General features: G+C 38.0%; 8 protein-coding genes and 1 long non-coding RNA gene across 11 annotated transcripts; 5 read left to right on the top strand and 4 right to left on the bottom strand.

Annotated features, from left to right (window-relative positions):
* The first annotated feature begins 10280 nt into the window (after nt 1-10280).
* On the top strand, nt 10281-14069 carry LOC149584048 (uncharacterized). Its single transcript, XM_089863308.1, has 4 exons — nt 10281-11910; nt 12043-12451; nt 13895-13956; nt 14008-14069. The coding sequence occupies exons 1-4, from the start codon at nt 10281-10283 to the stop codon at nt 14067-14069; spliced, it is 2163 nt and encodes a 720-aa protein (XP_089719434.1).
* Nucleotides 14070-15240: 1171 nt separating this feature from the next.
* LOC149584047 (uncharacterized) lies at nt 15241-17695 on the top strand. Its single transcript, XM_089863307.1, has 3 exons — nt 15241-17119; nt 17252-17575; nt 17622-17695. Exons 1-3 carry the CDS (start codon nt 15241-15243, stop codon nt 17693-17695), a joined length of 2277 nt encoding a protein of 758 aa, XP_089719433.1.
* Nucleotides 17696-25325: 7630 nt separating this feature from the next.
* LOC149584046 (uncharacterized) lies at nt 25326-26210 on the bottom strand. The gene is made up of 3 exons (XR_016380274.1): nt 26014-26210; nt 25742-25919; nt 25326-25640 (listed from the first exon to the last, which is right to left on the bottom strand). It is a non-coding gene; the product is annotated as an uncharacterized LOC149584046 (long non-coding RNA).
* A 4993-nt stretch (nt 26211-31203) lies between these two features.
* LOC149584045 (uncharacterized) lies at nt 31204-32724 on the top strand. Its single transcript, XM_089863306.1, has 4 exons — nt 31204-31219; nt 31303-31489; nt 31817-31999; nt 32558-32724. Exons 2-4 carry the CDS (start codon nt 31330-31332, stop codon nt 32722-32724), a joined length of 510 nt encoding a protein of 169 aa, XP_089719432.1. The 5' UTR covers nt 31204-31219; nt 31303-31329.
* A 393-nt stretch (nt 32725-33117) lies between these two features.
* On the bottom strand, nt 33118-35197 carry LOC149584044 (uncharacterized). Its single transcript, XM_089863305.1, has 3 exons — nt 35148-35197; nt 33361-33579; nt 33118-33280 (listed from the first exon to the last, which is right to left on the bottom strand). Exons 1-3 carry the CDS (start codon nt 35195-35197, stop codon nt 33118-33120), a joined length of 432 nt encoding a protein of 143 aa, XP_089719431.1.
* A 750-nt stretch (nt 35198-35947) lies between these two features.
* On the top strand, nt 35948-36597 carry LOC149584043 (uncharacterized). The gene is made up of 2 exons (XM_089863710.1): nt 35948-36007; nt 36084-36597. Exon 2 carries the CDS (start codon nt 36105-36107, stop codon nt 36591-36593), a length of 489 nt encoding a protein of 162 aa, XP_089719836.1. The 5' UTR covers nt 35948-36007; nt 36084-36104; the 3' UTR covers nt 36594-36597.
* Nucleotides 36598-41230: 4633 nt separating this feature from the next.
* LOC149584042 (uncharacterized protein F54H12.2-like) lies at nt 41231-42169 on the top strand. The gene has a single exon (XM_089863304.1). It carries the CDS (start codon nt 41231-41233, stop codon nt 42167-42169), a length of 939 nt encoding a protein of 312 aa, XP_089719430.1.
* A 3975-nt stretch (nt 42170-46144) lies between these two features.
* LOC149584041 (uncharacterized) lies at nt 46145-47724 on the bottom strand. 2 transcript variants are annotated; one of them, XR_016380244.1, is made up of 3 exons: nt 47114-47724; nt 46773-47054; nt 46145-46713 (listed from the first exon to the last, which is right to left on the bottom strand). XR_016380244.1 is itself a non-coding variant. In XM_089863360.1 (2 exons), the coding sequence occupies exons 1-2, from the start codon at nt 47592-47594 to the stop codon at nt 47005-47007; spliced, it is 531 nt and encodes a 176-aa protein (XP_089719486.1). In that variant the 5' UTR covers nt 47595-47724; the 3' UTR covers nt 46145-47004. The 2 variants fall into 2 exon arrangements, 1 of the variants encoding a protein (XP_089719486.1); XM_089863360.1 differs by having other exon boundaries at nt 46145-47054.
* LOC149584040 (uncharacterized) lies at nt 47569-50344 on the bottom strand. 2 transcript variants are annotated; one of them, XM_089863359.1, is made up of 3 exons: nt 48786-50344; nt 48002-48727; nt 47569-47941 (listed from the first exon to the last, which is right to left on the bottom strand). In XM_089863359.1, exons 2-3 carry the CDS (start codon nt 48390-48392, stop codon nt 47694-47696), a joined length of 639 nt encoding a protein of 212 aa, XP_089719485.1. In that variant the 5' UTR covers nt 48393-48727; nt 48786-50344; the 3' UTR covers nt 47569-47693. The 2 variants fall into 2 exon arrangements, 1 of the variants encoding a protein (XP_089719485.1); XR_016380243.1 differs by lacking the exon at nt 47569-47941 and having other exon boundaries at nt 48272-48727.
* Nucleotides 50345-70930: the final 20586 nt, after the last annotated feature.

Genomic DNA, 70930 nt, shown 5'->3' with positions numbered 1-70930 from the left:
TCGAAGAATTATACGAAACTATTTTGGTAGACAATACATCGGATTATGACAAAAACGAAGTAGGATCGACATTGTTTATCGGTGCCACAACACTTCCGAGTGATTCTTCTGATGACTTGAGTGAAGACGATTTCCCGGAAACCGAATCGCTCCCATTTGCGTAAAATCTGCTGAAGATGATCCACTGCCAAAAAAAAGGAAAATAGGCGAAAAAAAAAGCGCAGACTCGTCGAGTAGGAATTTTAAATTTCAAGGGAAGCTATTGCGGTGCAAGACCAACAGTTGAAATTGAACCTACAATGAAGAATCTGCTGAAGATTATCCAACGCCGAAGCAAACGAAAGTAGACAAAACGAGCGGAAAGACTAGTCGTATAGTATTGATAAATACTAAGGATGCGGTACCAACTATAAATACGGATGATTTCGAAAAAGTAATAGAAGAGTTCGACGGATGCCAACCACGATGTAAAAATACCAAATCTAACAAAAGTAATGCTAACAAACAAGATTCTTCAAGAACACCCCACCCACCCCAAACTAGATAGAGACCCAACAAATGTGGAAAGCTATCTCTGCGTCTATGGAAACTGTGCTCCAATGCCCAGACCTGTAGTGAATGTTTGTTGCAGACAAAGCCCTTGTGCCAGCACCAGGGCAATGTTTGACCTTGTTTGCTTATGTAGACCAGTTCTCCACCTGAGCATGCGCTTTCGAAAAGAAAGTGTCCAACGACGAGGTTTAAACGCAACAAACCTTAACTTTAGGTACGTAATAGATAGATGTATAAAACGACTTACGTTCTGCTATATATAGTTTTCACTAATGAAAATTTCCTTCTCGTTTCTTAGCTTTAATTGATCTTCAGAGTTGCCAGTTATTTGTGAGTTCATTTCAAGTTCGGAACCTGTTAGAGCCTCAAACTAAATGGAACAAAACTGTAAGTACTTTAATAAGTCTTTTAGTTGAACTGCACTCTCAAATGACTGGCAATACTTTTTTCAACATAATCAGTAAGTTTCACTATCATGTTATTAATTCAATTATACGCTGCTTGACTATGGTAGGACCATTTAAGAGAATTTTGGTGCCGGTTTACTGCGTTCTAAGCATAAGGAGATCATTCCCTTCACCAGACGGTATTTACAAGGGCTATCAAGCTGCCCGAATTGTCGAAGGATACTAATGTGTTTTAATTAATTTCGGCAATTATCGTTCAGAATAATTAGCAATAGCCTTTTTTATGATATCATGTATATACGAGTCCTATCACTTTCTCAAATGCGGCTTTATTTTGTCTTTTCAAATCGGTTTGTATAATTTGCTAAAACCTCGAGTTTTTCCGGAATTTCTGACAAACTTGTGTGCTTGTAAATGTTTCGAGGGTCAGAATCTTCTATAACTAGAGGATCTGAAACGTTACCCTAATATGAAAAGTGTTAGACTTTTGAATTCAAACTAGTTAATCTTAAGCAATATATTAGTCATACCTCAAGATCACGTTTTGCAATGAAAATTGCTTCCGTGAAGTTGTAGTACTTTGCTTCAGAAACTTTACCAACACTTTATGATTTAGATTTCTTATTGTAATATACTTGGTATTTTAAGTTTCCATGGCTATCAACATCTTCCTTTCGTCCAACATGCTTGTTATAGTCTATTTCAGCTAACCACAGGTGGTTTCGAATGTCCGGAGCTAATTCCGCGAGTACGGCAACATACTTGGCGTGGAAGGCCTACATATTTAGTTAATTACGTTTAATTTAATCATTTAGGTCAGGTTGATTCTTCTTCCAGAGTCTTGCGCAGTAGGTTTTTACCAACATGCCATACATGCAATGAGAGAATAGCGTTTTTAAACTGTCTTTCAGGTTTTTTTTCATTTCTGCTTTGATGCTTGAATGAGCATCACTAACCACTTCTACATTTTTGACTCAATACTCTTTCGAATTTTCCATTATTTCCGAGGCGGCTCTTTTAAATCCAATCATTTCCATATTGGAGCTCTTGCCTTTGGCTTCGCGTACATCGACATTGCAAACGGAAATCATCTTCTTAGTTTGACAATCCGCGAATGTGTAAGTGCAAAGAGTGGCCGAATGACCAGGAGAATCCATTCGAACATCGCCTGCAATTATTAATTCCTTTCCATTGAGTTCTTGGAAAACTTCACTTTGCGGACACTGCCAAAGCTTCTGCACTGCAGGTTGAATAAAATGTCTTTGGTATCTAAATACACTAAAAAAAGTTATTTTAAGTTACAGTAGGAATAGTACGACAACCTAACTCATTCATCCCGAGCATCTTTACGTCAGTAAAATATATTTTTGAGCTAGATATACCTGCAAAATGTGTCTTTAGAAAAAAACTGGATTTTGGAATATTTGGCCATTTTCTCAATTCTACAAAATTTATTTCCAGCCAAAAGAATTCCAGAAGCAATTTTTAAATTGCCTGCAAAAACGCCATGATATGATTTTTGGCTTTCCAGTGATCTTTGTTGAATAATGGTTCGTTAGGACATTTACAATTTCCAATCTAAGCATAAGCTTATAAGATACGTTCCACAAGTTTGACTCTCAGTAAAGATGTAGCATTACAAATATAAGAAGTGCCATACTTACGGAATATACCGTAGAAACTAATGATTTTAGAAATATTCTTACCTTTTTGTGTTTAAGTCCATTGCCAGAAAGGCATTTCTACTTAAAGATAAAAGCCGATCCTCGGTAGATATGACTATAACTTAAAAGTTCTCCGGAAAAAACAACGCAAGCCGAATGCTTATTTTACTAATTGATCGATTTTAGAGAAAAAAACCAAAATTAGTTCTTTTGCAACAGCATCTTTGGACGTTAAAACTTATTTCTCCACTTTCGTAAGTTTCGTTCTCGTTGATAACTAGAACGGCCTCGCTTTTTGCTTGGTAACAATTTAAGTTAATAAATTTCAAACATTTGCTTTTATGTGGAAATTTCCTAATTTCATGGCAGACGACAGTAAGGCAATTATAATTAGTAACTTTGGTATTTCATCCGAGCTTGACCACTTTTATTTAGGGTTGCTAATTAACTTTAACACCATTAAGAACAAATACTTTGTTATCAGGTCGAATTTTCGTCTAAAAAGTAATTCAGTAAAATAATTATGGTTAGTAAAAGTTTTTTATCTTTTGAAGCAAGTTTTTTTGACGTCCTTTACGGCCAAGGCTAAGTTTTATTTTAGTTAGTCTATGTAATTATAGTCTTTAAAGCATGAATTTTTTTTATTATTATTTTCAATCTGACTCAAATTTACAAACAAACAAACAAACAAGGCTATTAAGTCTGAAAAGACTTACGGACCAACGTAACTCATTTTCGACAGAGCCTTCTCAAATTAATACAAAAATAAAAGTGAATAGTTATATAAAGTAGATTAATTATATACAGTAGATTAATTGCTTGGTTCAAGGTCACGTAATGTTACAAAAATTTGAAAATTGAGGGGGAGAGAAGACGGAACACCGGAATTATATTAGCGAGGGTTTGTAACAGATAGCTTGGCAATATTTTTAAATTGTTGTAAATTAACAGCATTATGTTTGGATAAAGAATTATACATTTTTGCACCTTTGTAGAAAATGGAGTTAAGTTTTTTTGATGTCCTTGAATAAGGGAGTTAATGAGGGGCTTTATACGGGTACTGTATTTATTTGTACCTTCCAGATCGAAAAGATTAGAGTTTGTAATTGTCAGAGATTTATATATAAACACCAGGGAACAGTATTCGTATAATTGAGTTATCGTCAATATTTTAAGGCTATTAAATAAAGGTGTACTATGCTCTTTGAAAGGCTTTCCAAGAATTAATCTAGCTGCTCTTTTTTGCAATAGGAATAACCTATTAATATTGTATTCGGTGGTATTGCCCCAAATTGGGAGACAGAAAATGAGGTGTGTATATAGTAATAAGTAGTATAATTGGTGGCACAACTTGTCCGTAAAGATACTCCTGTTTTTTGCTATGAGATATGTACTATAGGAGATTTTTTAGCAATTTTGTCGATATGTGTATTCCAATTCAACTTTTCGTCAATCCATAGCCCAAAATATTTTACCTCCCCGACTCTTTTCAATACGATGTTGTCAAATTCGAAGTTGCAGCCTGAGGGGAATCTTTCTTTCCTTGGTTCTTAAAAATTATGTATACTGTTTTTTCCGTGTTAATTTGAAGGTTATTATTTTTCAGCCAGCAGCTAATCAGCTCAATATTATAATTGAGGTGATCAGCTAGAATTTCATAGTTTGCATCCGTGTCAACTACCGCAGTGTCGTCTGCATACAGGGATATTATATCATTATCAACTGTACTTGTTAAGTCATTAATAAAGATGTTAAACAGAAGAGGAGACAATATTGAGCCTTGAGGAACCCCACACGTTACGCAACTTAAGTCAGAATAATTGCAGTTAACCCTCTTTTGGCTGCAGCGATTTGTGAGATAGGAACTAAGCCAATCATATGCGGGGCCCCTAATTCCTAGTCGATACAGTTTCTCTAACAGAATTTTGTGATCAACCACATCGAAGGCCTTTCTGAGATCTAGAAAGAGTGCTACCACATAATTACCCTTATCTAACCCTTCTATAATTTGTTTATATACTCTGGCTACTCCTAGATTCTTACGAAAGCCGAATTGCTTTGAATTAAGAATATCGTATTTATCACAGAAGGTTAATAGGCGTTGAGTAAAGCATTGGTCGAGTACTTTGGCCACTACTGATAACAAAGATATGGGTCGGTAGTTGTTGGGGCTGGTGGGATCTCCGTTTTTAAAAATGGTTGTAATTATCGCTTTTTTTAAGAATTTTCGGATAATGTCCATTTGTTAACGTTAGGTTAATTTAATAAGTTAGAGGCTTCAGTATATAGAGTTTTATCGTTTTGAGAGTTTTAGGCGCTATCCCATCAGCCCTGGGGCCGATCCCTCCCGTACCTTGTTTATAGATGTAAGGACCTCGTTTTCTTCCAATATGTGTAATATTTCCTAATGTGGTTTGGGAATCATGGGAGACCCTGGGGACCGGGAGCTTATTAAAGAACTTATTAAGCCCATGTGGTGTGATTTTTATGGGGTTTTGAGCCTTCTTTTTAGTTTTTCCCAAAAGGTTGTTTACAAATTTCCATGTGCTTTTTAAATTATTCTGCGTCAGCAGTTGCGAGCGAAAATAGCTATTTCTTGTATTTCTAATAATGTTATTGCAACGGTTTCTGGAAAGTTTGTATTTGCTGATATTTTCGGTTGACGGGTTTGACTTAGCTAATTTTTTATAGTGGTTTTTCGTGTGTATAAAACTTTTAACTTCTGCCGTGAGCCACAGGTTCGAATTCTGGAATTTGGATTTATTTTTATTAACGATTTTTTTAATTGGACAGTATTGGTTAAGTCGACTTATTAGATTTTCTAGGAACCAGGCGTATGCCTGATCTACACTGCCAATTTTATATATATATCACTCCAGTCCATTGCTGCAATGTTAACTGCGAAGCCCTCTATGGCCGTTTTTGTAAAATTACGCTCCATAAAAGATTCGGTGTCTACGGCAGATGTGTCGGTCGTATCAAAAGTAGCTAAAACCGGGTAATGATCTGAGACATCCCAATATAAGTGATAACCCTTATATTAACATCAAAGTTAGAGGAGCAATGGTCAGTCATAGTAGCGGTAGAATCAGTGACCCTAGTTGGGGCATTTACCAACTGATCAAGACCATAGCTTAATGCCAGGTCAATCATATGTGCTGCTTCATTACCCGGGACCGACATATCAACATTAAAGTCACCAAGGATTATTTTATGTGTATTTATATTGCCCATTTCTTGTAAAAGTACTTCCATTTCTTCTGAAAATTCACGGACGTTGCCCCTAGGCCTATATAGCACACATACATAACACCCACCGACTTTAATTCCGTATGATTCTATATTATCTTGCATTCTTATAAGTTTAGGTTGGACTTCAAATTCAATTTCACTTTTAATATAGAATCCAGTTCCCCCACCCCCTCTTATACTCGCTCCAAGACCCACAAAAATGTAGTTACTTAAGAAATCGTGGTAGGTGTCTCTGTACCATGTTTGTAACGTGCTAGATCCTGCGAGGGAGTATAGTCATGTTCCATGTATATATTAGACCCTTTAAGCTTGGGGCTGGCCTTCAATATGTCTAACTTCTGATCATAAGTATCTGCTTTAAAAATTAAAAATCTATTACGTCCTGTCTTGTAGGGCCCCTCCTGTACACATTGCTCTGTTTGACTTGAAATTCTAGCTGTAGCTGATCATAGAAAAGAGTCAACACTTTTTGGGCGAGTGAGTTACGCGATTCAATTTCCTCGTCAGATATACCCTTAATAATTATATTGTTCCTTCTGGCTGCAACTTCCATGTTTTCAATCTTAAAGTTAGCCTTAGCTATTTCCTTTTTCAAATCTACCCTTTCATCCTTGAATTTATCTTGCAGCAGATTGATTTCATATTCAAGAGTAGGAAGCTTATTTTCTAAGATAGACACATTCGTTCCAAGACTACTGATCGAGTTTTCAATGTTTATCATTCGCGTATTAACATTGGTTAGTTCCGGATACAGTATAGTGTGCCTAATTTCCCATTCACCGTAGTGAATTTACTGTCAATATTGTCATTCATTTTTTGTAGTTGAGACATAATGCCGTCATAGCCTATTGCCTTATCTGCAATTGAGTAGTTTCTTTCCGCGTTACAGTCAACAATTCTAGACAAGAGAATAAATAAAAAATAGCAAAGTCCAGATTAGCAGAAGTTAACTAGACGTTATGCTTATGAGCTCTGTCCGAGTCATGTTTTTATTAACTAACGATATAAACATTCATACAATATAAACTTTGGATGGGGTATTCATGATTTGTAATACAATACGGTAAAGTATTACTCTCTGTATAGTAAATATAAAATGCAAATGGTGTATGGACGTCCTAAGTAATCATCTTAACTCATAATATATAAACTTCCAACAGTTTTTGAAAAATCCGTTTTCCCTAAATAATTTACAATACATAATTTATTAAAGTTTGATGTGTAGCGTCTTTTTCAATTTTTGAAAATTGAGAGCATAAAAGGCGGCCGATTTCCACTAAATGAAAATTAAAAAGCCCTTTTGCTTGAAAATTTGGTAGAAGGCAATACACACAGATTGTTGTCTATGTGGCATGGACAAAAATAAAGACGAGAAGATAGGGTTGATAAATGTGAATACGTAGAAATTTGTATCTATATGAGAAAGAGAAAAATAAAGAACGGACGATGGTGGTGTTAGAAGCCAATATACATAAAGAGTTGTGCCTAAGTGGGGAAGGCAAAGACCAGAAGATGGTGGTACTAGAAGCCAATATGTTCAAATTGGTATCTTTGATCATAGACTCATAAGGGCTGATTTTTGTCTTCGTGGGATACAAAAATTAAGCCAGATGATGGTGGTGTTAGAAGCCAAAAAGTACGAAATGGTTTCTACTTGGGATAGACAAAGACCAAAAGATGGTGATGTTAGGAGCCATTTAATACAGATTTGGGATAGACAAAGATGGAAGATTTTGTTACAATTTCGTATTTACAAATTGGTGTCTGTGTGCAATGGACGACAAACTAGGCGGATGAAGGAAAAATGTGCAATAATAATTTATTGGATTTAAGTAGAGTAACATAGTGGAATTGAATTTTCCAAAATTAAGTGTCCTGTAAATGTGGTTCGAAATGTCGAAAACGTTTGCTCCAAACTGCATACCCGGTCCCTAGGGGTGTAACAAAAGACACATCGACGATTACATCTTGAACAGAACCTTTTCATGACTTATTTCATTCGCAAAGTTAAAAATCGCCACCGCGTGAAAATTTAATACCGACAAAACTATTTTTTTTGGATCGATAAGTGCGGTGAACGAATTCTTCATCTGTTAGTGAATGATCAAAACGAAACCAAAATACAAGTCTTAAGCTTTACATAGGAAAAATAATATTGAGATACGTTTTTTTGAAGAAAATTATTACGACCCTCTTTCAGTATTCGAGCAGGCAGTTAAGGAGATACAGGATTAGCCAGGATATGAACGACGACGCCAAATCTTTGGTAAAAGCAGTAAATGTTCGAAATCTTTTTTAATACGAGCTCGAAGCTAGAGTTCATAAATTTTTGGCCATTTACTTAGGGCATAGTTTCTTCAGCAAAAGTGAAATTTCACTAATTCTCTTTTTAGGTTTGGATATGGTTATTTGTCACTTTTGTATTCTTCATCCTGGCTCGTACAGTGTTGGAGAAATGTATTGGGAAAAATTACTGGGGTCGACTCTGCATGAAAATATCTTCGAAAATATTCAAGCACTCTTATTTCAGGGTAAGTACAAATAGGCCCCTACTGGAATAAAACTAATTACGATATATTAAATATAAAATGGCAGGTATTGACGTGTCGGTAAACAGATATAGCGAGAGGATAATGATAGTCGGGTGGTTGCTATATTCATTTTGGACCGCATCTTCGTATACTGGATGTCTTCTCGCCAAATTGACATTATCAGAGAAAACCTCTCAAATACAAACAACGAGAGATATACTGGAATTTCCAACACGTCGGGTCATTGTGCACAAGAGCACATCCCTCAAAACGTACCTTTAGGTAAATGAATATATTTTTGTCTTTTGCTGCACCACGTTGCTTTCATTTATATGTTAAAACGCACCTATCTCTCCCATGTAAACGTTTGGAAATGATTAATAAGAAACCGTAACGTGAAAAAACAAAACGGGAATAAGCAACATCTGAAATTTTAGATAGCATGATATACTAAAGATTAATATAAGCAATATTTTTTATTTATAAAACATGTAGAGAAAAAGAATATGTTTTTATTTATTTTATGAAAGCAAATTGAATATTATTAAATTTCAAGTAAGCAAATTATACATTGCTATAATTTAAAGATAGCAATTCGCACAACTACACGGTACCTTAAAAGGTATAGGCAGCTTTAATTTCATATCATTTTTTATATCTTTAAAGGTCTAAAGGTACACTTTCTTGTCTCGAATTTATAAATATCAACTTTTTAAAATAATTGAACAATTAATTCTATACTTAAAATTAATTTAAAAATCGTCAAAACTCAATTTTTCCATACCTTATTTCTTACCTTACCAGCTTGTTTTTTGACGTCAACTGAATAAGAGCGGGAAAAACCATGGAGCCTTAATCTAGGCTCTATGCAAAAACGGTAGTCCGGACTCTCTAGGCGCGAAGCGTTTGGACTCTTTGGAGTCGACACATGGTTGAGGTTACGTGACGTCTGCTACTTCTTTTACTGCGTTAAAGCGGAAATCTGCTCACGATTCGCCCCTAGAGTTTTACTTGCCCGCACAGCTTCAAAAAAATCAGAGCATGTGCTGCCACCTTTAATTTTTAAGGTTGGTTTATGATCAGACCATTTTTTGGTACCAGTGCTGGACATAAGTTACCATTTAACAGCTTAGACTTAGAGCAGACGACGGTTTGAAGGCGCGGGTTGTTTATAATTCTAAGACTTCACACTGTGAAAGGGTGGTTTGATTTTGATTATTTAGATGGTCTAAACTCAAATGAAGGTGTAAGCTATACTTATTATATTTGAGAATGTTCGGTCCCTCGGGAAAAAAATAAAATAGTTTTATATTGAACGCTTGTTTTATACTCTTTTTATTCCAAAATTTTGGTTTGTGGATGTGATCCTACATAGCCACTATATTGAAATGCATTCGTCCTATTTTAGTAAGTATTTAATTTAGTTCAGTGACTTACACTTGGTCTTACTGTGTGCTTATTATAATGATAAACCACAAATACAATACATTGATCCTTTATTGACGTTGAAAAGAAATAGATTCACCTTTGCGTTTGACTAATTTAGTTTCATAATTGTAATAGCAAATAAACATGTTTGAGCCCAATTCTGCCACACGTAATCAAAGGAACAACTTAGTGTTTCCAATATATAAACAAAGTGAACAAATACCAATTACTTTCAAAAATATACATACATTTATATCCAATACTCGAAAATACTCCTCCGCGACGGAAGTCGCAAATATAAATACCACGGACTACAACTACTACTTTGACCAATGAGGCTGCAATTATCTGTAAACAGGCTCTATACTTTTAATCTAAGTTATTATCTATTACTTTTATTTATTAAATTAACTCTGGACATCATTGTTAATAAGGACTCCACCTTAATGATTGTTCCAATAAAAAGCCTTTTATTATTATTATTATTTGCACAAGTTAAGTTGGGCTCCGACGAGTCCCTCTTGATCGGTACTGTCTATTTTCCCCCATCGGCCAATGACGCTAATTACTCCACGTTTAGGCACAGACTTATCCAGGACTTACCAGACCAGAATACTAATTTATTGCTTCTTGGTGACTATAATTTACCTGGTGTGCACTGGGCGACTCACGACACTTTGGGCTGCACCACCCCTACTGTAAATAAGGCACGTCATATATTTGAAATATGTTTTTATTACAATCTCAGACAATTCAATGATTCAAAAAATTCTTGCGATAATATTTTGGACTTATGCTTAGCCAATGTTAATACATTAGATATATCACATCTCACTGAGCCTTACGTTAATCCGGATGCTTATCACCCTCCCTTCTTGGTTAACTATCCTATTCACTCGTGTCCACCCTTACCCATAGTAAACCCATCCTATAAGTTCAAGAAGGGGGACTATTATCTCCTCTATACAACCTTACGCGATTCTGACTGGTTGATCATTATGAACTCCCGGGATGTTAACTTCTGCGCGGAATTATTGACTTCGTACATAACGGGGGCTATGGATGCTTCCATTCCCTTCGGGGCTGGCAAAGGCACCCTTGCTTTCCCCAACTGGTATTCTTCTGAGTTGCGCACTGCAATTCGTCGGAAGAAATACTACTTTCATAAATATAAGCGTCTGGCCCTATTGCCAGATTTTATTGACTTTAAAAAACAACGGGCTCTAGTTCGGAAATATCTAAAGCGTGACAAAAACTTAGAGGGTAAACGGGTATGTCAGGATGCAATGACTCATCCTAAGAAATTTTGGAATTTTGTGAACGGTAATATCAAGGATGTTTCCCATCGTATCTCACTAAAAAAGAACAATGAAATGATAACTGATGCCGAGTTAATTGCAACTCATTTCCGAGATCATTTCTCTCGAATATCGGTTGATAAAAGGCCCTCCCACGGTCACTATAACTTTGATTCGTCCTCTACCAAACATCACCCAATATCCTCCATCTTTTTCACGCATGATGACATTTACAAGGCTATATTAAAGCTCCCGAATAAACAGTCAACCGGCATCGATAAGATACCCGCATTTATTATCAAGGGTTGCGGTGACCTTTTACTGCCAGTACTTGCCCACATCTATAACTTATCTATCAATACTCAAATTTTCCCCACAATTTGGAAGCAAGCCGCGGTTGCCCCGGTGTATAAATCAGGCGCCGCCTGCGATGTCAAAAATTATCGCCCCATTTCACTATTATGCACCCTGGCAAAGCTATTCGATATGCTGGTACATTCTAAATTGCAGGCGTGGTTTACTGCGTTCCCAAATGATTGTCAGCATGGCTTTGTGCCAGGCAGGAGTATTGACACAAACCATGCCGCTTTCATGGATTACGTTGCACCTGCGGTGGAAAGTCGTGGCCAAGTCGATGTTATATATCTCGACTTGGCTAAGGCTTTCGACCGTGTCTCCCATACTTACCTCTTAGATAAAATGCGCATCTTAGGTGTAGGCCATGAATTAATAGGATGGTTCAGCTCTTACTTACAACTGAGAACGAACCACATTAAATGTAATGGAGTACTTACCTCTATCACCTACCCAGTAACTTGTGGTGTTCCACAGGGTTCCTCTCTCGGCCCCTTATTATTCAATTTGTATATTTTTGACTTGCAATATTCTGTAAAATTCTCAAAATTAATAGCTTTCGCGGACGACCATAAGGTCTGTAAAATAATTAACTCTCGCGAAGATTGTACAAAACTCCAAGCTGATTTAAATGCGATAGGATTGTGGTGTGACAAGAATAACTTGCCCATCAATCCCACCAAGTCCACACAGGTAGTGTTTACGAGGAGGATTAGCAGAGAAATTTGTGTTTCCTACACCATTGCAAGATCAGTTATACCATTACGACGTCAAGTAATGGATCTCGGAGTTTACTTCGATAGTGCCTTGCTCTTTCGTGAGCAAGTAATGCATGTGGTTAATCGCTGCCGCAGGACTTTAGGAGTGGCCATGAAAATTTGTCGGCCTCTCAAATCGTTAAAACACTTTAAAATGCTTTACATTAGTCTCGTTCGATCGCGACTTGTTTATGGCTCATTGGCTTGGTGTGGATGTAGCCAATATTTGCGGAAGCGCATAGAGGCTGTACAGCGTAAATTTATTTCTTGCGCTCATACATTCTTCATGCGCGACCTTGAGTATGATTATGTTATGCTGCTAAGGCGATTGGACCTTCCGTCCATAGAATTGTTGTTTGATATAACAGATTTAAAATTTCTTCACAAATTGATAAATAATCAAATCTCATTAAGTGAAATACTGGCTAAATTAAACTTTCTGGTGCCACACACACTACGAAATCAAGTAACATTTTACGTGTCTTCCAAATTTCTGAATCCCATTGTCCGAATACAAAAAACATATAATAAATACTCCAATCAATTAGATATATTTTCAGTTAAACTTAAACATATTAAAAATTCCATAACTTCTCCGTAAACAAGATACAAATAGAATGTGCATAAAACCTAAGCACCGTTGATCTGTAAATAATTCATGATTCCGGTATACTTAGTACCGCATTAACTGTGTACTTTCTCGTGAACTACTTGTACAGTTTTTTAAGTGCACAATAAACTTCCTTTTCATTTCATTTCATTTCATTATTATTATTATTATTATTATTATTATTATTGTATAACGGCTAAGCGACAACGTGTGTGTATATTCTAGTGAACTATCTGTAGTTTTTTATATACACATTAAAAACCAATTTCATTTCATTTCATTATTATTATTATTATTAATTATTATTAATTATTATTAATTATTATTAATTATTATTAATTATTATTAATTATTATTAATTATTATTAATTATTATTAATTATTATTAATTATTATTAATTATTATTAATTATTATTAATTATTATTAATTATTATTAATTATTATTAATTATTATTAATTATTATTAATTATTATTAATTATTATTAATTATTATTAATTATTATTAATTATTATTAATTATTATTAATTATTATTAATTATTATTAATTATTATTAATTATTATTAATTATTATTAATTATTATTAATTATTATTAATTATTATTAATTATTATTAATTATTATTAATTATTATTATTAATTATTATTATTAATTATTATTATTAATTATTATTATTATTATTATTATTATTATTATTATTATTATTATTATTATTATTATTATTATTATTATTATTATTATTATTATTTTAACAAAGTATGTAGTTATGTCTCGGCACTATTGCCATTTTTTTCTTTTCATTGTACTGCACTGTATGTAACTTGTATAAGCCCTATGTGTATATTCTCGTGAACCCTCGCGGTTTTTTGTATACACAATAAACAATCTTTTCATTTCATTTCATTTCATTATTATTATTATTATTATTATTATTATTATTATTATTATTATTATTATTATTATATTATTAGGCAGACGACGCGTTGAGTATAAGTTGCCGCTTCGCTCGCGCTCCGGTTTTTGCTCCTAATTTACAGTCCCTTGTTCGTTCTGTATCCTGTTATTTGCACCTTGCGTCTTATAACGTCTTTCGTCAACGGTAATTAATATTCTTTTTTACTTACGTTAACTCTTATTCGTGTTTTCGCAGTTTTTCGAAATTTTCTCGCGGCAGCGGTTTGCCATAGTCGCGCCTTAAGTCGTGCCGCGTAATCCGCCGGACTTATGATGCAGTATTAGCTATAACTTACTACCAGACCTACTTCAATAATTGCTAATTCTACTAACATCGTCTGCTATTTTCGATTTGAGCCTTTCGGGCTCGATTATTCTTAATTCCACTGATGCCTGCGGCTAAGGACCCATGTATTAGCTGTGATAAACCTCTATTTGGCAAGCAGGCTATTGTGGTCTGCTCTGGTGGCTGCGCAAGGCGTGCTCATAAGACCTGCAATGGGGACTCTTTTACCTGCACGAACTGTAAGTCATCGAACCGTTTATCGCGCAGTCGGCAACAATCACACACGTCCCTCAGCTCTTTATCTGAGCAAGGCAACCTATCTTCAGCCTGTAACGATGACTTCAGTGACTCTCATCCTGGTCCTAAGAAACCCTGCTCCCACTGCACGTGCTCTTCCGTTGCTGATATCAGTGACCTACTCACAAACCTACTCCGCCCGGACAGTCTAACTCGCGAACCTAACTCCATTTTGGACAAATTGCTGCAGAAAATGGACGCCCTCGAAACTTTAGTTCTGACCTTGGATTCTCAAGTTGTCGAATTAACAGGCTCTAATAAACAGTTGCAGAAGGAGCTTTCGGAGCTCCGTGACTCCAATACCAACATCCGGCGTGACATTCCACCGACGCTCCCTCAGGGGCGTTCCTTCACTGCAGCCGCCACGCATTTCCCTATGCTTGGATTGCTTCCACCCTCTACATCAGCAACTTCGGGGCCACCACGTCCACAGTCCGTGGTTCTTCCACCCACATCTCAGCCACAACAGCGCGTCCGCAAGCCAACAAAATCGGGCTCAGCGGTAAACTCTAAAATAAAAACTGCGAGTAGACAGCCTCAACGACAACGCAAGGCCCTATTCGTCAGCTGGCTCGACCCCGCTCTGCTCTCTTCTGACTTGTGTAAAACACTTGTCGAGGACGAGGGCATTCAGTCGGCTATATGCGTCCGTCTGCGGCCGAAAAATCCCAACGCCTCTCACTCCTCTTTTTATGTTACCTGCTCAGACGAAGATGAGTTCTCCCGCCTCTCTGATCCTGATATCTGGCCTGTAGATTGTATAATCGCAGACTTTGGTGGGCCACTCCGTGACGCGTACAAGCACAGTAGTGAGCTCCCTCCGTCGTCTCCAACGATCCAGCAATAATGACGTTGTCAATTGCCTACCAGAACGTCCGCGGCTTAAGAACCAAGGCTAGTGAATTTATGGATAATGCGATTTCGCTTGACTTTGACATTATATGTTTAACAGAGACATGGTTTAACCATGAACACTTTAATGCCAACTATTTTCCAGATACTTATATTGTATATAGAGCAGATAGACCGGATCTTGAATATAAAAACGTTCGGGGTGGTGGCGCCTTAATTGCCGTTAAGAAGTCGCTAGTTAGTATTAGGCGGCATGATCTTGAGGGCGTCGCGGAATGCGTATTTGCACAAGTTAAGTTGGGCTCCGACGAGTCCCTCTTGATCGGTACTGTCTATTTTCCCCCATCGGCCAATGACGCTAATTACTCCACGTTTAGGCACAGACTTATCCAGGACTTACCAGACCAGAATACTAATTTATTGCTTCTTGGTGACTATAATTTACCTGGTGTGCACTGGGCGACTCACGACACTTTGGGCTGCACCACCCCTACTGTAAATAAGGCACGTCATATATTTGAAATATGTTTTTATTACAATCTCAGACAATTCAATGATTCAAAAAATTCTTGCGATAATATTTTGGACTTATGCTTAGCCAATGTTAATACATTAGATATATCACATCTCACTGAGCCTTACGTTAATCCGGATGCTTATCACCCTCCCTTCTTGGTTAACTATCCTATTCACTCGTGTCCACCCTTACCCATAGTAAACCCATCCTATAAGTTCAAGAAGGGGGACTATTATCTCCTCTATACAACCTTACGCGATTCTGACTGGTTGATCATTATGAACTCCCGGGATGTTAACTTCTGCGCGGAATTATTGACTTCGTACATAACGGGGGCTATGGATGCTTCCATTCCCTTCGGGGCTGGCAAAGGCACCCTTGCTTTCCCCAACTGGTATTCTTCTGAGTTGCGCACTGCAATTCGTCGGAAGAAATACTACTTTCATAAATATAAGCGTCTGGCCCTATTGCCAGATTTTATTGACTTTAAAAAACAACGGGCTCTAGTTCGGAAATATCTAAAGCGTGACAAAAACTTAGAGGGTAAACGGGTATGTCAGGATGCAATGACTCATCCTAAGAAATTTTGGAATTTTGTGAACGGTAATATCAAGGATGTTTCCCATCGTATCTCACTAAAAAAGAACAATGAAATGATAACTGATGCCGAGTTAATTGCAACTCATTTCCGAGATCATTTCTCTCGAATATCGGTTGATAAAAGGCCCTCCCACGGTCACTATAACTTTGATTCGTCCTCTACCAAACATCACCCAATATCCTCCATCTTTTTCACGCATGATGACATTTACAAGGCTATATTAAAGCTCCCGAATAAACAGTCAACCGGCATCGATAAGATACCCGCATTTATTATCAAGGGTTGCGGTGACCTTTTACTGCCAGTACTTGCCCACATCTATAACTTATCTATCAATACTCAAATTTTCCCCACAATTTGGAAGCAAGCCGCGGTTGCCCCGGTGTATAAATCAGGCGCCGCCTGCGATGTCAAAAATTATCGCCCCATTTCACTATTATGCACCCTGGCAAAGCTATTCGATATGCTGGTACATTCTAAATTGCAGGCGTGGTTTACTGCGTTCCCAAATGATTGTCAGCATGGCTTTGTGCCAGGCAGGAGTATTGACACAAACCATGCCGCTTTCATGGATTACGTTGCACCTGCGGTGGAAAGTCGTGGCCAAGTCGATGTTATATATCTCGACTTGGCTAAGGCTTTCGACCGTGTCTCCCATACTTACCTCTTAGATAAAATGCGCATCTTAGGTGTAGGCCATGAATTAATAGGATGGTTCAGCTCTTACTTACAACTGAGAACGAACCACATTAAATGTAATGGAGTACTTACCTCTATCACCTACCCAGTAACTTGTGGTGTTCCACAGGGTTCCTCTCTCGGCCCCTTATTATTCAATTTGTATATTTTTGACTTGCAATATTCTGTAAAATTCTCAAAATTAATAGCTTTCGCGGACGACCATAAGGTCTGTAAAATAATTAACTCTCGCGAAGATTGTACAAAACTCCAAGCTGATTTAAATGCGATAGGATTGTGGTGTGACAAGAATAACTTGCCCATCAATCCCACCAAGTCCACACAGGTAGTGTTTACGAGGAGGATTAGCAGAGAAATTTGTGTTTCCTACACCATTGCAAGATCAGTTATACCATTACGACGTCAAGTAATGGATCTCGGAGTTTACTTCGATAGTGCCTTGCTCTTTCGTGAGCAAGTAATGCATGTGGTTAATCGCTGCCGCAGGACTTTAGGAGTGGCCATGAAAATTTGTCGGCCTCTCAAATCGTTAAAACACTTTAAAATGCTTTACATTAGTCTCGTTCGATCGCGACTTGTTTATGGCTCATTGGCTTGGTGTGGATGTAGCCAATATTTGCGGAAGCGCATAGAGGCTGTACAGCGTAAATTTATTTCTTGCGCTCATACATTCTTCATGCGCGACCTTGAGTATGATTATGTTATGCTGCTAAGGCGATTGGACCTTCCGTCCATAGAATTGTTGTTTGATATAACAGATTTAAAATTTCTTCACAAATTGATAAATAATCAAATCTCATTAAGTGAAATACTGGCTAAATTAAACTTTCTGGTGCCACACACACTACGAAATCAAGTAACATTTTACGTGTCTTCCAAATTTCTGAATCCCATTGTCCGAATACAAAAAACATATAATAAATACTCCAATCAATTAGATATATTTTCAGTTAAACTTAAACATATTAAAAATTCCATAACTTCTCCGTAAAACAAGATACAAATAGAATGTGCATAAAACCTAAGCACCGTTGATCTGTAAATAATTCATGATTCCGGTATACTTAGTACCGCATTAACTGTGTACTTTCTCGTGAACTACTTGTACAGTTTTTTAAGTGCACAATAAACTTCCTTTTCATTTCATTTCATTTCATTTTGCGTTTTTACTACGAAAAGATCAAGTTCTTAGCTAGAATCTTTTTGGGTATTTGTGTTTCCAAGTATTTTCCGCCGCGCAAAAAGGTATTTAAATCGGATTAACGGCTTCCGCTTGAGGACCACGGACTTTCGGTTTTAGAAACAACGCATCTGAAAACAGGAAAACAAGAAAAAACAGTTAAGTTAAGAAATTTTTAAGTACTTACCTTTTTAAATAGACCAAAAATCGGGTTTTTTCCTCCCCGATTTTTTTTTCTCTTGAATTGACCACGTGACCGTCGCGTAATAACTAAACTGATAAGCAGTCATTTGCGTTTTTACTACGAAAAGATCAAGTTCTTAGCTAGAATCTTTTTGGGTATTTGTGTTTCCAAGTATTTTCCGCCGCGCAAAAAGGTATTTAAATCGGATTAACGGCTTCCGCTTGAGGACCACGGACTTTCGGTTTTAGAAACATCGCATATGAAAAAAGGAAAACAAGAAAAAACAGTTAAGTTAAGAAATTTTTAAGTACTTACCTTTTTAAATAGACCAAAAATCGGGTTTTTTCCTCCCCGATTTTTTTTCTCTTGAATTGACCACGTGACCGTCGCGTAATAACTAAACTGATAAGCAGTCATTTGCGTTTTTACTACGAAAAGATCAAGTTCTTAGCTAGAATCTTTTTGGGTATTTGTGTTTCCAAGTATTTTCCGCCGCGCAAAAAGGTATTTAAATCGGATTAACGGCTTCCGCTTGAGGACCACGGACTTTCGGTTTTAGAAACATCGCATCTGAAAACAGGAAAACAAGAAAAAACAGTTAAGTTAAGAAATTTTTAAGTACTTACCTTTTTAAATAGACCAAAAATCGGGTTTTTTCCTCCCCGATTTTTTTTCTCTTGAATTGACCACGTGACCGTCGCGTTATAACTAAACTGATAAGCAGTCATTTGCGTTTTTACTACGAAAAGATCAAGTTCTTAGCTAGAATCTTTTTGGGTATTTGTGTTTCCAAGTATTTTCCGCCGCGCAAAAAGGTATTTAAATCGGATTAACGGCTTCCGCTTGAGGACCACGGACTTTCGGTTTTAGAAACATCGCATCTGAAAACAGGAAAACAAGAAAAAACAGTTAAGTTAAGAAATTTTTAAGTACTTACCTTTTTAAATAGACCAAAAATCGGGTTTTTTCCTCCCCGATTTTTTTTCTCTTGAATTGACCACGTGACCGTCGCGTTATAACTAAACTGATAAGCAGTCATTTGCGTTTTTACTACGAAAAGATCAAGTTCTTAGCTAGAATCTTTTTGGGTATTTGTGTTTCCAAGTATTTTCCGCCGCGCAAAAAGGTATTTAAATCGGATTAACGGCTTCCGCTTGAGGACCACGGACTTTTGGTTTTAGAAACATCGCATCTGAAAACAGGAAAACAAGAAAAAACAGTTAAGTTAAGAAATTTTTAAGTACTTACCTTTTTAAATAGACCAAAAATCGGGTTTTTTCCTCCCCGATTTTTTTTTTTTGGACCCTTCTTTGTTTTTCGAAAACTGCCATCCAATTTAAAATCTGAGGAACAAATTATTGCTAAATCCCTGTTTAAATATTGTCCCTGCATTTATTATAATATATGCCCCCATACATTCATCCGTGCCCCAAGTGTAAGAAAAGTGTATTTGGCAGACAACAAACATATCAGTGTGTTCATTGCCCCTTTAAGGTACATAGGGAGTGTATCGATACTTTATACGACACGAACATTGACCCCAACGCATTTCGCTGTGGGGAATGTCAGGCCACGATGATGCAAAACGAACAATCATCACCAGCAGGCAGTAATAGTCAGCGGGGATCGGAAAGCAAAATAAAATCCTCAATATCAAAATCTAAACTCAATGATAGAAGTAAACCGGCACACGGAAACAGCAGTAAGAATGTCTCTGAAAATAACACCAAAGGAGAGGCTAAAGCAATAATTGACCACCTCACAAAATTACTCCCGGAATTGATTGAATCTGCACTCATAGACAGTACGCTCGCCGTGTCGACCTTGACAGAGGAAATAAGGTTAATGAAAACTGAACATAAGCAAACAAGGGAAGAACTATCTAACCTTAAGATGTCTATGGCAAGCGTGACAGTCAATCCCGTTGAAACGACCTTCTACCAGAAAATACTAGACGACATTGGGGCCCTTAGGAAGGAAATCTCTGTACTTACAGAACAGAATATAGAGATCAAACAAGAAGTCGAAGAAACTAAAGTAGCGACGATTAACACTAATTTTAAGGATATATGCGAGCTGCAAAGTAACATTAAAAACGATATAGGGTTCATGGTACAGTCTGAACTTCCTAAGCTAGGGAGGAAAGTACAAGAAATACGCATCTGGACAGACGTTACCAATTGTCGCGACGTGAATACTGCAGCAGCGCTCCTACAGGATCACGTGGTTACTACTATAGAACGCTGCGTCCCTGTAGGAGGGAGAAAAAGTCAGAATTTCCCATTTTGGTACTCTAAGGAATTAAAAATAATACTTAGAAGAAAACACTATTACCATAGAAAGTATAAAAGGCATAAAAAACTAGAAGATATTGAAAAGTATAGGTATCTTCGTAAAGAAGGTCATAAATTGCTACGGAATGACAAGAAATTACACGCCGAAAATACTGTCAAGGAAATTATTGACCAGCCCCAAAAGCTATGGACATACACGCAGGATAGGCTCAAACCTAGAGACAAAACTTCTTTAATACTACAGGATGTTAATGGCCAATTAATCACCGATAACACGAAAATTGCGGAAATATTCCGAAAACTCTTCACCTTCATTGATGAACCAGGGCAGATGGATCAGACGACCCAACAAAACCATGAAAGATCTTCAGTAAAAGAGAGCCTTAGTACAGACTACTTTGGAACATTGCAAATAACATATAGAGATGTACACGAAGCAATAAAGAAACTTAGACCAAAAAAATCCACGGGACCAGACTATGTCCCTGCTTTTATAATAAAAGGCTGCATTGAGATCTTTACCCCAGTCTTGCTGCATATCTTCAACTTGTCGCTAGAAAAGGGCATATTTCCAACCAATTGGAAAAGATCAATAGTTGTGCCCATCTACAAAAAAGGGAACAAAGCAAAAGAGAACAATTACAGACCAATATCCCTAATCTCTGTTTTTTCCAAGATATTTGAAATTATAATGCACAAATATATAAGTAAATGGTTCGAGCCAGAATTATCCCCCAAACAACATGGGTTCTGTCCAAAAAGATCAACATGTACTAATCTCATAAGCCTCTTAGACTACACTGCACCTCTGATTGAAAATCAAGGACAAGTCGATTGCATTTACATGGACCTGAGTAAGGCCTTCGACCGTATGGACCACGGACTTTTGGCACTCAAACTGGAGCAATACGGACTAGGAGGCAACATACTAAATTGGCTGAAAAGTTACCTATTAAAGAGAGAAAGTATCATAAAAGTTAATAATAAACTCACCACTATTTTTTACGAATCCACGAGAGGAGTTCCTCAGGGCTCATCACTTGGTCCATTGCTATTCGTCATATTCATAAATGACCTTTTCAAGATTGTAGAAGATAATGCGGAAATCGAAGCCTTTGCCGATGATAATAAGCTCTTTAAGGAAATAAGATCGATCAAGGATTGTGAGTCCCTAAACAAAGAACTTCAGAAAGTGAACGACTGGGGGATTAATAACAAGCTTCCCCTAAACACCCTGAAGACATTTGTCATCAGTTACAGCCGGAAAACTAATACTATACTTTACAAATATAATATCTCTGGAGAAATAATCCAACGGACCAGCACTATCACAGACTTAGGAATCGTAATGGACGCCAAACTTTACTTACAATCTCACATAGAATCGAATAGGTCAAACTGCCTTCGTAGACTGTATAAAATTTTAAGAATAGCTAGAAATCTTAAGAGTCCGAGGGTATTTATTCGGTTATATGTAGCCATAGTTAGAACCAAACTGGAATATGGAAATCTTATCTGGGGTGGCAGCTCAGAAACGAACATTAAAAATGCTGAACGCATACAGAGAAAATTTGTAGAACTGTACCAAACATATTTCTCTAAAAACAAAACTTATGGCTATGAAAATGCTTTACGCCAGTTAAATTTAAGTAAAATAATAGACCGACTAGAACTTGCTGAAATTAAATTCATTCAAAATATACTCAAAAACAACATTGATTGTCGCGATTCTCTCGAACATATAAACATAAGAATTCCTACAAATAATACAAGGTGTAAAGATATTTTCTACTATAAAGGAGAGCCACGACTAAATACAATAATGCGAATGCAAAAAACATGCAATAAATATAAAACAATTATAGACGATTTTGATCGTGGTAAAATTGAACTAAAATTATTGAAATCGTTCTAGAACACCTTAAAACAATGAGCATGTGTCTGTTTTTATCAGTTATACTGGAGCAATTGAACAAGACAGGGCAAATAAATTGCCGACGATGATTTTAAATTATTATTTTGTAAATACAATTTTATTCCTGAAATTTTCTTTTATTAATATAACATGACAAAAGTTTTTTTTTCTCATCTCTGCCACATTGTGAAAAGTACAACTATGTATGTTATGTGACAGAGCAATAAACATGATTTGAATTGAATTGATTTGAATTGAATTGAATTATTATTATTATTATTATTATTATTATTATTATTATTATTATTATTATTATTATTATTATTATTATCTATAATGCCACTAATGATCTATATTAGATTTTAAATAACTAAATACCTATTGGAAGGCTAGACACGGACATGATTGTTAAAAACTTAAATTTTGACATTAACATTTTTATTATTTTCACATTTTATTGACGATTCTTCTGAAAGTCAAAGATATAGGATTTTAAAACTTTATATAATTCTTTTATTTATCTAATGAATAACTTTTGTCTTAAAAGGAAAAAGATATAATTGTTAGCTAGTAAATATTTTAAATTAATATAATTTAACGCGTGTATAACTATGAAAAGTACATTTATGTATGTTGTTATGCACGCAATAAACTAATTCAAAATTCCAAATTATTATAAAACCTTGCAAGAAGTTCACCACGGTATCTGATTCTAAAATAGAAACTCAAAATATGCAGTGGAAATATATTTTGATATGTGCCGAAGACTATCACTTTGCACAAGTCAGTCGGCCATTCCTTTTATATACTTTCCACTGGAAAAATCTTGCTCCGCGACAATGGCGCTACTTTCACCTAGTGCGGTTTAAGCTAGGTAGTGTCATTTCATCCCTAGCAAGCGACTTGTGGATGTGGAACCCTTTAATTATAGTCATTATTATTGTGGGAGGAGTCACGTCCCACCACTGATGCCAAATACATATTGTGCACTAGAGGGCTGCAAACTGAAAAAAGTCATTCCCAAAGCCTGCCAACTCCAATGGTAAAATTTTCACAAACGCCACAGCCACCCTAACGCCATTGCTATATTTTCAACTCCTCCCTAACGCAACACTAAAGTTCATTTCATTTTTGAATCTCTGCCAAAGCCAATTTTGAAGTTTCACACGAATTCCAATCCCTGCCAAAGCCGATTGACAGATTTAAAAATCTTTCCAATCCCTACCAAAGCCAATTGATAAATTGAACTTCATGCATCCCGCTTGCGCCAAAACAACCGCGTGGGAAATTCAAAGAGGAAAAATTGACTAATATCACTAATGCCACCCAACTCCAGTTGAATAAAATAAGGCTGGCTCTTAATGCCACCAACTCCATTTGGATACTATAAATGCCAACGCCAGCCAAAGCCACCTGAATCCAACAATAATCCAGTCCCGACCGACTCCCGTATAAGTTTTCGAAATATTTCCACTCCCTTCCGACTCCGTTCCATTTCAGAGATAATATTCCCAAAGCCACCCAAAGCCAAATTATTTATTTTACCCAACTCCAACTCCGACCAAAAATGAGGGAGTCCCTTGGCTTTCTATGGAGTTGGAGTTTTCCCAAAGCCTTTGCAGTCCTCTATTGTGCACCCTCACTGTAGCTGCAGCAAAGAGGAGATAAAGAATGAGTATCAACGTCTATCAAATGCAGGTGTCTATTAAGCCTAATATCCCATCTGCTGAGCCCAGTAAGGCTGTAACAGACCAAATCCTACAATCCGTACATTAAAGCTAGTTAGCGGGCCAGAGAAAACATCTTACTACTATAAAGTCCATTAATTAATAATTAAATAATACGTTACGTCCTTTAGTTCTTTTATTCCAACAGTTTTCCATCGAAGTGAGAGACACCCGTATACCGCCAACTAAGCCCAAACCATGCCTCACCTAAATGAAAAGTGACTAGGCCGACTAAGCGCGTATATTCGGGATCAAAGGTCAAAAGGGAAAACGACGCCTCGTGGTGGCGTTCGTTACTTGTTCCCCAAAAAACACATTCACATATGATAATTATACAGAAATATAAAATGTTACAATCGATAATCCTATTAGGCATAACAAATAAATAATTATTAAACAAAATAGTAGTAGGTTAAAATTAGGAAGTAAAATTTTGTATTTAATTTAAATTTATAAATTGGTTGATATATATGTTCTGATGGACTAATAATAATAACTAGGCTTTGTCTATGAAGGGATTTCTAAAACAAGCCTGTGGCTTGTTTTAGGGTGGGTCCCTTTACATTGCATAGAGGGGTGGTGGCTAGCCCCTATGCCATAGCATACTAACTACTACCATTAACCACTACAAGTTTTTATGGAAAGGAGAAACCAGGTTAGACCGCGGAGGAAAACTCCTTTACAGCATCTCTTCTCGAGCCTGTATCGCTTAAGACACAATATGACTCGGGTTCTTTCTTGGTTGCTTGTGGCACAGGAACTTAGGCTTCTCGTTCGATACTGGCGCATCATGTTGACTCCGCTTCCAGGGCGTTCGGTACATTCCTCATCCAGATATGGTAACGGTACATTGGTATGCAGGTTCTTCCACGCTGATACCTCTGATGTGGATAACTCCTCAGGCGCTTTCAATTGCGGGAAGGTATCCGGCCCCTTCATGGTGGTGATACTGAGGAACCTCTCCTCCTATGTCATAAAGTATGAGGGTTATAAAACAAGAAATATGAACTGATGTATTAAGGCCAAGTTTAGAGTCTAATAAGTAATAATACGTTACGTGCTTTGGTTCTCTTTTATTTCAACGGTTGAAGTCCTTTATCGTATGGGGATGTGTTGTCCATCTAAGTGACCAAGGAGACACCGGTATACCGCCAAGTCAGCCCAAACCATGCCGCCCCTAACTGATACCGACTAAGCGGGTATATGCGGGATGAAAGGTCACTAATGCCAAATGACGCCATCTCGCTGCATCCATTACAAGGTCCCTAGCTCAAGACCTGCAAGGACCATCAACAAACTGTTTCGTCAGTTTCAGGCCATCAATATCAAGCCAGAGCTGATACTAAATAGCAGTGATTGTGTCATGCATCTTACCTACCCGTTGGTGATGAGGACGACTAACGTTGGTCCAAAGAAGAGGGTGGTGATGGATTTTTCAGGTGTCTTATGTCTAGGATCCCAAGCCTTTGTTGGGTCTCTTATTTCTAGGATCCCAAGCCTAATAAGCGTTGATTCCTCAGCATTCCAACTGTCGAAACCTCTTATTTCGTGGATTGCTGAAGTTTATTTTTGACATTAGAAAAGTGATTTCATTTCCCTTCAAGGACTGACAGTGCACGATGGCCACAAATTTCAATTCCTATGACTTACGAGTTATTAGGGTGGTGGGGGGTCGCTTTGCGGTCATTTCCCAAGAAATTTAGTTATTACTTATTATTTAAAATCGAGATATCTGTTTCTCTCTTAATTCCTCCTTTGAAGGGGCTTCTACCATTCCTCTGGTTTTGGCAATCCTTAACGGGTGATCAGCATCCAGTGGTACTTTTTGTTTCAATGACCCCTAGAAATCATAATAAATTTATAGCTGTTGTGTATTGTGGGAGGAAATACTGCAGATGTAATAACTAAAATACTGGTATTTATTACTTGGTCAATGAATAGAAGAGTACAATAAAATATAGTTTACATCGCTTCCGAGTTCGCGTTAGACTGCCCCGAGGCTTACAACGTAGATTTCTTTTATACCGTTTCGTTATCAGTGGAATAGGCCAAAAGGTTTTTTATATGTATACAACACTACCCCCTTTTTAATTTTAAAGTCCCAATCTAGAAACAGGGTTCTTAATGCGATCCGATCTTCTTGGTTGCTGGGCGACTTTCTGCTGAGTGATATTGGAATTGCTAATTGTTGTAGATTGATGTGGTAGAGCTGCTCCAAGATTGTCTGTGATAGGAGGAACTTCATTAGGTACTTCGGTTACAGAATGGTCGACTTCGGAATTGGCATGAGCATGGTTTTGTTGTTCTTCGTTGACATCATGGTTAGCTGTGGGTCTCATCTGGACAGGTGCAAGGTGTCTGTGTTTTCGTATTACGGCTGGTACGTCCACCGTGGTAGTTTCAGGAACTGATGGGTAAACCAATTCATTGGATTGTGGATTGAGTGTCGGATCTGGTCTGGATACGAATCTCGATCGAAGCTGATTGTCGTGTTTTCTCATGATGCGATCAGCAACCTGTACTTCGTACATGTTATTCCCAATGCATCTCGTTACGTGGCCAGGAACCCATTTTGGTCCTCTACTGAAATTGCGAACGTGGACAGGTTTGTTGACTGCATGATGTCGTTCATGGCTCACGGCTTCTGGATACTGTTGTTTCCGATTATTCGATTTAAGATGACATAAATCGATTTCAGTCGTGATGTTATAACCCAGATGCAATTCTGCAGGTGACTTTCCATTAGATAATGGACTTCTTCGATACCGCATTAATATTTTGCTGATTCGTTCCTCGAGAGTGCCTACTCTGAATACGTCCAAACCCATTTCAATTATTTCAGTTTCTGAACTTGTTCTTCCCGATAGCTTCTTCAAGGAACCCTTGACGATGCGGACAGTTCGTTCGGCTTGGCCATTCGATTGAGGGTGATATGGTGCTATCTTCAGATGATTAATTCCGTAGCTTTTGATGAAAGATGAGAACTCTGAACTGGTGAAGCATGTAGCGTTATCCGACACAAGAGTATTCATTATTCCAAATCTTGCGATCATCGGTCTTAAGCTTCTGATAACAGTTTCTGTTGATGTGGAATTAACAACTTCACATTCCATCCACTTGGATTTAGCATCTACGACTATGAAAAGCATTTTATTTTCCACGGGTCCCGCAAAGTCCATATGAACTCTCTGCCAAGGACGATCAGGAACTGGCCATGGAATGAACGTCTTGATTGGATCGGACGCTACAGCTTGACATGTTGTACATTCTCGTACGATGTTTTCAATGTCCTTGTCTAGTTTAGGCCACCAAAATGTTGATCGTGCGACAGCCTTCATTTTCACCATTCCTTGATGCGTGTCGTGAAGATTTTGAAGCATGGATTTGCGTAGATTTCCTGGAATGATGATTCTTCTTCCCATCAAGAGTAGATTGCCAACTGTTGTTAGTCCAAACTTCGTTTGTAGTATGGTTCGAATTCTCCAGTTGTATGTGATGATTTCCATCCATTTCTTAGCTGTTGTAGGACTATCGTTAAGGTGTGGTCATTCTTCATTTCGGCTTCAATTTGCTTTGAAGTGATTGGTTCGGAATCTAGTTGCTGAATGAGTAAGACTGACTCTACTGGTAGTGGAGGTTCTGCTTGTGGTACTTGTATAGGTAGTCGGCTAAGCGCATCAGCATTGGCATGAAGAAGTCCTTTCTTGTATTCGATAGTGTATCGATACGCTGATAGAGTCAAGGCCCATCTTTGAAGCCTTGCTGCAGCCATTTGAGGTATAGGCTTCTTCTACGATAGCAGATAGATAAGAGGCTGATGGTCTGTCACCAACGTGAATCTTCGTCCAAGCAAGTAGTCCCGGAACTTCGTTACCCCGAAAACAAGAGACAAAGCTTCGCGCTCAAGTTGAGAGTAATTCGTCTCAGCAGGTGCCAATGTTCTGGAAGCAAATGCAATAGGATACTCGTTGTTTTCGACTACGTGGGATATTACTGCTCCAATTCCTCGTGGTGACGCGTCGCATGCCAATCGAATGTCTTTCTTCGGATCGAAGTGCGTTAGGAAATTTGATCTTGCTAGTAGATTCTTGGCATTAGCGAACGCTTGTTTGTGTAGTTCAGTCCATTCCCAGTTAGATGTTTTCTTCATGAGATCGTAGAGAGGAGAAAGTTCTGTGGCTTGGTTCGGAATAAATTTCGAATAGTAATTGAGAAATCCAATGAAGGAGCGCAATTCCTCGAGATTATTTGGTTCCGGCGCATCCATGATCGCTTTCATTTTACAGGTTTGAGGATGAAGTCCATCTTTGTCCAAATGGTAACCAAGGAAATCCAAGCTTGAACACATGAATTGACATTTGTCTCTACCAAGCTTCAGTCCGTTTGAGCGCAGTGTAGTTAATAGTTTATCAAGTTTCTCGTTATGGTCTTGACAATCGATGCCTCCCAAGAGAATGTCATCTTGATATGGTGAGACTGATTTGTGATCTGCCAGAAGGATTTCCATATGTTTCTGGAAAATAGCGGAAGCGGAAGAAACACCAAACGGGAGTCTGTTATATTCAAATAGGCCTCTCGATGTGTTAATTACTGTAAGCTTCTTGGATTCATCATCGAGCTGAAGTTGACTGTATGCATCTTTCATGTCGATTCTTGAAAAGACTGTACATCCGGACATCTTCGCAAATATATCTTCCACCTTAGGAAGCGGGTACTTGTCTGCATCTATGATCGTGTTCGTCGTTACGCTAAAGTCACCGCAAATTCTGACCTTTCCATTCGGTTTTCGTACTGGTACTATCGGTGCTGCGAAACTTGCGAATGGGATCTGGGTAATTATTCCAGCGTCTTCCATCCTTTTTAGCTCTTCCTCAACTTTATCCTCGAGTGCGTATGGTACTGATCTAGCTTTATGAAAAACAGGCTGAATATCAGTTTTCCGGTACAAATGAACCTTGACATCCTTGAGACATCCCAATTGGTCATTGAAGAGTTCTTCGTGTTTATCCAGAATGGCATTACATTCCGGTGTCTGCTTGACATGAGAAACTCTTGATAGTTGAGGCTGGACTCCATTTTGAAGTATCGGCAAACGTGACGATGTCCAAGTTCTTCCACACAGTGTTGGACCTTCACCGCAATAAATGACTAAAGGAAGTACATCTTCTTCATTTTTGAACGTGACTTTAGGATAAATGACTCCAGCTACGTCGACTTCGTGACCAGAGAACGACGTAAGCTTCATGTTGAGAGGTTTCAATTCATATATCTTCAAGAGATCTTGTACTTTGCTACTTGGCAGAAGTGAGTATGCAGAACCGGTATCGACCTCCATTTTGAAGTTTTGATTGTTGATTGTAACAGTAATCTGATATGGTTCTGGAAGTTTGCTATTCTGGTGCGAATCATCAAGGTGATTAATTCGTGATTCTTGTAGTACGTATTCCGGAAATACGTCATATCTCGAATCTTGACGAGTGATTTCGTCTTCGGCTCTTGAAACTTGATGATTGATCTGGTTTGTATTCGATCTTCCTGGATTGGACCGGCAAGCTCTCGAAATATGACCCAGCTTCGTGCATTTGTGGCACTTTGATTCACGAAATGGACAGTCAGGTGAGGAATGTCCTGCGTCGTTACATCGGGAACATTTAAAATGCTGTCTTTCTTGTGATTTCTGAGACTGCTTCTGATAACCATTGGACTGATTCTGGTGCGAATGCTGATTAGAATTTCTTCTTTTCGACCTCTTCTTCCGGTGCAGTATTGAGATAGCATTTGCACTTTCCGTTGATGGTGGTGCTACTTGACTTTTAATGTCGAGAAGGTTGCGACTCGCTGTTTCCATTGCTTGGGCAATTTGAATAGCTTTGGCTAACGTCAGGTTGTCTTCGGAAAGTAACCTCTTCTGTAGAGCATCATCACGGCATCCACAAACTAAACGGTCTCGTAACATGTCGTCTAGCGATGTTCCGTAATTACAAAATTCAGTCATTTTGCGTAGTTCGGATATGTAAATGGCTATAGTCTCCCCGGCTTGTCTTTCTCGCATGTTGAACTTGTATCGTTGTATTATCTCGGAAGGTACTGGGTTGAAGTGCGTGGCAAGGGCGTCAATCAGTTCTTTGTATGTCTTGTCCTTTGGGTTCGTCGAGACTATGTTTCTTAGAGTTCCATACGTCTCGGCCCCGATGAATGTCAGTAGTTGAGCTCTCTTCATCTCTTCCGTCGTGACGTTTGTGACGATGAAGAACTGGTTCAATCTCTCGGAGTATATTGACCATGACTCGACTTTGCTGTTAAAGGATCCAAAGTAGCTGAATGATTCCATAGTGTCGTGGTGGGTACGTATCCCGGCAAAATACGACTGTTGTACTTGAGATGTGTCTCCGTGCGTAACTTTGACAACGGACTTCAACTTATTTAATCTCGCGACTATCGTAAAACCTCGCGCTTTATTTAATACCTCGCGACTTTATCTAAAATCTATCCTGTATTAAATATCTCGCCTCCGTCGCCAATTTGTTGTGTATTGTGGGAGGAAATACTGCAGATGTAATAACTAAAATACTGGTATTTATTACTTGGTCAATGAATAGAAGAGTACAATAAAATATTGTTTACATCGCTTCCCGAGTTCGCGTTAGACTGCCCCGAGGCTTACAACGTAGATTTCTTTTATACCGTTTCGTTATCAGTGGAATAGGCCAAAAGGTTTTTTATATGTATACAACAATAGCTGAAAAAGAACAGATTTTATTTTTACCTTGAAGTTTTCCCTCTGTTCGAAAATGATCCGCATTAATTCCGGAATATAAGAATATTTTTTCTTCTCATACATTTGCAACTTGTCCAGGTAAATCTACAAAAACACGAATGGTATGGACTTTAATTAATTATTATTAATGAGGCAAGCTTTTTGAATTATTCTTTTACTAGTCTACTGAAGTTAATAGTAGCCAGGCAATGGAATTGGAAGGATTACGCAGAGGTTTACGTTACTTGGAAGTCAGTGGTATAACAGTTGGAAGTATTGTAACTGACAGACATAAAGGTATTCGGAAGCACATGAGAGAAGAGCATCCCGCTGTAAAGCATTTTTTTGATTGCTGGCATCTTGCAAAAGGTAAATCCAAGGCTCCCCTGGTAAAATAACGGCTGGTGCACGTTATTTTCTTTTTCCAACCCAAAAATGGAATTTCTCATTGATTTACATGAAATATTTTCGCGGAAAAACCAGTCCCTGCCTACTACTGGGTTAAATATTCGCGTCTAATGCACGGAAATGTAACGCTGCTTAGCTCTGAGATTACGCTATTCAATACAACGTATGTTCCCCCTTGCCAGAGGAGTGTGCACCATCCATTATTTTATCTAGGGAGCCTTCGTTAATCCCTCAAAACCCAAAACAAATTAGGGAATATAGGCCGAATTGTAAATAATATTCATCTAGGGGTTAAAACTAAAATTGAAGCTGCAGGAAAGAAAAAAAACTGCGAAGTTCTTTTGCAATGGAAGCGTAGCATTGTAAACCATGTTTATTGGTGTGCTGTTTCAAGCTACGGAAACGCGGAGTTAGCAAAAGACAAATGGCTTTCGGTTCTTCGTCATGTCACAAATGTGCATACTGGCCATGGTGGGTTTTTTCCAGAGTGTGCTCACGAACAAATAACACCAAGAGATGACAAAAATTATGGCTTTGGACTACTACTCTCAACAAATTTTAACAAATAATAATTGCAGTATCCGAGCCATACAATAGACTAGCATATATTGTGAAGCTCGCAAGCCATGACATGGGCCAATTATCACCCACTGTACAAACATCTAATGTAGAAGCATATCACTCTGTGGTGTTGCACTTTGCAAGCAAGAGTGTTTATTACCCCTCCAAAATTATGAAAGCTAGGTATAAACTTATATTTCTTTATTTTGCCCACATAAGACAAACATAATTTAACTTTGCTGATTGTTCTTGTCAGTCTTACATTTTAATGAAAATTCTAACAAAGCTCACGCTCGCAAACCGGATGACACTTTGCGTTACAGTGTTTAGTTTTCCTAAGGCTAAACTAGGCGAGTATAGTGTAAGACCTATCAAGGAGCCATCTACATACGGTAATTTAATTATATAAAACTTTTACAAGTAAACTTCGTTTTAATTATTTTTTTTCGTATTGTTGGATAAAATTAGATTATATGCAGAATTTATTCAAAATTGTAATGGATAGAGCGGAATTGAGCATGAAGAATGCAAAACATTTATATGATAGAGAACTTCCACGACCGTTAAGTGCTCAATATGTTCACCCTGAAAAATCAGAAGCAATTGAATCGTACAAGACAAAGAAACGTTTTTGAGTTGAAGAAATTAAGGCGAATAAAGCCAGTCTCTCGATGTGGTTGTTTTTATAAGCTACACATCATTACATCCATTTATAAAAAAAAATTCCAAAGATATATTGTCAGAATCATTTCACACTCGTCAAATTAGCTTCCTCTTTACACGGTATCTGAGTTTTAAGTCATCATTGTCTTTAAACATTCTCACACTTAGGCCATGAGGATTGACTATAATACGAGAAATGTTTTAGCGGATGTCATTCTCTCTTTAAAATAAGTATAGGACGTTAGCGTACTTTTATACCATAAATTGGGAATACAATTATAGTTTAACCAGAAGAAGTGTAATCAATTTGAGTACGATATGGCTATTATGAGCCCAGCCCTTGTGCCATTCTTGATTATTTTAATTTAGTCATTAATGCGAGGGTAACGAAATCCAGCATATTCTTCAGATGGAAATGCAGTTCTGATCTTCGTCAAAACGCAGCTAGGAATTGCGCGTCTTTGGTCCCGTCTCAAACGCTTGTGAATCCGTCTGGTGAACTTGTGGTAAGCAATGTAGCGGTACGTTCTAAATAAAACTTTAAGTGGTTAAATGCTAAGTTTGTTAGGACGCATATGCATATAAATAAATTGGTGTAGTTGGTATACCTGTGAATTGTAGCATCATTGGGTATAACGAAGTTGTTATCGCAGTACTCATAAACTCCAGCCTCCAAGCTATATATATTCAAATAAACATATTCAATGCCTGGGTGCTGAGTAATGCAGGTGTGTTGGGCTTGGATTATGTCCCACACTTTTCTTATCTCCTGGTAACAAATACTCTCTTCCGCGGAGCTCATTGGAACACAAAACCCGCAAGTACATCTGGTTATTTAGAAGCAACGTTCATCACAAAACTATGTTAACAATATGGTAGCCTTGATTAATTTAAATGCCTACCAGTTATTGTTGTTAAGTCGTTCATATTCTTCTCTATTTGGCTCCTCTACAATTTCATCTGCTGGGGGGGGGTTAAGTCGCGCCTCAGGCTCGAACTGATAGGGTTGTGCACCTAGATTTTCACGAATCCTAGGCCTAAGAACTGCACCCTCCCTTTCAGACTCGGACGAACCGCTTAAATTAATCGAAAAATCCGACAACACATCGACCAGATTATCCGACTCACTACTCGAGTTTGAAGACATAACAGTTTGAGAAATTGAATTACCAAAATTTCAGCTAAACTATCCGCTTCTTAAAAATCAAAATAGAATTTCAACGTGATTGCAGACGACGCAGACGAGCGCGGGAACTGGAACATAGTCTTGCCGGTCCAGGACGCCCAACTGAAGATTTCGTTTCCTTGAGTCCTGACCCAAAAACCCTCTAGTAAAAGACAAGTTTCTGACGTCATATACTTGTCTTTACTTTGGTAAAATGGCGGTCAAATTTGAAAAATGGGGGTAGAAACTTTATATATTCAAACTTATCTTCCAAAATAACTAGAAATCGGAGAGTTAAAAGTTTGATATTTTTGGATTCTTTGAAAGAAATTCTATCTTTTGTTAAATGAATGAAAGATTTTTTCAAATGAAGCTGCGCGTACCCTTTAAGTAGACTTTCTCAAAAAGGGGTGAAAGCCGAAACCTATTTTCCTAGAAAATGGGTTTGAGAAGCTCAGAAGTTCAGTAGATCATAACCAAGTCAATAAAAAGATCTACAGAATTGTCATTGGGAGTAGAAGGTAGGGGCAGAAAATTTCGCTTTAGAAACCAGGTCATCATCTCAGGGAGGAGGGGGCGGGTTTCCTGCTTAGCGTTACTGGAAGCTAGCTTTAGACCCAAAACTTGCCTGACCTGCTACGACCCCCTTAGCTTTCAGAGTAACTGCACCTCTTATAAAACATTCATAGGCTATAGCTTCTGCTCCGTTACTTAATTCTCTCTGGTGTTATCGCACCGAGAATATTTTTCACCGTGATGTATTGTTTAAAAAGTGTTCAAATAAATGAGTCAAACCAGAGAAACTTGAAGGGTCGATAATTGACAAGGAATGCATATGCAAAGGACGGACCTTCTATTCCAGTACTATTTTCTCTTGTCCAACCTTTCCCCGCTTGCCGTTCATTTTCATAAAAAAAACCAATATTTCGTCTAATTTCGTGAAAGATTGCCAGTGCGTGATCGAATTTTATTGCATCGAGACGCGTTGATACCGAGTTATAACTTACTTGTGATTTGATTTAGTGTTGCGCCTTGACAACGACAGTATTTATAATACCGTCCTTCTTTCAGTCAAATTGTAAGTGCTTGATTATGTTTAATCAGATATTTGTATGAGAATCCCATACATTGATGTATTTATACCCGAGTCTGCCTTAAATGTTTTTAAGCTCTAGCTGGTGGAGAAAAACATTAATCAATTGTGACATGATCTAGGTATTTCGCTAATACAGCCCGAGATTTGTGATGCTCGCGCTCACCGTAGTATTAGGCTTACGCATGTTGTAAGCCGCATTCGAGAAGGTACACACTGGAAGAGTCAGGTGTAAAATGTGTCGTGAACTCACAATGCACAGTCTGAGCTGAACTCTGTTAACTAAGGTGCACACAGAGATCGAGTGTCAGCCCCCCCGGACACGTCTTACCAAGTAAGCTCTCAAATTGAACAGAGCTATCGAAATATATATTAGTTCAAAACTTAAAAAGGTTTGTCAAAGTTCGTGTGTTTCGGGGCTAAGAAAGAGGATACCGTGATACCCTAAAATATTAGGGCCAATTTTTAAATGTTAGGTAAGTAGAGGAATTTTGACAGTTCTGGCGCACTGCAGGCCTGCAGCCTGCAGTCTTATCTTATCTTATCAGTACTTATCTTATCTTATCAGTTTCACTTATCAAAAACGTTACCGTTTGTCGTTCTTCTGCGACGTCATCGTGCTTATCTTATCACCTATCAGTGACGTCATCGTACTTACCTTATCAGTACTTATCTTATCTTATCTCTTATCTTATCAGTTTCACTTATCAAAATCGAGTGTTTATTGGACGAAGGGACTTGGCGCACTGCAGGCCTGCAGCCTGCAGCTCTTTCGTCACCTATTTACAAACACTTATAACCTACGTCAACTATCTACAAACCCTTATAACCTACATCGCGTATATACAAACACTTATAACCTACATCGCATATTTACAGACACTTGTAATTAATTTTAAAGCGTTTCAAGTACATTGAGAGGTATAAAAAGATCCGATTTAGATTTAGCGGACCACAAGTTCTCGATCCATCATCACTTGAAGATTACCGCAAGAATGTAAGTAGATATTTTTCTTTAGAATCATTTAAAATATGAAGGTGAAATAATCTGTGTATGTATGTGTCCTTTACAGCAACTCAAAATCATCGTAATCATGCCTGGATTTATCGACGCAAACTTCTTCCGTGTTAGGAATAAGTGGATTCTAAAAGAGATTGCCATTTTTGTATCGGAAACACGTGAAAGCCATGTCTGGACAATCAAGCCACCGATTCCATTTAACGAGCTTTCTTACGAGGATAAAAGACAATGTAGATGGGTAGAGAGGAACATCTGCGGCTTACAATGGTGTGACGGTGATCATGAATTCCGCAACCAGCAGGAGATCATTGAAGCAATCCGGAAAAAATCTTCTGAATTTTATGCGAAAGGGTTAGAGAAGTGCGATTTTCTCTCTAGCTATTTAAAGCTGAACGTAGTCAACATCGAGGATCTAGGATGTCCGAAGATTTCGTCATTAATATGCGAGACGTTACCACAGTGTTGTCCGTTTCATCGTGACCCCGACCGCTGCGCAACTGCAAAAGCTGCTAAAATTTCATCGTGGTTTCTTCAACAAAGCGGTTCCAACACAAATTTTTAAATAAAATCAGTTTCATATTGTGAAAATGTGTCATTCCTTGAAATGGATTTCAGCCTACAACACCCCTTTAACGATCTCATTGCCGGGGCCACACAATCGGGAAAATCATTTTTTGTAGCTAACCTTATAAAACACAAAGAAATATGTATCTCACCTCCCCCAGATAGGATAATATGGTGTTATACCGAATACCAACCGAGGCTATTTAATTCCGTATTGGAAAACACACCCACAGTTGAATTTCACGAGGGGATATTAAACGTCGATATATTAGACCCTAATGTCAAGAATTTTGTTATACTCGACGACTTGCTTTGCGAGATTTCGAATAATAAAGAAGTAACTAATTAGTTTATACGGGGATCGCATCATAAAAACACTTCGGTATTTATCCTTATGCAAAATTTATATTACCCCGGGAAGGAAATTAGAACATTAAATTTAAACGCCCACTACTTGATAATATTCAAATCCCCTCAAGATAAATCCGCCATATTTCACTTAGCAAAGCAGATTTGTCCCACTAACAGTAAATACGTCATAGACGCATTCCATCAGGCAATTGCTAGAGATTTTGGGTATTTATGGGTTGATTTAAAGCCAACGACGTCAGATGATCATAGACTACGGACGGGACTCATACCGGGCGAAGAAGCCGCAGTCTATATTCCAAAATGAAAAGGGTGCATACGCATCAACATTTCTTAAAGTATCTGACTACTTGTAATGCGTGTCAGAGAAAATACGCTATCAAACACGCTAGTAATGACTCTATCAAGGCTATAGTGGAATGTTGTATAAATGTCCTACGCGGTAACGTGAAGTTATCAGATGACCAGAAGAAACGATTGAAGAAGCACTGTCTAATGTTACGGAAGTTTTCTAAACAAAGCACTGTAGCAAAACGAAAAAAGATCCTTATTCAAAAATGAGGGTTTTACCTCTTTTGTTAGCCCCCCTCTTATCTCTTGTTAGCAGTGCTGCTGGTGCGGCTATAAGCAGAGCAATTAATAATGGCTAGAAAGATGATTTTGGTACCTGAAGAGGTTAACCGTCGATTAAACTCGCAACCAAAGGTGGAAATTGGTGAAAATTTGGATACGAAGACTGTATTGGATGATAGAAAATTAATCCAGACGCAAAAAGATAACATGTACAACCATATATTAACAAGTGCTATTAGCAAAAGAAAAAAGAAGAAGAAACCCGTTAAACAACCGAAGAAGAAAGATTGGTATTCAGAAATAGCCCTGACAATCCCAGATACACACCTCAAGCCGGCCGTCGCTTTATATAAGTGGATTAATAGTAACACTAACATTAATTGGTCTGCCAATGGTGAACTCATGTATAAAGGTCAACCAATCATCGGGTCAAATATTATGGATATTTTACACCAAACTGTTAAAGCATATAAAATAATCGAGATACAATGTCACTGGATTAGACAAATTTTACGATCTGCTTATAAAAGAAAATATACCCAAAACTCTTGTTAAAAATAAGTTCCCATTTGAATACTCTACCAGTGCTGTACCTCTGGATGTATCAAGTACCTCCCTGGATGTATCAAGTACCTCCCTGGATGTATCAAGTACCTCCCTAGATGTACCAAACATTGATTACACACCCCCTACCCCGGAATCTATGTATGGTAATGGGTTTCGTAATTGGATAAAGTTAAAATAAAGAATAAAAACCAAAACCCCGTTTCATTTCTCTCACAAATTACTTTAGAGTTATCATGGAAGGTTGTAACGACCCTTTCCCCCACAGGGTTTCTAGCCTCCCCATCCATTTCATACTTAAGTAATCCCAAAGTTATTACAGCGCTTTTGATATTATTTCTTATTATAATTATCGAACTATCTGATTTCGCTTACTGGTATACTCAAAAAACCTTAAACTGCACGACTAATGGATAAACTAGAAGAAATATACTTCAATGAAAAAGATCCAGGAAGCTTCGGAGGTGTACAAGGACTATATAGGGCTGCGAGGGAAAAGGGGATTAACGTCTCCTTAAATGATGTTATTGAGTTCCTACAACGTCAAGATACGTATACATTACACAAACCCGCAAGGCGCAACTTCAGACGAAACAAGACGATAGTGTACGGTATAGATGAACAATGGCAACTCGATCTGGCAGACATGCAAAACATCAAACGTCATAATGATGGTAATAGATTTCTACTGTGCTGTATTGACGTATTCAGTAAATTCGCCTTCACCGTCGCTATTAAAGACAAGAAAGGATCTACGATGGTTGCGGCGTTTAGATCCGTTTTAGAGTCTGGTAGAAAACCCAAGATTGTGCAATCAGATCATGGAAATGAATTTTTAAATAAGGAACTACAACGCGAATTGAAGCGTTTGAACATCAAGTTTTTCGCCACACACTTGGAGGTGAAATGCAGTATCGTTGAACGGTTTAATCGAACATTAAAGGAGCGAATGTATCGGTAGTGAAGTGACAGAGGAAAACGCGAAACAAATCTGGTACAATTTATACGGGAAAGTTAACTTTTCACCCCCAGTTTCATACCCATTTGAAATTGATGATTAAGTTAGAATAAGCAAAAATAAAAGAACTTTTGAAAAAGGGTATTTGGCCAATTATACCCAAGAACTATTCAAAGTAACAGAACGGATCCCGAGAGATCCACCCGTATATAAACTGAAGGATTTGAACTCAGAGCTCATTTCTGGTGTGTTCTACAAAGAGGAAATACAGAAAGTTGGCAAAGACTTGGAAAACTGTAAATTTAAAATTGAAAGAGTATTACGAAAACGTAGAAAACCTGACGGTTCTAAAGAACTACTCGTACGGTGGCGAGGGTATAGTCCCGAATTTGATTCCTGGGTGCAAGAAGTCGACGTAAAATGAGTTTCTATATAACATTACCTTCCGATTCCTCTACGCAATATTTCAAAGGAAATACTATAAGCAAGTTCAGAACGTATCTACCAGAACCTATAATACTAGAGGGATCACACGAGGTTGCTCTGGCTGAAATAAGCTATCCTAGAACTTGGAATAATGTAAAAAGGGAATGTGCAGTTCGCATTTGGGATAATTCGTTTGTAGGTGTTGCTTCGGATGCAATGGATGAATTCCCAGAAGAGGGATCTGGTTTCGGTGAAAGTGGACAGACAATTAACGGAGTGAATGAAAACCGGGGTATATCGATAATTATACCCCCCGGATATTATGGTTCCGTAGAGGAACTACTCGAAATATTGTCAGCCGACGACGATGCTGGTGCTACTGAAAAAATAAAATCTAGGGTCGAGTTTTCATACAACAAACCAAATCGACGGGTGATGGTTGAGTTAAAAGGGACGAACCAACTTTATATCCCAAGCGAAATTGCCGTTATATTAGGGTTCACGAGGAATTCCAAAAAAGACTTCACTGTGGTCACCTCTATGACGGCCCCATTCAGTTGTGATATGGATGCTGGAATGCACTCCTTATTCGTGTATTCTGATATAATTCAATCTCGATCGGTAGGAGACTCCGACGTCCCTCTCTTGAGAATTATAAGTATAAATGGAAAGGATGGAGACACGGTCGAGAAGGAGTTTGCTAAACCACATTACATGCCAATAGCGAAAAACAACTTCCAAACAATTGAAATAAACATTATGAGTGAAGTGGGTAAACCGGTTAAGTTAGAACGTGGGAAAGTTCACGTCACCCTACAATTCAGGCCCAGAAGAACTTGGCACTTGTTATAAGAACTACGTTGAATTCAACCTCCGCCCCATTTATGACGTGATTGTTAGAGTGAAAGGATGTCTCCATATAATACGAGCCACGTTTCTGTTAAGGATTATGAGGATTATTATCTAAATCAAATTGGACATGGATCCATCCCAGTATATAGAGGTTTGGCCGTGCAACGTGGTTATGGTCTGGGGTCAATTATCTCGTCAGCGTTCAGATCAGCCATGCCATTACTTAAAAGGGGTGCCACGTTCCAAGGTCGAAAGTTTTTAAACACTGGCGCGAAAATTGCGACGGATTATACAAGCGGTGTACCCATTAAACAATCATTGAGAACTAGGGGTAAAGAAGCGGGTAAAGAAACATTGAGAAGGGCGGCCGAAGAAGTGGCCAAGCTAACTGGAAATGGACGTAAAAGGAAACGCAAAGTGTCACCCATCATCAGTTCTGTTCGAACTAAGAGGAAGAGAAGGTCGTTATCTTTACACCCGGATATATTTTCATAATGTCGCTCGCACACCCAAACTCTATGAACAGCGTCAGCTCGGAACTAAATGTTTTTCACGTACCCTATACCCAAACTGGGATAATAGGAAGTCAATGGGTGGAGTATAACTCTACCTCCAATGTAGATGAAAATCAGGCTATTATATTTCCCGTCACCGGGAACTCCGAGTCATACATGGACTTGAAAAACACGCTCCTGCAAGTACAAGTAAAAGTGGTTAAAGCGGATGGGTCTCTACCTAAAGCCGCTGTGTATGACAACAATGGTAATTTGACAACTCAGGCGGATAAAGTTGGACCCGAAAACCTATTACTCTCCAGTCTCTTCAGTTAACTACACGTATCATTGAATGATAGATCAGTTACATCATGTCCTCAACAATACACATACAAGAGCATGATTCAAACGCTATTGACATTTGGTGGTCCAGCGAAAAAGAGTTTTTTGACCGGGGCACTATTCTCCAAAGATACGGCGGGACATTTTGACGACTTTTTCGAAAATGAAGGGTTTTTGAAACGGAGTAAATTCGCCCAAAATGGGGTTATAGACTTGATTGGTGTCGTACACGCTGATATATGCCAGCAAAATCGCTTCATCCCCAATCTGGTCGATGTGAATTTTAAATTTATCAAAAGTCCCAACGAATTCTGCTTATATGCGGACGGAATTAAAGCGAAAGTTATATTTACCCATGCTTCGTTAATCATAAGAAGAGTTAAACTAACCCCCGAGATTATGATATCACACGCCAAAACTCTGGAATTGGCCACGATGAAATACCCCATAACACGTACGGAATGTAATACGTTTTCCATATCTCAGGGAAGTAAGATAGCAGTCAAAGACAATTTATTTAGCGGTCAACAACCGAATAAAGTTGTAATTGGATTTGTAGACCAGAACGCGTTTTTGGGTGATTATAAAATGTCGCTTTTTAATTTTAAAAATGAAGCGCTGACTCAAATCACCTTATCCGTTGATAGAGTTAGCGTACCCTATAAACCCTTAAACCCCAACTTTAAGAGTAACCTATGTATGAGATCGTACGCCAATCTCTTTCTTCAAACCGGACAATGGAATATCGACGAGGGTAATTTCATTGACCGAGACGAATTCCCCAACGGCAACGCTCTTTTCGTATTCGACTTAACACCTGACCTAAACGGTAGTTCGACTGAAAGTTTCAACTTTATAAAGAACGGTAGTGTTCGATTGGAATTAATAATCGCTGAAGCGCTGCCGTCAACAATTAGCGTGATTTACTATTCGGAGTTTCAATCGCTGATAGAAATTGATAAAAACCGCGCTGTTTTATTTGATCAAAGCGTATAATGGACTCTCAACAACTTGAAAAAATATTAAGACGGGACCCATACACTAAGAATTTGTTCAGAGGTGTGTTTCCGGCGGATAAACTACCAAAGACTGTTAAAACCTTTCCATCTCTATTCATTGTCAATACAGACACATCCAGAGGGAAAGGAAAACACTGGACGGCCATATATATTTCAAGAAGAAAAAACACTGAATTTTTGAAAGTTATGGAAATCCACCTGATTTATTTAAATTCAACGATTTCGTGGAACGTAACAGTCTAACTGTTACCTACAATTCACGTCAATTACAAGGGGATTCTAGTTTAACCTGTGGTGGATATGTCGTCTATTTTTCGCTTTATCGGTGTAGGGGGATAAAAATGTTTGAAATAATAAAGAGATTTACTGAAAATAAAAATGTTAATGATCGTATGATTGCCGAATATATGTACAAAAATTACTCAATAAATTTTAATTAATTTTACATTGAAATTTAATGGATGCATTGTTTTATTTCACTTTTAAAGAACCTTGAAAACCATATAAGAGAAAAAAAATACAATAATTTGCGGGGTAATATATAAAAATTACTATAAATATATATACAAATATATAGATTGATATATATATACAAATATATAGATTGATATATATATACAAATATATAGATTGATATATATATACAAATATATAGATTGATATATATATACAAATATATAGATTGATATATATATATATATATACAAATATATAGATTGATATATATATACAAATATATAGATTGATATATATATACAAATATATAGATTGATATATATATATATATACAAATTACCATAAATATATGCAAATTACTATGGATAAATACAAATTCAAATTATTGTTTAGAAATATCAGTATGTCCATGTGCGAGAGTTGAGATGCCATCCTCCAAAATACAGGGTGTTTCTGATAAGTCTGCCATAAATCAAGGGGCGTGTTCTTTGGGTCAAACTGAGTGGAAAGTGTCAAAGAACATGGGGTGTACAAGAATTTGCAACGAAGATATGGCCCCCCAAACATTGGCCCCTAAAACAAGAAAATATTCGAAAATGTAGACTAAAACAAATTCAGCCTTATCAACTTGTTTAGTAATAATGAGACAATTTCAATAGTTTCCCTCTAACATCGTTATTGAACTTTCACCTGGCAGAAGTGTATTAAATGAGTAGAAGTATGCCTACTCTAGTAAAGTAAATTCAAAGTATCATGGTACCTTTCGGTTGGTATTACTTTTATTCTTAACAAGTTAACATGGACGTTACAGGTATTGTTCAAAATGTCCACCAACGGCGTTAAGACAAACATGAACCCGTCTTTCGAAAGATTCTTGGACATGTTGGAAGATTCCTGGCATGTTCCTGATTGGTTGACAACCTTCAATAATTCGTCTTCGCAAGTCTTCCTCATCACGGACTTCATTCTTGTACACGATGTCTTTGAGATGACCCCAAAGATAGAAATCGCACGGATTTAAATCCGGAGATCTGGCTGGCCACGCAACTGGTCCTCCACGCCCAATCCACCTCAAATTAAACGTAGCATTAAGATGTTCTCTAACTGCACGGCTGAAATGTGGGGGTGCCCCGTCGTGCATAAACCACATGTCACGAAGTAATGCTAACGGTATGTCCTCGAGTAGTTCAGGTAAAGTGTCTCTTAAGAACGTGAGATATGCTTCACCATTTAGTCTGGGTGGAAGAAAATGCGGACCTAGTAAATGATTACCGACAATGCCGCACCATACGTTTAAAGAAAATTGCTGTTGGTGACTTCTAACACTAGTTGCGTGTGGGTTTAATTGGCGCCATTCGTGGTGGTTGTGATAGTTCAGAATTCCATCCCGGGAAAAATGTGCCTCGTCGGTTACTAAAAGGACCCGTGGAAATTGATTGTCCTCTACTCTGGCCAAAAACCACTCGCAAAAGTCGATGCGTCTTGGATAATCTGCCGGGTTAAGAGCTTGCACCTTTTGAATATGATACGGGTGAAACTGATGTCCGCGGAGAATTCGCCAGACCAAAACGTGATTAACATGTAATTGTCGTCCAACTTGTCTGGTACTTGTCGAGGGGTCCTCATCGAACATGGCAAGGACGTCTTCCTCGATTTCCTCCATGTCTTCTGGAATGTCTCGCTCTCGAACGTTGTTGGGTTGTACTTGTCCGATGTCCCTCAAGCGCCTGTCAACAGCCTCGAACGTACGACGATTTGGTATGCGTCGTTGCGGAAATTGTTCCTGGTATCGCCGCTGTGCTTCCACTGAATTGCCCTGCGCCAGTCCATACATGAGATGCATGTCTGCATATTCTGCATATTCTGCATTGGTATACACCATACTGTACTACCACACGTTCGTTCGAAGTGATACTGTGACGTTATCAACAACATCGCGTTACTTTATAGCAAACCACCGTTTAGTTTTTACGTTTGCGTCATGACTGTCAGCATTGTTTTTTATTCACGGACTTCATTCTTGTACACGATGTCAAAAAAATCTTTGAGATGACCCCAAAGACTTTTTAGCAAACCACCGTTTATTGTTTACGTTTGTGAATAAAAAACAATGCTGACAGTCATGACGCAAACGTAAAAACTAAACGGTGGTTTGCTATAAAGTAACGCGATGTTGTTGATAACGTCACAGTATCACTTCGAACGAACGTGTGGTAGTACAGTATGGCGTATACCAATGCAGAATATGCAGACATGCATCTCATGTATGGACTGGCGCAGGGCAATTCAGTGGAAGCACAGCGGCGATACCAGGAACAATTTCCGCAACGACGCATACCAAATCGTCGTACGTTTGAGGCTGTTGACAGGCGCTTGAGGGACATCGGACAAGTACAACCCAACAACGTTCGAGAGCGAGACATTCCAGAAGACATGGAGGAAATCGAGGAAGACGTCCTTGCCATGTTCGATGAGGACCCCTCGACAAGTACCAGACAAGTTGGACGACAATTACATGTTAATCACGTTTTGGTCTGGCGAATTCTCCGCGGACATCAGTTTCACCCGTATCATATTCAAAAGGTGCAAGCTCTTAACCCGGTAGATTATCCAAGACGCATCGACTTTTGCGAGTGGTTTTTGGCCAGAGTAGAGGACAATCAATTTCCACGGGTCCTTTTAGTAACCGACGAGGCACATTTTTCCCGGGATGGAATTCTGAACTATCACAACCACCACGAATGGCGCCAATTAAACCCACACGCAACTAGTGTTAGAAGTCACCAACAGCAATTTTCTTTAAACGTATGGTGCGGCATTGTCGGTAATCATTTACTAGGTCCGCATTCTCTTCCACCCAGACTAAATGGTGAAGCATATCTCACGTTCTTAAGAGACACTTTACCTGAACTACTCGAGGACATACCGTTAGCATTACTTCGTGACATGTGGTTTATGCACGACGGGGCACCCCCACATTTCAGCCGTGCAGTTAGAGAACATCTTAATGCTACGTTTAATTTGAGGTGGATTGGGCGTGGAGGACCAGTTGCGTGGCCAGCCAGATCTCCGGATTTAAATCCGTGCGATTTCTATCTTTGGGGTCATCTCAAAGACATCGTGTACAAGAATGAAGTCCGTGATGAGGAAGACTTGCGAAGACGAATTATTGAAGGTTGTCAAACAATCAGGAACATGCCAGGAATCTTCCAACATGTCCAAGAATCTTTCGAAAGACGGGTTCATGTTTGTCTTAACGCCGTTGGTGGACATTTTGAACAATACCTGTAACGTCCATGTTAACTTGTTAAGAATAAAAGTAATACCAACCGAAAGGTACCATGATACTTTGAATTTACTTTACTAGAGTAGGCATACTTCTACTCATTTAATACACTTCTGCCAGGTGAAAGTTCAATAACGATGTTAGAGGGAAACTATTGAAATTGTCTCATATTTCTAAACAAGTTGATAAGGCTGATTTTGTTTTAGTCTACATTTTCGAATATTTTCCTGTTTTAGGGGCCAATGTTTGGGGGGCCATATCTTCGTTGCAAATTCTTGTACACCCCATGTTCTTTGACACTTTCCACACAGTTTGACCCAAAGAACACGCCCCTTGATTTATGGCAGACTTATCAGAAACACCCTGTATAGCGCTTGTCGTCACAGGGGTTCAAACATAGTTTGTTTTGTCGTACTGTGTAAAGATTATGCTTTTCACTAACGATACGTTTCATCTCCGCAACGGTAACCCGTCGATTCAAGAGACAATCTAGATAATCTTTGTGAAAAACACTTTTCTTCACAACTCGTTTACAGATGCCCTTGGCTGTCTTCTTCTCTCCCTCTCCGCTGATAAAATGCTATACATTTTAGGACGTAGGCCACAGAATTCGTGCATGGGTACACCGTTTAGTTCGTCTTTGAATTTCCCTAGGACCTTTTTATTTTCATTACTAAAAAGCGGATGATCCGTAGGATATCCGGAGAAATCATAGTGGTGAGCTTGTAGAGCAAAATCAGCGTATAAATCTCCCGTCTCTATGGAATAGGTGAGACTGTCTGAAATATTATTTTTATTTAGATTATATTATTTATGTATATGTGTGAAATAAACATACCTGTATCAGTGAAAAGTAATTTGACTTTACTGCCGTATTGCGCACGGATTACATCATAATGAAACCTACACATGAGAAGTTTGGAGAGGTCTAAGATTGTAAAACCCGTGTAGATGGGTCGATTCAAGGTAATGAACTTCTTCATAGAGTGGATCCCCACCAGATCATTATGAAAAATTGTGAATTTCTCAAATGCAGGTGAACTGGCTCTTTTGACAGCTAACTCAGGGTGTTAAACCAGATCAAACTTGATTCGATTCCTTAAATTTCCCATGGTTTTTCCTATAGAATGATAAATATTGTTATTGACGGATCTGAATTTTTCATACTAATATACTAACCGAAGACGGCGTTATTCATTAATTTGAAGAAATCCTTCTCGAAATCGTTGGCAGCCGCCTTTCTTTTTTCCGTATTGAAGGCGATGTACTGGGACAACCAAGTTCCCTGCTCAAAGGACATGATACGATGGACCCGACTGATTTTCATACCTTTCTCGACGTAATATTTTAGGTTACGGTAGTGGACGATGTATTTGGTTTTAGGGTGAAGATCCGGTACCAGTTTGGGAAGAGAGTCTTTCAGTGGGATATTCAAGTATTCCAATTGTTCCCTAGTGTAATCAGACAATTCCGAGGTTGAGATAGATCGTTTTTGCGGGACTAGCGGAAGGTCATTATGAGTGTGGTGGAGTTCAGTTGGATATGCCAAGTCGACCTCGAGGATGTATCCGATTTTGTCACCATCCGGGTGGTTAAGTACGTCTGCGATAGGTGTGGAATTATCCCATTGAAAGTTTTTCATTGGCATGGGATCCATCATGACGGTGCCGTATAGGTTGTTACAGTCTAGATACGTTAGAAAACTCGTGGGTTTTTTCGGATCGTAGGTCTCGGGGAAGAGGTTATTGTTGGCTGTTGCCTAACGGTGACTAATCGTGGAAACACCCCCGCGAATCCCTTTTTCAATCATCAAATGCATATCCGGGTCAAGCAGTAAATCCAACTGCACGCCTGTCATGTAGAGGGCGCTCTCGCAAGCGAATCCTGGACTTGTATAGGAATGTGCGCTGTCTAATTTGTAATAGTTCATACAAATACTTCGGAAAGATTCGAAAACGTCAGCTAGCTGTAGAGTGTCAGCAGCGACGTAGAGGTCGTGATACTCGCCTAAAACGTATCTCCCTGTTAGCATGACAGTTATTGGGGGTTGTATATAAAAACCCTTACCTATGTTTTTAATCTGGAAAGTTTCCCAGACCTTTTGCGCATGCTCATAATCACTGTCAGAGATATGAGAGTCAGTTAAGATGTTGAAGAACTCTTCCTTCGAGGGTAGTTGTTCCAGATCAAATTTTTCTGTACTGTCCATGTAATCATAAGGGTACACTCCCTTCCGTAATAGTAAGGCGGATTCGTCAGTTGTATACACGGAATTTAAAATGGGGAACTTCTCCGACCCTCCTTTAGCTAGATTCCCTACGAGGGTTTCCAGGGAAGCGGGTAAAAATCTACACGAGTCAACGAAACGCAGATGACCTAGCGAGAAGGAAATATACGTCTCACTATTGCTCAGAATGCATTCGATTTTCTTATTTTTAATTAATCCGATTTGCTGCATGAGGAGATGGCCATCGTAGCGACTCAGGTTATGTAGGAAGACGGGTAAATGTAGAGGTGGTTTCAGTTTTAGATTGCAACTATTGTGCGCTGCTCCACGGTACGTCCCCAAGTAAGGATCGTGATCTCGAACTTTCCAATCCTTCTCCGTGAACGGTTTATTACATAGATAACAGAGTGAAGTCTTTCTGAAAGTTATCTCCTCCTCGATCGATAGACTCAATGGGGATTTTTTCGCGATTTTATCTAGGATAACTTTCGATTCAAAATCTAATCTATCAAAAAAGACGTTGGTTGCGTCTTTCCCCCTATATGTAACTGGTTTATTGGGAGTTCCTGATAACAAATATATGGATTTATAAGATGAAAAATTAAACTTTGTACTGTAACTTACCGTCAGGACCAACTACGACGTAGGAAAAACCACAAGATATATGTAAAGCTAGAGTGGTGGTCGAAGAAAGCGTCGATTCTGGTAAGCCGGTGTCAACCTTAGGCACAATCGACTCAAAATCAGCTTAGATAACATACGGAACCCTCATACACCATCCGAACTTTCTGAATTTACAGATGGGTTCCTTGGTGGGCATGATGATACGTTGAGGTCCGTGGATGTTACAATCTTTCACGTGTTCGTTGTGGTTACTTTTAGCGTTGGTACCAGTGAAGCGGTGTAGACAATAACGACAGTAGAACGTCACCCCATCGTGTTTCGTAAAATCGTTTAAGAGACGACTTAAGCTTTTTATTAAGCAGTAATGTTGTTTTTTCCCTTGGGTAAGTAATAAGAGGTCAATTTGCCGTTCTTCTTGCACTTTATTGTTACTAACGTAGATGGGGAAAACTATTACTTCTAACGCAAAGATGTTAACCGATAGCTTATTTACCCGTTCAAATTTTTCCAGTTTGTTTGAATCAGGTTTAAAGGGGAAAGATACCCCATCCAGATTCAACTCCTCAGTAAACCCGGTGTATTTACTAACACGTTGAGGGTCTTTATCAACTGGGTGTAGTTTAGCTAAAATGATGTATAAAGAGCATCTATCATCGGAGTTTTTGATATTAATCACGGCTTTTTATCAGCTATCCATTGGGGTAGTTCAATATATGACCCCCCTCGCAGGGGTGCATAGATAATAATGTTTAATTGTAGGTGTAATATACGATCTAACACCCAACCGGATCCCATGTTTTCAAACCCGGACATTGATTGCTCGATTTTTTTAATACTTCCCGAGATTTGTTCTGGGATAGCGTCAGAACTTAATGTGGCATAGGTAATCCCACGAAAATACGGCAGAGCTTCAACGACAGAGTCGGCGTCGGCTATGGGTCTTGTATAACGCGCACGGATCACTATATTCCATTTCACCCCTTTTTTCAACTGTAGTTTATTTAGAACATAAGTATAAATTGTATCTTTATGGTTGTTAATTAATCTTGTTGCATCTGTTTCTACACCACTCGGGTTTATGCGGGCGGCAAAAACAACGTCTCCTAGAGCTTCGATTTCCTCCCACTCGTCTTGAGGTTCTGGTGACGGTGAGGAGCGTTTAGCAGGTGGGGTATCGTCACCTGAATGGTAACGTTTCCGAGGTTCTCGGGATGTAGAGGGAAGATTAGGGTTTGGTGGAGGAGGTATGGCGGGTTGGGGTGATGTCTCGAGGTTTGAGGGTGGGGTGGTTATGTCTGGAGTTGGACGGTTGTTAGAAGAACTTGCAAGAGGTTGAACATGTACCTTTTTGACGTGGTTTTTTAAATTAGTTTTTCGCGTAAATGATACTGAACATTGGGCACACGCGAACTTTATATTTTTATGCTGCGAGCGGATATGTTGCGTTGAATTTTTTATTGCAGTAAACTTAGCGTCACATTTATCACAGTGAAACATTTTTTCAATAATGTGAATACTGCTAATTTTAATTTTTACTCTTACCTCCTTAAGTAACGGCAGCTGAATACATGACGTATCAAGACTTGTGATTTTAAAAATCTATATCGAGTCTATTTATACTTCCCTGAAACACTTGAAATTGATAAAGTTTACCCTATTGCCTTTAGCAAGTACAATACATGTGTCAGCAAATCTTAAAGTGAGTAATCGGAAACCTCTAAAGCTTGAAAATAATAATTCTTTAAAAGTAAAGAAACTCTTAATTTTAAGTGTTTGTAAATAACTATCGTGAGGGGGAGCTTTAGGGGTCTTTAAGTAGGATAGATCATCGAAAAACCTCTAAGATTAAAGTACTTGAAAAGAATACTCTCTCTAAATTATAAGTGTTTGTAAATAGCTTGAGTGGAAGAGAGAAGAGTTTTATCGACTTTAAGTGCAATAAGTCGTCGGGGAAAAGGTTAGGGATACACGATAATAAGTCGTATAGATTTATTAGTAGAGTGAGTGAGTGACATTGTAAATATTAAATTTATTTAATTTTTAACAATTGTTTAAGGAGTAGATAATTATTGTTATCATTTGTTTACAAAATTCAATACTTCAAAAGGTCTTGTTCAAAAACTTGTGATGAACATCCTCTATATTAATAGATTTTATGGCTTCTAGGTGTTTATTTGCCGAGGTGGTCCAATTGAAATCTAGGCAGTCGTGCTGTAGTTGAGATGGGTGGTCAATCGTACAACCGTTGCAGGATTTTTTAATGATTTCTCGTAGTTGTGTTTCAACGTTTTCTTTTATAAGATTGTAAACACGCTTCGCCTCGTTTAAAAACGTGAGTATGTTTGCGTACTGATCCAGAAGACTTTTCCAGGGATGTAAACTTACGTTAAAACCCTTTTTCGTCGGGATGTATGTCCCGTAACTCTTTCCGGTCCCGCAAATCATTTCTCTAATGTCTAATACTCTTCTGTCTTTATAGGTATACATTTCAATACGTTTGTTATTTGATCCTTCTAAGAACGTTGAATACGTTGAAGAAGTCTTACTCTCCAAGAACGACGTGATTTGATGTCGCATGTCCCATATTTCCGCAAATTCTAACTCGGTCAGAGTAATGCCGGAAGATCCATCGTTAAGTCCGAGCTTCAATTGACATCCTGGGGTGACGATGACAGACTTGGTATATGAAACCTCGAACACGTTGCTTCCACACCTAAATACCCGTGAATTATAATACGGTTCGCATACAGTTTTAAAACGATTCTAAAGAAAAATATCTACTTACATTCTTGCGGTAATCTTCAAGTGATGATGGATCGAGAACTTGTGGTTCGCTAAATCTAAATCGGATCTTTTTTACCTCTCAATGTACTTGAAACGCTTTAAAATTAATTACAAGTGTCTGTAAATATACGATGTAAGTTATAAGTGTTTGTATATACGCGATGTAGGTTATAAGTGTTTGTAGATAGTTGACGTAGGTTATAAGTGTTTGTAAATAGGTGACGTAAGAGCTGCAGGCTGCAGACCTGCAGTGCGCCAAGTCCCTTCGTCCAATAAACGCTCGTTTTTGATAAGTGAAACTGATAAGATAAGAGATAAGAACTGATAAGATAAGATAAGTACGATGACGTCACTGATAGGTGATAAGATAAGCACGATGACGTCGCAGGAGAATGATAAACGGTAACGTTTTTGATAAGTGAAACTGATAAGATATGAGATAAGATAAGTGAAACTGATAAGATATGAGATAAGATAAGATAAATACTGATAAGATAAGATAAGGTAAGATAAGACTGCAGGCTGCAGGCCTGCAGTGCGCCAGAACAGTCAAAATTCCTCTACTTAGGTAATATTATAAGTTTGTATAGCCTAATAGGGGTTTCTGAGAAATCACAAGTATAATAAACCCAAATGAATACAATATCTGCATAAGTGTATGATTTATGTTACATAACTGTGCCATTAAAAGCTCAACTGTTCCTGGGTACTAGTCGTGGAGTGACGAATGTGATGGTTGAGACTCGAAAAGCGATGCCTTATGCCTAAGAAGGGAGATTGTCTGGAAAATCTTTAAGTTATTCTTTAGCAATACTCGCTATATTAAATGACACACTGGTGGAACATATCTTATACACCTATTATATCAACTATTCTGAAAACTGAGGCTTATATAGAAGTTCATAAGAATAGATCGGAAAGCCGTTATGGAACCAGTTTCTCACTTTTAAAGCCATGTTCACAATTACACAGGATAAACCGGTTCGAAGCGCTTCAAAACGCTTTCAAAGTGGCGTGTGAACGGCACAATACGATTTAAGAGTGTTTTAAAGCGCTTCGAACCGGTTTATCCTGCGTAAGTGCGAACATGGCTTAAGTGATTGATTCACACATACTTTACATGCTTTTTTCACATTCTGTTCATTTTAGAACTCAACTAAATAATTTGTTTGCGGCAATTCTGGATGGCGTGTTTTAGACTGCCAGGAAACAATATTTAAGATTTTCAAACTTTAATACATTACTCAATAGTCTCTGTTTATAAGCGGATATGGCCTCGAGGCTCGGTCGGTGGGATTAAAGGGCGCCACCGGAGCCTAGCGGGGTCAAACTATTGTTAAGCATAACGCCTACCCGCCCGCAGCGACAGTGGTGCCACCCCTTATGGCCAAAGAGCTGGGTGTTTTCCCCCGGAATTAACGGCGGTCTTCACCCCAATAGCCCTGGCGAGCCCCTTTAAGCAAATGAAGAGAGTTACTTAAAGCTACTTTATGGTAAAACAGTGTTTGTTTGGCAGCACTGTCGTTCAATGCCTCATTCAGAGCTACGTCACAAAAGTAATGCTCGAAGAAAAGGCCCTCATAAAAATATAAGGGGAATCGTTCATAACAAATTTGAAAGTTTAAGCAACGCACTATAGAAAAAATTACGGGTCAGTGGGATACTTATTGTTTCTATTGTTGTGAGATCTTACCTTAGCCGAATTTAATCTATTAGGATATCTTAGTTTTCGTAATCATGTAAGATATTAGATACATACATTTCGTAAAACGCTTTAGATGGCTCAAAGACCTTAAAAATTTCGTGCTAAATTTAATGCGTGGAATGTACTTCAACGAGTAGCTGGATCGCCTGCTTCATCATGGCCAAAAAACATTTCACGATTATTTTTAAGTCAAAAATAATATATCCAAATCAAATTTCAATGATGTCTGCTTTCCGTTATTTAAACGGCATTCCATCGAATGTGATTGTGGAATGTTTGGAGTATAATAAAGTTGCCGGTATCTACAATAACTTAAAAAACCATTAACCTTTTCTACGACTTATGGTAAGGGAGTCCGGATGTTTGTGGCACAGTTGGAAGCTACTAAACTCAAAAACCAAAATATTGCTTTTTTAAAGGAACCAAGTACTTCTTTATGTCAATATTTCAATCATAAGTCTGTTCCTTACGATTAATGAATTAACTTAAAACTTTTAGAATTTCTCAACGTGATTTGATTGAGAAAGGAACCGTTTTTGGGATTGATTATGTTCCGACAGTTGGATAGTAAGTGCATGTACATGCGGGAACACATGTCGTGATTGTAACGAACTACTGCCAGGTTTAACATATTTAGTGTACCAATGAATACAACAACTGAAATAAGCCTAGTAGTTGATTCATCGGATGAAATGGATGATGGTAATGATGAAGATCTCTCCCAATGTCTAATCTCTTATGAAATATTTTTTTTCAAGACCTCGTGGATGAAATAATGTAAGAACGTCTCAGTGTAATATCGAGTTACTACTAGATATTCAAAAATGGATTATATGTACTTTTAGACGTTCCAAGGAAGAGGCTTAGAAGGGTTCATATAAATACTTGTTTTAAATTTCAGGAATGCAGCTATTACAATGTGCGTCATGAATGAAAACCTTTTTATTGAAAAATAATATGTAATAATGGAATTGCCCGGACTGAGAGTAATTATTTGGGTAATTCCAACTAATTTGTGCGAATGTCAAAGGTTATTTATATTTTTTGTAACAAAAAGGGTTTACGTTATCTCATATATTATTTCATAAGGAGGATTCTAAGTCAAATCTTTCTCGTGTTTTAAAGTTCTGATATGTCTTCGAATAGACCGAATAGCATATCCAGACAATATAGTGAGTAATAATAAGAAAGCGTTGAAAATATCGGTAATATTTCCCAACAAGTCTAACTCTTCGATAATCGTTAATTCATTAACGGAGTTGAGGGTAGGCTAAAATGTATATTAAAGTTGAACCTATTGGGATCTAGATTAATGGCGGATGTTAGTCTCAACGTTTTCATTGGATACTTAAGGTAATATAATTTTCTCGACTCGGAGAGGTAATATTTTGGTTTTCCCAACTTGTATTTTGTTAGAACGTGATTAAAACTTTTGCCGCGAAACTGAGCTCCTCGACAACGAGAAATAAATGGCCATCGCTCGTGACACTTCCGAGGAGAACTACCAGGTACCGTTTTAATAACACAAAACAAAGCATTAATGTAATTTACAAATAAAATAAAATCAAAACAAGTTGGGAAAACCAAAATATTACCTCTCCGTGTCGAGAAGATTATATAAACTTAAGTATCCAATGAAAACGTCGACCTTTTTGCCATCGTCCTTTCCCGCGCTTTGCGCTTCCGCATTTCATCCTTACTCTAAACATTATCTTCCTCCATTTTACATACAAAAATCAAATACTCACAAAAAGAAGCGGCAAAAACCTGCTGGCTCTTTACAACCACTTAATTTGATTTAATATCCAATTTCCAACAACAATAATATACCGGTAGTTTAATTGACATCCTACTAGCATCGAAATTCTCATTAAGAATGGCTCCCGCGGATAAGAAAGGGCAATTTTCAACTAGGTGGGCGTTATCTCATTAGATTTGAAAAATATCATTTGTCTTTTTTACCAATGCCTAACCGTTTGGATTTTTTTAAAGCAATCTTAGCACAAAAAATATTTTTGATACAAAATAAATGTTTTATATTCTTATTAAGAATAAAACAAGAGGTTAAAAAAGGTCTGTCCTCTCGTAATTTTTTAAGCATTTATCATGATTACTCTATACAACAGTAACAAGGAGTATAAACCCATTAGTGGAAGCAGTATTTTTTTCCCGAAACAATCTCGCTTATGTTTATCCTCTCTAGACTTCGCTAAAAACGTATTAATCCTACGTAAAATATTAATAGACAGGCAAGGATTCATACCATTAAAGAAGGAGCGCAATATTATCCATATTTTCATTTCATATACAGAGAAAAGAAACTATTATGTTTCTGAGAGGAGCTTCCCGTTTTGGTTGTTGTTTTGAAAAGTATATCGAAATGCACGGGCCTTGATAGATATAGGAGGCAATGAAGGAAATATATCGCATGCACGGGCCATGATAGATATAGGAGGCAATGAATGAAATATATCGCATGCACGGGCCTTGGTAGATATAGGAGGCGATGATAATCTCTCTCTTTGCACGAAAGATTTATCTTTAATATTTAAATAAATATAATTATTTTTAATTATTGTAATCTTCAATAATTAACTTTAATAATAGTTAAATCGTTTAAAATAAAGTTATACCTATTATCATCTCAAACTTTGCTAATATTGACGTTTAAAGTGAAGGGTACCCCTCTTGCCCGCTTTCTTCAAATTTTGGGGTATATATACGATTCGTTTCCATTATAATAGTAAGGAAAAAGCGCAATTGCGAAAACCTTTGGTGGCGATCCCACCTTAGGGAGGCTAGACGTTTCTCGTAACCCAAGCTGATCGCCGCGTATATCCTAAAACCAAACGATGATAATGGAGTAGAAGCCAATGATACAGATTGGTGTCTATGTGGAATAGACGGAAGACCAGTGGATGGTGCTGTTAGAAGCCAGTGTAAGTGCAGACTGGTGTCAATGTGGAATTTGACAAAGAACAGAAGCTGGTGGTGTGAGAACTCAAGTAGAGGAGCCATTTCCGTGACTGTGAAAGCAGTTCGGAAATGGCGAACACGTTTGCTCCGATTCGCAAACTGCGAACGCGGTCACGTGGGTGTAACCACGGACAGACACACTGACAGACACGGCCGTTACAGAACCTCTCCTGGACTACGTCACACGGAGAGGTAATTAACGCTTGTGAATCGTTCATTTTTCTAGAGCACTCTTCAAGCCATGTGTTGCATTAAGCAAAAAGAAGCTACTCTTAACGGAATCAGCTTGAACAAAGTCCGCAAAATTATCAACGTAATACCCCTTATCTTCTTCATTATCCGTCCTACCAGAAGTAAGATGAGACTAGAAGTAAAGAGCTCTAGCATTGGTAATATATCCTGGCACTAGTGAACAAATTTGAGCATTTTATGACGCTTCCATCGCGCCTACACTAGAGAGAAAAAAATTGGTTGGTCGAGTTCCAAAAACAATTTCCTACCCCGTTCCCCTCAACCTAAAGCCGCGGAACACGGACGCGGCTGCTTGAATCTAGTTCGGCTGTCTACCGCCACGAGCGTCTCACCTTTTGGTGGGAAAATTCAGAAACCGCTACCAGAGCGCCAACCGTTGGTTGGTGTCTTATCAAGAATATTCACTTTCGCCAAGTGAAGAATTTTAGTAAACTCGATACTTCTAGTCCCTTATCTTACTTCTGGTCCTACACATGGCCTGACAGAATATGAAATATTCCATTTTTCGTTACATGCGTGTTACAACAGGGAAAGTTGTTTAGCGACTATTTAAAAATTTTTTCTCAGAATTTTGAATGGAATTAAATTTCAGAGCCCAATTAAGTTCATGACTAATAAAATGATTACGCAAATGACTGTATATTTTCATTTTTTAATTTCACGTGAACTTCATTCCTTAATCCAATTTTCCCAAAACATTATACTACGTCGCAATATTTTCAGATCAACTTTTTAAATTTCTTAAATAAGATTTCATAATCGTCCCTTTCTAATTTTAGTTTTAATTCTAGACAAAGTAAATCCAGGGATAGAATTAACTTTAGAAGTAGGAATGGAGAACGTTTAGTATTTACTTCAGTCCAACTCATAGAACACCCAGTATAGAGCCCCTCTCTCCCTCCAACACGTAACGAAAAGTTTAAGTTATCTTATTGGCTCATCACTTAAACTAAGTTTTGATGACTTTGCTGATTGGGACGGCGAAAAATACGTAATTGCTTTTTACCTCTGTAGCTATGACCCACGTCTTCTTTCATACCCCCGTCCCGTGGAAGGGGTGAGGGAATTTGACGTACGCCTACATTACTCTGTTCTCAATTCCTCCTTCTAAAATTAAATCTATCCCTGGCAAATTATAGTCTTTGTGAGCTGCGTGCATCGTTTGAAAACTTATGTTTAAACGTTAAGAAAAAATGCTGATAAGAATTACTAAGATCAATAAATGATTGTAACTGATCTTTGTGATTCTTATCTGTTATGAACACATATTTTATATAGAAATTTAACATCCTTAGTGAGAGAAGCCCAACGTTTTAGGAGCTAGGTCCATCTGCATATTTATATACGTGTTTCCAGAAGTGAATTATATTACAGCTCCCTAGAAGTACTGGACGATATAACATCGCCGTGCATCAGCATTGTCTCCCAGCACTGAAGGGAAACAGGTATATGCGACACGCCGCGGCGAATTTGTGAACTAAACGAGAGAAGTGATTTTGGCGCGAAAGAAATTTTTAAAAAGGTTGGCAAGCAAAACGGAAGCTATTGGTGGCCAATGACAGGAGGGTTTAGAGAGTAGAGTGGTAGCCAATGAGGGGAGATTTAAGAAAGAAGAGCGTGGAAGGAAACAAGTCTCATTTCTAGTGTAGTTGTGAGGATGAGTAGTCCGCCTTATTTTTGGATTTTATATTAAATCGCGGTAAATGATGAGTAATTTCGCACAATTTATAAACGCGAGCATTCAAAAGGAAAATCATTTAAACTCAAATGACCCAAATTGCCTTCATCATGCTAGAACATTTTTGTTTAAAAAAATTATCGATAACAATTTGCACCAGAATAAGGTTTCGGATCTCTTTGCTAACTTTAAAAATGGAATACATGATCTTGGCATAACATTGAGACTAAACCCACTCGAAAACACAGCAACAACCGACTCGGCCATTAAAAAAGATGAAACCAAACCAAGAGCAAAAACCCGAGGCCATTAATACGGTATGTTATCGATTGGGCGTATTATCAAAACAGCATTGTCCAAAACGGCATTTTCATAAACGCGTTTGCCATTATAGTCATTTCTCGTTTTAGCTCATTTTGATTACAGCGTTTATATCTTGAGCGTACGAAAGTACGCCATTTCCAAAATATTGTTGTTTATCTTCATTAACTTCCCAAAATAATATGCCTTTTCCAAAAAATTATATTTTATATTTACTTCCGATATAACATTACTCCTTTTTGCATAATATGGATCTTTGTTCTATATACTTAATATAATAGATATTTCCCTCCCTATCAATCACAGTTTGGGCGGAAACAGCAACCGCTGTTTTGGGAAATAGCGCTGTATTGAGAAACGCGGAAACGGCAACCGCGGTTTTGTTTCCACGCGGTTTTGCAAACCGCTGTTTTAGGAACCGCTTTATTCCAAAGCGCTCTTTTGAAAACCGCTCAACTACCCGTGAAACATTAATGGTGCATTTTAAAATGGAGTATTTAAAGAAAGCCAATGACCTAAAAGAGTATTTCTACAGTGAATTGAATGAACTAAAATTTGATACTGATGATGCGGAGAAAATATTTAATTTTTTGACAAGAGTAGTATACGAATTTTCTATGTTAAAACTAAGGGAAGATTTTAAACGATATGATTTTGGGTTGGAACTAGACAAGTCGTATGATGATCCAATTAAGGAAGAATTCCAAAATACCGAATTTGCGATTGATAATGAAGTTTTAGACGCGTTAGAAGCTACCTCTGTGATAGGAACTGATGTTAATCAGTCAAAGGAAAATATTTTGCGTTTAGAACAAACTTTGTCCCAAAGTGGAAGTCCTATGGCACAGGACCCATTAGTTGGTCTTTACCGTCTAGCTAGTCGCTGGTGGCACAATTGGACAAATAAAAAACGTATCAAAGATCTTGGTGACATGTGACATCTGCCTTACCATTTAACATGTGTCAACATTACAATCACGGAAGCAAAACGATTTTTTGCTGTAGGGAATGTAGAGACCTACTTACTAAGCCTTGTCAATGCAATGGCTAAATTCAGATTAAACCTATGAAAAACGATATTATTGATCTTAGAAAACAAATAGCGAGCATTAAATTAACAGTTACTAAACATTACACGGATCTCACGGACGAATTAGTAGAACTAAAAAGTGATTTCAAGGAGGAACTAGCGACCAAGTTAAACGTCATTCATGTTGTACATAGTCATAGTATACAAGCTCTTGAATCGAAAATAAATCAATACACTACTGAGATTTCAGTAAAAGGTACAAACGAAGAATTCGTTACTGCTGTTGAAAACTCATCTATTTCTCTACAAGCTGTAAAGCGAGCAAGATCTCAACCCAGTAATGCTTCGAGGCACCAAACCGAATCTCATCTGAACTCTACCTTTTTAAAACCTATGCTTGTAGAAAACGGACAACTCAAAAAGAATCCGGCTACAAACGAAAAATCAAGGATAGACAAGAGAGTTGACAATAAGAACTCAAGGCCAAAGTCTCTGATCTGGCTGAGGAATCTGAACCAGACGGATTTTCTCTATTCTCAGATCCTACACTGGTCTTCCGAGTGAATTGGATGTCGCTACACCTTTCTCCTCCTTCCTCTCCTGATAGGAGCTCGACGGAGAATTCTCTTCGCCCATCTTCTCCTCCATCCCACATTGACGATTCTACTTCTTCCTCTGAATCCGAGGAAGACGACAATGAATTGTCCAACCCAATTCCTCCAAACCCTATGCGATTTGTCAATCCTTTCCGTAAAGGATGGAAACGTGAGATAATACTGAGGAAGAATCCAAAGCCTGGAGGTCCTGAACTGGACATAAATTATCACCCTCTAGCGAACTACCCTCAGAAGACTTCGGTCTCGCTCAGACGTAGAAAGTTATTTACGCGTGCATGCCATCACAGATGTGACTTCTAGTGATTTTAACATTTTGCGTCAATCAACCTCGCGAGACCCGTGGGAAACTATTCGGGACGCAAATTAAGAACTCTTTGACTCTTCTCCCGGCGGAAGCCTAGGTTAGGCAAAATACCGCCCTGGTGAACATGATACCAGATAAGAAATTCACCTTTTGGCACCGCTGTCAAGTTAGTAGGCATCACGAGAAAAATTGTTTCAAGCCGAGATTTGAAATTACATCTTTTCAACGCGAATCAGTTATTTTAAGAACCATGCTTTTCGTGTTAATCGACACACAAATGATTTGTCAGGGTGTTATGGTTCAGACCGATAAATAGGAAAAGTAATATGTAACCCTCCGAGAACAAACAATAATTCCAACCTATTGTTTCCACGTCAACCCAAGAGGTACAATAGCATCAAATTAAATAAGTCTCGAGCACAGCGTGGCGACGTAATTTTCTAAACTAAATTTAGTCGAAGTATGATTTGTATGACGCATGTCTCCCTCATAGTAAATACCCTGGATTTTGAGTTTCACATATAAATGTGAACCCTGAGGATGAATCATTTGTATTTAATTTTTGGTTTCAAAGCATTTTAGTGGTGAAATTATTAACTGAAGCATGCTAAAGCTATTGCAATTGAACTTTTAAGGTCAAAAGTGAGACCATGTCGATTATTTTGTAACCCGAATTCAAATATTTCTTGATTGTCGTAGCCCTTTCTATTGGCAAATTTCAACCCCAGATGAAATATTTCTTCAAAAAACTTTCCAAGCAATTTTTCCTAGCTCAGATAATCGTTGTTCTTTGTCGCTCCAAGAGTCTACAAGAATGTTGTGGTTTTGTTTCGATTCTTTAGTGGACACTAGGCGCTCTTTTAAATATTCATCGAAGCTTTTTTCTGAAGATGAAATAGAGCACATTCAACGTGGGCTTTCCAAGCCTTCAAATAGGGAGCAGCTAGTCTCTTCCAACTCGTTTCCTGAATCTTGAATTATGTTGGTCAAGAGCATGTAGATAAAATCTTTGGCTTGATCTTCATTTAAAGTGCAAAAATTAGGATATTCAACCCTCCATATCGGTAAACTGTAGCCTGTTACCATTGCATTTATTATTAGACAATTGGCATTGAAAATTAACATACGAATTCGGAAAAATCTAACCGTTAAAGATGAATGTTTTTGTCTCGGATCTAGTACAGCAGCTACCACAAACCTTTTTTCTCTTAAAAGATTTGAAAACGTTCTTTCCATAGTTTTTAAAAGATTCGTTCGAAAGGTTTCAAACCAAATAGATATAATTTTTTTAGACTGTTGAACAATCCCATCAGCAAGCCAAAAACTTCAGAGACAGTTGGGCCATCGGCACACAAGGACTCTACTGTAATTTTGAACACCTTCCACAACCCGTTTAGCTCTTTCAGTTTTTTAATATCATCATCCTCTGTCAGAGGAGTGTCACTCTTAGTCATCATCAGAATTGACCTCAGTGATTCTATAACGTCTCCATTCTGAAAAAAATCAAGGGTTATGCATCTTATTTCGGTGAATGGCTGTTGTATCCAGAGTGTTCCGAAAAGGTTGGTAGGACCGAAGTACAGTGAATTGTATGGTCGATTTTGACCCAATGCTCCAAAAAATTTCACCCTAAAGGGTTTTTTATGTATGACTCTTTAAGTATAATTATCTTTTATTCTTCTTTTATTCTTCTAAATGAAATTTAAGGGGTCATGTGTAAACTCGACTCAAAATCGTTTCGTCCTTACCACCCTCTCTTGAACACAATTCTTACTTCAACTAGAGAGTTAATTCCGTGAAAAGGGGTAGTGGAGTTTCGATTTCTTATATTCAGCTCCATCAGGAGCACTGGTCACAAACGTTTTGGCCCATTTTTCAGCACTTTAAAGGAACTGCATCCAGGATTCAACCTTTTCTAAGATTGAAATCGTATCCTCCGATTACAATTTTTTCGGAAAAGGCTCTAAAAACCTCTGAAGGTAGGCAAGGTGAGACGTTCCATTCGGTATCGTAATAGCCAAGATTAATTAATCTTTCCATGGTTTGTATTCCTATGAAATTGGAATTGCAAAATTGAATGTCAGAGACATTAGGCCCTCAAAGTTCATTTGCATTTACCGTGTTCGGCTAAAAACCACCAAAACATAGCCAAGGTCTATTTAAGTATAACCTGCGCGATGCATCTAACGCATCGAAATCCAGTGCAGCAAAAATTTGTGAACGCTTGAAAATAATTGTTTGTAAAGATATTGTGTTCAAGTTTAAACTCAAAGTAAGACCCGTAACAGTAAGCAAGAAGTGTTTTAAATATCAATGTTTCCAACATAATCAAATTATTAATGTTGCATGCGTTATTTCATATCAGAAGTTGTAGATTTTCGTGCATATCATCGAAAACAATGAGATGTAAGGTATCTTCCATAAAGTGAATAAGCCAGTTATTTTTTTACCCGCCTGCTATGGTTTGCTCCATGAGTAAGATCATCATTTGTCCCACAGTTCGAACTGCCTCTTGAAGAATAGATGCCATACGAGTCAAGCACTTCTACAGGCATTATGAAGTTTTTATCTATTTAAGCTATTATTTACGCTATAGAAGATATATTTTCAAAAATCAAGTATTCTGAGATTTTTAACCTACAATTCCTAAATACCATCTGGTATAATAAAACTCATAAATTGAACTATTTTGAAAATATAATATTTCCACATTTCCTGACCTTTATATTTATGAGATTCATTTAAAACACTTCACATAACTAAAACATTCAAATGCCTCGGTGACAAGATTTGAACATTTTGTCAAACGTTTTTTCTTGAAAATAGGCTTCGTCACCGATAAAACCAAGAATGGCTCTTTTGATGCAACATTTAATGTCAATTGAATGACATGACACTTCAGTAATCCCGCCCCACCGAAGAAGTATTATTTGAATGTCAGCGCAGTTTTCAAATTCAGACTATAAATTAAGTTGACACACATTAAATAAATTAGGTACATTTTATGGATTAGTATCCTGACATACAATTTATTGCATGAAATCTTTCATGGTTTTGTGAATGGCTCTTACTCCGTTGACGTCGGTACGTGCACCTGTGGCCCACACCTTGCTACATCGTCTTGAAAGCACGTACTTTCTACCACACAAAAGGGTAAGCTATCAACGGCCAACATTTGAGCTAATGCCATTTCAAATTCTTTTCATTTCTGTGACGTTGGGGTTAATTTCGCAACCTTCTTGAGTGAATGAAGTAAATTGGTAGCCGGTTTCTTGGGCTTACATTTCCTCAACACGCATTGTGCACGGGAACGCTATTCGAAATTAAATTTTGACCGGTCTACGGAATATTAATGGGGTCAGGTCTACAGGATATTTCTGTACAAAGGTGTATGAAATCTTTTTGTGCACAGCTCTATGGAATAATTTTGTGCAAAGCTCTATGCAATCTTTTGTGCAATTCACAGGTCTATGGAATCTTTTGGGCACAGGTCTATGGAATCTTTTTGTGCACAGGTCTATGACAAATCTTAGTTCACCAGTCTAAAGGATATGTTTGTGCACAGGTCTATGACTTATGATTGTGTTTAAGTCTATGTAATCTGATTCTGTTGAAGTCTATGGAATCTGCTTGTGCTCAAAATCAATGGAATCTGTTTTTGGCAAGGCCTACGGAATATTTTTGTTTAAAGGCGTAAGGAGTGTAACCGTTCTTTCGAACCCCGATCAGGATTGCCCATATTAAACTAAATAAGATCCGACCCTAGTTTAAGTCTTTGAGAAGACACGTTATTCATATTAAGACCATGTAAACAACGCCTTTCATATTTACCAAAAAGTCCATGTTTATTAGGTAACGAATCAAATTCGAAAACCAAACTGAATAAATTAATACTGGCTTAATACCCCATACGAGATAGAACAATCACCACTCCTTAACTCTTCCCTTAGATCATCTACCATGACTTTTTACAAAATTGCTAAAAATAAATTGATGATATGCCCTTCTTATCTGGGAAGGGCTGGAAATATTCCCGGCAAGGAATTTATTTTAAGAAGGTTCCCCACTATAACGTCCAGTTAGGGGAGCTCTCACATCCCCCCACCTTAAAAAGAAAACAACCTTAAATTATTTGCATTTCATATTCATTTTGGGGAAAGGACAGGCCGAGATGAAGTGAGAAATAGACTGTCATCGATGGCAGCGACGGATTTCGTTTATCGGGCGGGCGAACAGAATTTCTATCGTTTAGCGGGGATGTCCTCCTTCTCTCCTTTGGTCATCTCTTAAAGCTATGTTCACACTAGGCGTAAATTTTCGCTCGCCATGAAAGTACGCCACGCGTGCCAAATACGCCGAGAAAACAGCCTATCCGCACTGAGCAATATTTCGCGTCGGGTACGCCGGGCTCGAGAGGCGAGTATTGTACCCCCGCATTTCGTACCTCCGTAGGTGTAGAATGTAGGTCAAGGTCAGTAGGTAAGTGTAAAAGTAGGTCAATATTTTAGAAGGTCAATGTCACAAAAAATTTCAATGTATATGTATAGGATGGCGTAATGAGTGATGTAAGCAACGCCCCTCGCGCCGCCGCCGTCTAGCGGGAAAACCGCGCGCCGCCTATTGGGAAACGCGCGCAAACTCGCGAAACTCTGCGCGTGAATCTGGCGGTCTCTTCGACAACTGTATCTGTGACGTCATTGATATAAGAGATGAGTATGAATGGATAAAGGTTGAACTTATAGCTTTAAACATACATTGACAAGGGTTAAATAGAAAATATTTCATCTAGAAAGTGTAATTATGGAAAATAAGTTAAGCCGAGTGTATTATAACAGCGAAAGTCCTCTCAGTTACGGTAGCGTAAAGAAATTAAAACAAGGAGTTAAAAATGTTTCGAAGAAAAAAATTACGGTTAGGCTTCAGTCTCAGCCAACATGTACCATTCACAAATCAAGGAGGATATACTTTCCAAGAAATCGTACTTACGTTACAACAGCCAATGAAGTATTTCAGTGCGACTTGATTGATCTACGAAATCTTAAAAAATATAATAAAGGTTTTCAACATATTCTAACTATTATTGATATCCTCTCAAAATATGCTTGGATTCTTCCTTTGAAGAAAAAAAGTTTTGAAAGCTTTGCGGAGAGTTATTAAAGAAAGAAAGCCGTTACGAATTAATGTTGATCAAGGTAGTGAATTCTTATCAAAATTGTTTAAAGATATTTAAGAAAAGAGGGGATAAGTCTTTATACTAATGTAGGTGCGATTAAATGCGGGGTAATTGAAAGGTTTAATAGAACTTAAAAGGATAAAATCTTCAAGTTATTAACTAGAACGAAGAAACTAAATAACATTGATGCCTTACCAAAAATAATGAAAGTCTACAATTCAACTGTACATTCAAGTACTGGTTTCGCTCCTGTTGATGTCAATATGCAAAATGAGCATTTAGTGTGGAAACGTCTGTATGGTAAACAATCTAGTGCAAAACCACCCATGTTAAAGACCGGTGATCTTGTTAGAATATCAAAAAGCAAACCTTTGTTCGAAAAGGGTTACAAAGGGTAATGGACCAAGGAAATATTTATCATTTCAAAAATTATGTACAGAAACCCCGTTTGTTATATTGTGAAGGACTTTGATGATTAAGAAATATGGGGAGCCTTTTACGAATACGAACTTCAAAAAGATATCTTGTAAAATATATAGAATAGTAATTGAAAAGTAAACAAGTTGGGAAACCAAAATAAACCTCTCCGAGTCGAGACGAATTTACTTTCCAAACACAGGTCCACCATGGACGAAAAAATACTGAAGGACGGATGGCAGAGGGAGAAAGTTGAAAAATTCTTGTGAATTCGCCTTCTAGCGGCAGATAGTAGCAAACCAGATAGTGGGGAATCAACGTTCTAACGAGGGAAGCAGTTAAAGTCTTATTTTGTCTAGATGGCGCTAGCGTTTTCCGGGATTTGACTCCGCATTTTCATAAACCCCTCCATTTTGGGGCTGAAAAGGGGGAAGGAAGCTTTACATTGGTTGTTTAGTCGCTTAGTAATGGGGGCAGTAATGGGCTGACATTGGTTCTTCAGTATTACTTCGTCCATGGGTCCACCAGCCAATGAGAAAAACCGGAAATACGTAGCTCAAATTGGCGGGATATTGCGAAAGGTTTAATCGTTTAACATTTACCTGTGTATTCTCATAATTCTAATGAGCACCTAATATCTATCACTTAAGTGTGTATTTATTTTTCGGCTCACTCTGAACCGTTAACACCTCTTGTAAGAGGACACGAAACAAGGTCAATTCTGGCTTAAAACTAGGGTATCTTATTTTATAGACCCAATCGCTTCAACGCTTATAGAGAGACGAAGTATTAAAAGCCATATTATGTAGTGAAATTATAAGTTGCGTTTACACTATATTTAAATGTAGTAAAGCTGAATTAAAAAGTAAACACCAAATTTGAAATGTTAATATCAAAAGATGTTCTTGGAATATTGAGATGAAACAGAGCTTTGTAGCTACACAACTACTAAAATAATCGTAATGCCGAAAAATATTTAAAATATTTCCTTTCAATATTCTGCAAAAAGGAAATGTTATCGTTTTGTAGGAGATCTTATCATCCTACTCGCTTTATATTAACTTTGATATGCGTGTAGTGTTTCGATTCGGATGCAATCTTCATTACTCGTTCTATATTAACTCTCACTTGTGTCATTACATAGAAATAAGTTTATCTTAAATAATTAATTAAATATAAATGATATTAATTATTTTAATCGCCAGTAAATAACTTTAAAAATAGTTAAATCGTTTAAAATAAAGTTGTTCCTATTATCTTTCGAAACTTTGCTAATATTGACGTTTAAAGTGAAGGGTACCCCTCTTGCCCGCTTTCTTCAAATTTTGGGGTATATATACGATTCGTTTCCTTTATAATAATAGATAAAAACGCATTCGCGTGAACCCGTGGTGGAAGCCCTGCCATTGGGAGGCTAGACGTTTCTCGTAACCCTAGCCGATCGCCGCGTATATCTTGAAACCAATAATAGATAAAAACGCATTCGCGTGAACCGATGGTGGAAGCCCTGCCATTGGGAGACTAAACGTTTCTCGTAACCCTAGCCGATCGCCGCGTATATCTTGAAACCAAACGATGACGAAGGAAAAGAAGGCAGAATGGACTGACTGGCGTCCATGTGGAATGGACAAAGACCTGAAGATGGTGGTGCATAGAAGCTAGTGTCAATGTGGAATTGACGAAGAACAGAAGATGGTGGTGCATAGAAGCTGGTGTCAATGTGGAATTGACGAAGAACAGAAGATGGTGGTGCATAGAAGCTGGTGTCAATGTGGAATTGACGAAGAACAGAAGATGGTGGTGCATAGAAACTGGTGTCAAGGTGAAATTGCCGAAGAACAGAAGATGGTTGTGCTTGGAAGCAAGCAAGTACAGACTAGTGTCCATGTGGGATGGACAAAGACTAGCAGATTGTGGTCCTTAGAAGCCGGTTAGTAAAGACTGGTGTTGGTAGATGAATGGCCAAATTTCCGTGAACCGCGAACGCGTTCCGGAAAACGGGTATTTGTTTGCTCCGATTTGTAAACTGCGAACGCGGTCACGTGGGGTCTGACAGACAGACAGACAGACACGGCCAGTGTAATACCTCTCCGTGACGTCATCGTCACTCGGAAAGGTAAAAACATTTAAAGTTAACGAGTTATGTCGAACGATTCGTTTTACGTAACTCTCGTGAGTACGGCTTCTATGAACGTGTTTCCGGGAAACACGCAATCTCATTTTAAAGTTCAATTACCAGCTCCATTGAATTTGAATGGTAACTGGCATGTGGGTTTAGCCGAAGCATTTTTACCTAAAGCTTGGGATAACGTGTCTGCAGACTATCTATATTTTAGGGCCGGAGTCTACGATTATACGGACAATATTTGGGATCAATCTAAGGTGCAATTTACCGGTAAAGTTTACGTGGAGATGGTTACGACGCATACAAAAATTTATTACAAACTATGAACAATGCCATACCATCGGAAATACGATCTTCGGTATACATGTTTGTAACATATAGTGACGATAATGAAAAAGCTTTTTGCGCCCTGAGGGCTAAAAATGGGTATGAAATTCAAATACCTGAGGAGATTGGTAAAATCTTAGGCCTGAGTTCCATGTAATGGATAAAAGAAAGATTTACCTTTCCCGAAGAACTCGTTAAAAGAAAGAAAGAGGACCCTCTCGTCCTAGATAGTTTCTATATCAGGAAGAGAAAAGGTCAAAAAATGCTCGAGAGCTGATATTACAAATTCAACCGGGGCAATATACAAGCATTGAAAACGTAGTCGTAGCTATGACCAAAGAAATTCCTACGGAACATAGATCTAAGATTAATATAAACCTGAATCCCGACGGAAAAGTAAATATCAAATGTGTAAATGATTACTATCTACTGTTCACGAAAGAAAAGTCGGGTCTAGGAAGATTGTTAGGGTTTCACGAGGATCAAATGGACTCTCCTCTTAGAAATTCAACTAGTAAGTGTATAGCGGATATTGACAAGGGAACTGCAAGTTTATATATTTATACAAATTTAATACTGCCTCAAGTAGTTGGTGATGTCTATGCTCCGTTACTAAGGGTTGTACCTATAGTCAATGATAAATCAACAACGTTAGCCGTCCATCGGTTTCAAAACATTGACTATTACCCATTAAGATGTCCGTCATTTGAAATGATAGAAATAGACATGAGAACTGATTATGGAGAGAATATTATGTTTAAGTTAAACAAATCAGTCATAAAACTTCATTTCATACTCAAACATGACACGAAGTAACATATACCTAAATTACTACTTGAACCAAACCGGAAGTGGTCTTAGTCACTTCCGGGGACCAGTATTTTAGAGAGGAAATGGTCTCGGAAGCATTTTTAAAAGCTTCAAAAGATTTATAACACCAGTTTTTAAGCCCGTTGGAAAAGCATTAGGAAGAGAAGCCCTAAGAACTGGGTCCAAAATAGCTGGTGATTACATTGCGGGTAGAAACCTAAAAGAGTCTCTGAAATCTAATTTGAGTGAAGCTGGAGCTAATTTATTACAAAAAGCGAGTCAACACTTGTCACAACCGCAAACTGGTTCGGGTCGCCGTAGAAAGCTGAAGACTAGAAATCGAAGCATAAAGAAAAAACGAACCAAGACTGACTTTTTGGACTAAAAAAACAATAAACATGGTTGAGGGTATGATGTCGGAACTGGATTTATTCGCGGTACCACCGGCGAATTACAATGTAGAAAATAGTGACTACGTAATTTACAAGCCTTTGGCATCAATTTCGGATCAAGGCCCTATTGAGTTCTTTGTTCCAGGATCTAATGATCTCTTTACGGACTTGGCTAAAACATTGCTACAAGTAAGAGTAAAATTACTCAAAGATGATGGTTTTGCTTTAACTGCTCTAGAAACGGATGTGTGTCCTGTAAATTTGTTACACGCCGCTCTGTTTAATCAAGTAGATGTGTTTTTCGGAGTTACTTAAGTTAATACTTCGACAAACGCTTATCCGTATTTGGCATTCTTTGAAACGCATCTAAATTACGGTGACAGTGCCTTAAATTCCTATCTATCTGCAAAAATGTACTACAGAGATAATCCAGTAGACGCCGCAAAAATGTTTCTAGCAGCGAATAAAAATGATAACAATGGTATGATGAAAAGGAAAAATCGCGTAGCCCTCTCAAACCCCGTTGATATGATCGGTGATTTACATCTTGATGTGTGTCGAATGGACAAGTTTCTTTTAAATAACGTAGATTTTAGGTTTCGATTCATAAAGTCAGTAAACGAATTTGCTATTATCTCAACAATAGCAAATCAAAAATTTTAATTTAAAATATTAGACGTAACTTTACTAATTAAAAAGGTTAAGGTAAATGCGGAAATAATGTTAGCTCACGCTATGGTTCATGAAAAACATAACGTTATTTACCCTATTAAAATACTTTTCTATTAGCAGTGGCTTAACGGATATTACACACGAGAATGTATTTATGAATAAAATGCCAGCAAGAGTAATTATTGGTTTAGTTAGAACGGCAGCCTTTAACGGTGATCTGAGTTTAAATGGTTTCAAATTTGCTCATTTCAATTTAAACTACTTGGCGTTAACAATAGGGAACCAAACATTTCCCAACCCTCCGTTTACGCCAAACTATAACGTTAACGAGTATTCCCGAGAGTATCTTTCAAATTATACGGCTTTGGACTTGTTTAAAAGAAATAAAGGATACTGTGTTTCTTACGAAGAATAGAAAGAAGGTAACGTTCTCTACGGATTTGATTTAACCCCGGAAGAACAAGCTAGTGCTGACCATCTATCACGGAATAAACAAGGAAACTTGAGAATATCAATGAAATTTAAGTCTCCCTTGATTCATAATGTAACGGCTGTTGTTTAC

Source organism: Phalangium opilio, unplaced genomic scaffold (genome assembly GCF_054372755.1).
Source record: "Phalangium opilio isolate 3A_F unplaced genomic scaffold, DU_Popi_V2 ptg001170l_1, whole genome shotgun sequence".
Taxonomy (NCBI): Eukaryota; Metazoa; Arthropoda; class Arachnida; order Opiliones; family Phalangiidae; genus Phalangium; species Phalangium opilio.
Note: the sequence above shows the minus strand (reverse complement) of the source record. Positions and strands in the feature narration are given on the sequence as shown.

Excerpts from the sequence above, each read along its gene's own strand:
- LOC149584048 (XM_089863308.1), top strand. The coding sequence starts at position 10,281 with ATGATTGTTCCAATAAAAAGCCTTTTATTATTATTATTATTTGCACAA. Across the intron at positions 11,911-12,042 it reads GAGAACGAACCACATTAAAT|CTTTCGCGGACGACCATAAG; the intron begins GTAATGGAGTAC and ends CAAAATTAATAG. Across the intron at positions 13,957-14,007 it reads TATAACGTCTTTCGTCAACG|TTTTTCGAAATTTTCTCGCG; the intron begins GTAATTAATATT and ends GTGTTTTCGCAG.
- LOC149584047 (XM_089863307.1), top strand. The coding sequence starts at position 15,241 with ATGACGTTGTCAATTGCCTACCAGAACGTCCGCGGCTTAAGAACCAAG. Across the intron at positions 17,120-17,251 it reads GAGAACGAACCACATTAAAT|CTTTCGCGGACGACCATAAG; the intron begins GTAATGGAGTAC and ends CAAAATTAATAG. Across the intron at positions 17,576-17,621 it reads AGGAGTGGCCATGAAAATTT|TCTCGTTCGATCGCGACTTG; the intron begins GTCGGCCTCTCA and ends GCTTTACATTAG.
- LOC149584045 (XM_089863306.1), top strand. The coding sequence starts at position 31,330 with ATGGAATTGGAAGGATTACGCAGAGGTTTACGTTACTTGGAAGTCAGT. Across the intron at positions 31,490-31,816 it reads TTGCTGGCATCTTGCAAAAG|GGGTTAAAACTAAAATTGAA; the intron begins GTAAATCCAAGG and ends ATATTCATCTAG. Across the intron at positions 32,000-32,557 it reads AAATGTGCATACTGGCCATG|ATTATATGCAGAATTTATTC; the intron begins GTGGGTTTTTTC and ends GGATAAAATTAG.
- LOC149584044 (XM_089863305.1), bottom strand. The coding sequence starts at position 35,197 with ATGCGTAAGCCTAATACTACGGTGAGCGCGAGCATCACAAATCTCGGG. Across the intron at positions 33,580-35,147 it reads AGCATCACAAATCTCGGGCT|ATGTACTTGCGGGTTTTGTG; the intron begins GTATTAGCGAAA and ends CTAAATAACCAG. Across the intron at positions 33,281-33,360 it reads AATGATGCTACAATTCACAG|AACGTACCGCTACATTGCTT; the intron begins GTATACCAACTA and ends AGTTTTATTTAG.
- LOC149584043 (XM_089863710.1), top strand. The coding sequence starts at position 36,105 with ATGCCTGGATTTATCGACGCAAACTTCTTCCGTGTTAGGAATAAGTGG.
- LOC149584042 (XM_089863304.1), top strand. The coding sequence starts at position 41,231 with ATGATTCAAACGCTATTGACATTTGGTGGTCCAGCGAAAAAGAGTTTT.
- LOC149584041 (XM_089863360.1), bottom strand. The coding sequence starts at position 47,594 with ATGATGGATCCCATGCCAATGAAAAACTTTCAATGGGATAATTCCACA. Across the intron at positions 47,055-47,113 it reads AATGAATAACGCCGTCTTCG|GAAAAACCATGGGAAATTTA; the intron begins GTTAGTATATTA and ends ATCATTCTATAG.
- LOC149584040 (XM_089863359.1), bottom strand. The coding sequence starts at position 48,392 with ATGCAGCAAATCGGATTAATTAAAAATAAGAAAATCGAATGCATTCTG. Across the intron at positions 47,942-48,001 it reads TTTCCAGATTAAAAACATAG|GCGAGTATCACGACCTCTAC; the intron begins GTAAGGGTTTTT and ends GATACGTTTTAG.